The sequence below is a fragment of the Equus asinus genome, chromosome 3, assembly GCF_041296235.1.
Source record: "Equus asinus isolate D_3611 breed Donkey chromosome 3, EquAss-T2T_v2, whole genome shotgun sequence".
NCBI classification, from domain to species: Eukaryota; Metazoa; Chordata; class Mammalia; order Perissodactyla; family Equidae; genus Equus; species Equus asinus.
The window spans coordinates 20,313,468-20,385,556 of record NC_091792.1 but is presented as its reverse complement, the minus strand read 5'-3'; the positions used below and the strand labels follow the sequence as shown (position 1 = coordinate 20,385,556).

At 41.1% G+C, this 72,089-nt stretch overlaps 1 non-coding gene across 1 annotated transcript; it reads left to right on the top strand.

Annotated features, from left to right (window-relative positions):
- The first annotated feature begins 61,352 nt into the window (after positions 1 to 61,352).
- Positions 61,353 to 61,415, top strand: LOC123284885 (U7 small nuclear RNA). Its single transcript, XR_006526326.1, has one exon. It is a non-coding gene; the product is annotated as a U7 small nuclear RNA (small nuclear RNA).
- Positions 61,416 to 72,089: the final 10,674 nt, after the last annotated feature.

Genomic DNA, 72,089 nt, shown 5'->3' with positions numbered 1-72,089 from the left:
AGGGGAGGAAAGACCCATGGACTGAGTGGGCAGGGTGACTGGTCTCCGGAAGGCCCAGGTAGGTGATGCTGACTCTCAGAGTGTACATATAGGCACGTGTGTGTTTGGTGGCGAGAGGAACAGGGTGGTGGGGCATGAAGGGGTGCTCTGCACTTGCCCTTCTGCTCTGGCTTCCTGGAAGCTCTTACCTGGTGATAGCCATCTTCCAAAGAGCAATGGCTGCTGCAGTCACGATGCAGGGAGACTCCAGGGCAGAGCCTCCAGTCCCCCGACCTAATGACTAAGTACTCTAATTAGAGATTAGTTTCTTAATGGAGATGGTATTTTTTGAAAATGTTAATCCATTTGATTTGTAAGATCTTCGCCATTATCATCCCCAGCAGCTTAAGTAATAGACCAGACAAATGCTACCTTTCATAAAGGAGTAATGAAGGGAGAAAAGCCACTACCCAATAGCAATGGGAAGGGGAAAGTCCTTTTGTCCTGGAAATGATGAGAGTCAAGCAGTTAGCCACGGATGCTCTGATTAGATCTTTTGGGGAAAAATCTTAGAGGAAAAAGCCATGAGATGAGTTTGGGGAGAAATTCAAAAGCAGAGAGAGTTTGCATCCAACTCGTGATCAGGAAATATGTTGCTTGTATAACTCGTCAGCAGCAAGCTGTATCTCCAACTCCAAATCCTGGAGGAGACCACCAAGCAAGGTGTTCCATTCAGTCAAGAAGCCTCAGCAGAGTGAAAATGGTGGCACAGCACAGCTCGTTGGAGAGGGCTGAGTTAGCATTCCCAAGCTTCCTTCAGCAGCCTGTAGCACAAAAAGTGCCCAGGAGCTCCCACCAGCTCTGGGGCTGCAGAATGTAGATAGTGGGGCCAACTGGAGCATTTACCAGGAGATTACTGTGGCAGAAGTTCAGTGACCCTGGGGCAAAGGGCTGCAAGGCACACCACCCGGGGTGGTAGTAAGTGTAGAGCCCTGATGAAAGTGCTGACTGACTGAGATTTATAGCCAGACTCAGGATTCACAGAGCCAGTGCCTCAGGCCCTGATCAAGCGAAGAGAACAGATTATGTGGCAGTTTGCTGCAAATATAGTTGCTATCATTTCCTCTCATACCTACATATCTACATATCTACAGAGACATGGAGTCTGTTTTTCTTCCCCTTGAATCTGGCTGACCCTGCACTTTGTCTTGACCAATTGATTGTGGCTGAAGCGATGCAGTGCCAGTACGAGGCCCTATCCTGGCAGCTTTGCTTTTGTCCTCTTAGGAGCCAACTGCCTTGCTGTAAAGAACTCAGGCTATACTCCTGAATGATGAGAGGAGGATATGCAGAAAAAGACCCTGGAGGATAAAGGCCATTTTGGATGTTCCAGTCGCCTGCAAACTCTCAGCTGAATATGGCTACATGAGTGACCTCGACTACACCATATGGAACAGAAAAATTGCCCAGCTGAGCCAAGTCAAGTCACAAAATCGTGAGAAATATTGTTGTTTAATGGTTAAAATATTGTTGGTGTAAGCCACCCAGTTTTGAAGTATTTTGTTACACACTATGAGATAACTGTAACAAACAGAAATTCACGAGTCACTGATTTAATCTGTGGGGTCCAGCCCAGCCAGAAACAAGCCCCTTCCAGCATTCTGTGATAGAAATCAGCAAGGATCCAAAGGAGAGAAAACCCTTGGGTCTGAGGCCCTCTCTACCCTACCCCCATGCACACACGTGTGTACCATTTTAGGAAGGGCCAGCAAGAGGGAGAGAAACAAGTTGGAAAGGGTGATATAGGGGGCCAGCCTGGTGGCATAGTGGTTAGGTTTGCATGCTCTGCTTCTGCGGCCTGGGGTTTGTGGGTTTGCGGGCATGGACCTACACATTGCTCCTCAAGCCATGCTGTGGCCACATCCCACATAAAAAATAGAGGAAGATTGGCAACAGATGTTAACTCAGGGCCAGTCTTCCTCACTAAAAAAAAAGAAAGAAAGGGTGATGTGGTAGGCAGAATAATGGCCCCCCCAAAGATGTCCACATCCTAATCCCTGGAACCTATGAAAAATTACATGGCAAAAGGGAATTAAGAATGCAGGTGGAGGGACCAGTCCTGTGGCCAAGTGGTTAAGTTCTCACCCTCTGCTTTGTCAGCCCAGAGTTTCCAGGTTTGGATCCTGGATGCAGACCTAGCACTGCTCATCAAGCCATGCTGAGGCAGTGTCCTACATAGCACAACCAGAAGGACCCACAACTAAAAATATATACAACTATGTAGGGGGGTCTTTGGGAGAAGAAGGAAAAACAAAATTTAAAAAAAAAAAAAAGAATGCAGGTGGAATTAAGGTTGCTAACCAACTGACCTTAAAGTAGAGAGATTATTCAGGATTATCTGGATGGGTTCTTATAATCACAAGAGTCCTTAAATGTGGAAGAAAGAGGCAGAAGAGTGAGGGCAGAGGGAAGAGATGCAAGAAGAGCTCCACCCACTTCTGCTGGCTTTGAGGATGAAGAAAATGGCCATAGTCCGAGGTATATGGGCAGCCTCTAGAAGATGGAGAGTGCGAGGAAAGGGGTTCTCCCCCGGAGCCTCCAGAAAGGAGCACAGCCCTTGCCAACACCTTCGTTTTAGCCAGTGACACCCGTTTCGGACTTCCGAACTATAGAACTATAAAATCATAAATTCATGTTGTTTTAAGCCACTAAATTTGAGTTAATTGTTTACAGCAGCAACAGAAAACTAATACAGGTGGCAAATTTTAAGTGATTGAATAATTACTTATAATAAGACGATCTGAAACTGAAAGAGACCACCATGGCTCTAAAAGGCAACTTTAAGATTTTTTTCCCTAACACCCCGTGTAGGGAAGGCTGGAGAAGTAAGGTTAGATCATTTATAGAAAACAAAGAAGCTACCTTTTTATTTGTCACACTCCTGAATCTAGTGAGTTAAATTTGGGAACTTGTTGCATCTATGTTCTGAGGTTTGATTTTCTTTTTTTAAAATTTTATTGAGGTCACATTGGTTTATAACATTATATAAATTTCAGGTATACATCATTATATTTCGACTTCTATACAGACTGCATTGTGTTCTCCGCCAAAAGTCTAGTTTCCATCAGTCACCACACATATGTGCCCCTTTACCCTTTTTGCTAACCTCCCACCCCCTTCTTAAGGTTTGATTTTCTGTTAAAACCAACTCCCCTTGGAAGAGGCACACATTAAACTTTTCAGGATAAATGAGCCTATCTGATTGCTTCTGAAAACAGGAGTTGAGTGAGAGGAGAATGGAGGAAATAGAGTCAAGCCTTGAGCACCCAGCCAGACTGGTCCCGACTCACTAGTGGGCGGGCACCCCCTGAGCATACGGCTGTCCTTGAGCAGAGCTGTTATCAGTCCCACTCGACATTACCCTTTACGAACAGTCTCAGCGGTGCCATAAACCCTGCTTCGTGTGGCACTGAGTGTGGGTAGGAGTTCATTATGCCCAACAGCGAGACCAATCGCTTCGAGTTACTTAGGGCTTTCTCATTTTCATTGCTTCTTTCCGCTGCGTTTTAGATACCTGTGGTTTCAGCTCTGTAATTGGAGTCCCACATTGCATCACTGCTCTCTGACCCTCCAAACCAAAGGCTTTTTGAATCAAAAGTTGTTTTTAATTTTTAAAATAAACTGTCTGTCACCATCATCATCAATTAGTATTCTTTGCACTCGCGATGATTCTTAACAATATGATGTTAGAAATGACACTGAGTAATCATGAAATACCACATTCTAAGCATGTCCCACACTATTGTAATGGTTGCCAGGGATCTATCCTTTCAAAAACACACAAATACGTGGAGTTCTTTAAGGGCAACCACACAGGTGCCTAGATATTCTGGAGTTTGTCCTTAAGGAAGCAGCAGCTCCTTTTTAGAATAGGGAGTGGGAATAAAGCAGGGTTGGGGAGGGAGGAAAAGGAGAATCTAGTGACGGCTAAAGTCACTGGGAGGCAGGAGAGCGGGATCACACATCAGACTAACTGGGTTCAAAGTCACTCCAACACTCTGTGATGCTTGGACGTTACTTAATGTCTCTCTACTTCTGCGTCTATACAAGAAAAAAGGTGAGGGTGGAAGTAATAGTGTGTGCATCCTAGGGTCAGTGTGATGATAATTTACATAAAATGCTTGATGAATACTAGTCATTTTTATACAGAACTCAAAAGTTGAGGAATCAACAATTTCACCAAACCGCAAATATTTTTCTCATTTATTGTCCATTTTTACTACACATCAAGATAAATGTTTAGCTCACTTTGATTCCCTCTTCGCGTGAGGTTGGTGCCTATTTTCTTACATACCTGGAGCCCCTGGACACATCTGAGAAGACTGATGCTGTTTCCCGCTTCCCTTATCAGGCCCCCATTGCTGCTACCCGATCCCTGCCTTTCCCCCATGTGGTTCTAATATCAAAATATTTAGTCCATCTGTCCCAGAGGGGTTTGGACTTTCTCTTCATTTGTGCTTCTTGAAATAATATGCTCCTGAGGCACAGACTGTTCCTTCATCACTAAAAAAGGTCAAGCATTTATTAGTCTGTGTATAAACATGACAACAAAGGATCCCTTGTAAAAATGGAATGTTCAGCTTGGATAGAACACAGAGGAGTTCCTCTTGAATCTGGCAAATTCCCTTGGATTTCATCTCCTTTAAATACACCATGTTAATGTCACTGTTTCTTTCTGAATTCTCAGGCCTTCCTTATAAATCCCCATGAACCCTTTGAGGTGCAAGTTGCTTCATTTATGTAGTCTGTAAGTGCAATTTCCTCTTCAATTCAAACACATGAACAGTTTATTCAGATAAGCCAATCCTAATACCATGAATAGATGGTGTACTCTCCTGTGTGTCCCACAACCACCTACCACAAAAAGGGAAAATGACTTTTCTTTGCTCACCAGCAGGCATTTCATACAAACATTATTCCCATGCTTTGGGGCAACAACCCAGGGAAGCCCAAGTTCTGATTCGTTTTCCTCTTTAGATGTCCTCTTCAGATGATGATAACTAATGCAGAGCTCTCTATCCCCTTGGTTTTCATGTCCATCATGGCAGCCAACCACCATTTACTTTAGCCTTTCTCTTTCTTGAGCTCTGATCCTTTCACACGATATATATGATCTTTCTTTGTAAAACGTAGCCTCTGATTCAGCAGTATGCATAGTATGGGTTTAAAAACATTTTCAAATTTCCACATTGTCTCTTCATAAACTGTTGTTGATCGTATTCTTTACAGAAAACTCTAGTTTCCTTATCCAAGGAATGAAAAAGAGATGGATTCCATAACGAGACTTTTTCTACTGGTCTCGGGTCAATCCTATCCTGGAGAATGCTGGTAGTGTTCCATGTGCCTGTAAGGGCTAGCAGAGTAAAAACATGTATCTCTGATTAGAGAGCCCAGATTTTATGTTTCTAGTGAGGCTCGCAGGTTGTAAGGCTTGTTAAAATCAGTTTGATCAATCTACATTCCCTCGCCTGCAAAGATGGTCTCAGTTTGAGAACATTCTGCATGGATAACAGGGTTGTTGGTCTCCTTCTTCTTTCTCTTCTTCTTCTCTTCCTCTTCCCTCCCCCTCTTCCTCCTGTCTTCCCTCTCCAGCTCTCCTTCCCTCTTCTTCCTTTCTCTTCCTTTTTTTCTTAACCTGTCTTGCATTTTTGTCCAGAGCTGACCAGAGAAGCAACGAGGCTTGGAAAAGAATCTACAACATATTGGCTTACCATATACTTACTTTACTGTCATGAATTTCTCTGGAGTATGGCAGGAAGTCACGTGATAGTACTTTTTCAACTTAATGTCAGCTTGTATTATTCTATAACTACATAAGTGAATGTCAGCCCTGAGATTTAGTGGCCTGCCCTTCTCACAGGAAGTACAAGGTACATTTCATTCAAGTAAGTGAAACAAACATCTGTTTTCATGGGCTGGCCCCAAGTTACTTTTCTGGTTTCTTCTTCTACCATACTCCTCACATGTTTTTGGAATACCACCCTTCCCACTGTCTCTTTTTTTTTCTTTTTTTGAGGAAGATTAGCCCTGAGCTAACATCCACCACCAATCCTCCTCTTTTTGCTAAGGAAGATTGGCCCTGAGCTAATATCTGTGCCCACCTTCCTCCACTTTATATGTGGGACACCTGCCACAGCATGGCTTGACAAGCGGTGCATTGGACCATGCCTGGAATCTGAACCTGTGAAGCCCTGGCCACCAAAGCAGAGTGTGCGAACTTAACCGCTATGCCACCCGGCCGGCCCCCAAACTGTCCCATTTTTATTGAGGAAATTTCTGTTCATCTTTTGAGGCCCAGCTTACTGCTGCCTCTTCTTAAATTCCTAAATCTGTGCCACTCTCTCCCTTCTCCTGACACTCACAGCATTTTACTTCTTAAACATCACTCTCACTTTGCCTCTGTTTGCTGATATTTTTTGCTTGTCTTCCTCTCCCCTTACAATGCAAGGTTCTTCATGGTAGGAAATGTTTTTTTCATCTCTGTCTCCCCCAAATCTAGCATAATGCTACCATAAAATGAGCACTGGAATGTTTAATGTCTTGGTTTACTGTTTGCTAAGCTCTGAGAGAATGACTTTCAAATTCCAGGCATGGGGAACAGAAATGTCCACCAACCAAGATACAGGACGCACAGCAGCAGTTGAAGGTGAATGTGTACCCTGATGTAGATATCTGGTAGTCACTTGAACCTATAGGTCTGGAGCTGAGGAGAGATCAAGGCTAGACATGTAGAGTTGGGAGTTACCAGTGTAGAGGTGAGAATTAAAACCATGGGAGTGGGTGAGAGCACTGAAGAAGAGGTTGTAGAGTGAGAATTGAAGAGAACTGAGGACGAACTCTGACGAAAGTCAACATTTAAGGGTGGATGATGGCCAAGACCCAGCAGTGGACTCTGAGAAGGACTAGTTTGAGAAATGGTGGAGAACAAGAAGGGAGTGAGGTCATGGAAGCTAAGGCAGGGTCAAGTTCAGGAAGGATGGCGTGGTAACTGGGGTCAAATGCTACAGAATTAGAGCAACAACTAAAGAGGAGTGCAAGGTCAATATACGATTTTCAAAGGAAGGAAGTGATACTTTTCTTTGGAAGGTTTTTTTTTTTTAAAGATTGGCATCTGAGCTAACATCTCTTGCCAATCTTCTTTTTTTCTTCTTCTTCTTTTCCCCGAAGCCCCCAGTACACAGCTGAATATTATAATTATAGGTCTTTATGGTTGTGCTATGTGGAACACCACTTCAGCATGGCCTGATGAGTGGTGCCATGTCCGCACCCAGGATACAAACCGGGGAAACCCTGGGCCACTGAAGCGGAGTGCACAAACTTAACCACTCGGCCGTGGCGCCGGCCCCATGGAAGATTCTTATTTTCAAGGATGAAACAAATAGTTGATAATTACAACCTAATGGGTCTAGGGGCTATGGGAACCAATCTCTCATTAGGACAATTATAGACCTCATCAAATCTCACCAGGAAAACCATATTCCAATCTGAATTTCCTTGCTCCCCCCATAAAAGGGATTACAAGAATATGACAGAAACTTTTGTCCACACCCTGTGACTACGTTAGAGTAACTGAGGCGCTCCAAACCATATGCTCTCCCTAGATAATGAGGCCCTACCTGGTTGTGGGGTCACCATGGAAGGGTTCTCAAGGAAAACCTTTGAGGGCATGATGAAAATTGTCCATCAGCATTGTGCCTCCAGGGGTAATAGAAGAGGAGCATTTAAAAGCAAAAAATACCTTGAGGTAAGTGTTCCGATTTATTAATACGATGATAATGGTTGTCACAATTTAATTTATATTAATTTGTATTTATCTTATTTAGATTAAAGGAAAAATATGGCCTTCTTCCTGAAATAGATTAAATTAATATCAACATAGAAACACTTAAATTTTTTCTTATTTTATTTTTGGGGAGGAGAACCATCTATCTACTCTTCCATCCACCCACCCACCCATCTATCTATTCATCATCTGTCCATCTGTCTATTTTTTAAGGCCCTCTTATATACTGGGCTTTATGCAAGTTCCAGAACCTACAAAGATGAATAGGACCGGATCCCAAACCTCAACATAGTCACCATTCAGTACATAGGATTTGATGTAAAACATCATTAAAATTAGGCCAAGGATCAAGATATATATCAAATTCTTTTAACACAAAACTCAAAGATATGCTTTAGGCAGCATCTCTGTACTTCTTCAGTATACTAATGATCCCTGACATTATTGCTATCGCTGATAAATGTCAAAGGGGAGAGTGATATTTTTGGAGCTGACTTTTTTTTTATGCTATTACAAAAATAGATTACAAACACTTACACATATATCATAGAAAGACCTTGGCTAATATTTCTATACAGGGACAAACATTAGCGTATTTTTAAAGTGCACAATTACATTCCTGTTGTCAGTTATAATCATCTGTTGGTTTGAACTCCTTATTTTATGATAACTCTCAACATCTATTGGAATGATGTAATCTGCTTAAGTTTCACAAGAGTATGAGAGTTTCATAGTCAAAGAGTTCTTGAAGGAGGCTGTGTGATTCAATATTTTTGTATAACCATCTTCACAAAGGCATAGCACTAACTTAAACCAACAAATAGTGATCCTTATTAGCAATACAAAGCTATAATTGTCCTCAAATTTATGAATGTTTTACTTTTAGGTAGTTGTTCCCCGTTTGGGACATAAGCCTAAGTCATTGTTCAGTTATAATTGACACTAGGCATATGCTTTGGGGAAAGACCACACATACTAAGGCAAAGCACAAAAGAGTCAATGTTATGTGTGTCCTCATGCTTCTCTAACTTAGGCCCCTTTGCTCCTCCTGGAAGGTGGATGGTTCCTCCAGTGTTGGAGGAGGCACTAAGGTTAATCTGGATTGCTGCTCGGAGAAGTGAAAAGACATGATGCATCCCGTGAGGGTCTCTGGAGAAAGCTAAGTTTCTATAACCTTGGAGAGGACATCTTTCTATAGAAGCCCCTTGCTTGATCTGTTGGCAGTTGGAATGTCATATCATACAACGTAGCACGCTTTATTTAGTTCAAGGAGACTGTTGGGGGCAGTGTCAAAACAGCAGGTACAAGGGCTACAGGAGCTTTTATTATTCATCACAGCTTGGCAGCCTTGATGGGTAAAGACAAGTACTGGTGGAATACTCATGTCTCAAACTTCATTTTCCTACTCTACTTGAACAGTATGAAATTAGTCAGCTCTGCGGCTGTAACAAAAATCTCAGTTGCAATTACAAAGGCTTTTTCTGGGATATGGAACGAAGAAGGCATGTGTATCAAAACTGGCCTCGTGCCTTCTCCACTCCAGATCCAGGCTGAAAGAATAGTCCATTTTTGGATATGCCGTTCTTATGGCAAAAGGAAAATAGCAAGAGAGCTGGCGGAAACATACAATGGCTCTGTCTTAGTCAGTTTAGGCTGCCATAACATAAACATCATGGAGTGGGTGGTTTAAACCACAAACATTTATTTCTCCCAGTTCTGGAGGACGGGAAGTCCAAGATCAAGGTAGCAGCAGACTCAGTTTCCGGTGAGGGCCCACCTCCTGGCTCGTTGACCACCGTCTTCTCACTGTATTCTCACATGGCTGAGAGAAAGAGATCCTCTCTCTCCTGTCTCTTCTTACAGGGGCAAGAACCCCATTCACGAGGCTCCATCCTCATGACCTAATTACCTCCCAAAGGCCCAGCTCCTAATAAAATGGCATTGGGAGTTAGAGATTCAACTTATAAATTTTGGGGGTAAACAAACATTCAGTTCATACCAGGTTCTTAAAACTTTTGATTGGATGAGGCACAGTCAAGGTCACCCACACCTCATTGACCAAAGTACTCACACGCCCAAGTCTCCCATCAAAGGTACAGAAACTGTATACTTCCCCGAGGAGGCTCTGTAAGTTGTGTAATCCTGCTAGAAGGAATGTGAGTTGCTGGGATGATACACAATCTACCACACCATGGTCCTTTCTGCAGCCCTCACTCACTTTTCCAGCCTATTCCTTCAGCCTCCTTCTCTTCCTGCCAGCTCAAGGAGGATACTGTGGAGAGTTCCATGGAGGAAGAATTGCACAAGAAGTGAGGCTGCCACAGCTGCTGTTTCCACTTCTCCATGTTTTGTTCCCATCCATCTCTGAGTGCAGAAGGCAGAGCGGAGTGGGAAGGAGAACGGCAGATGAGGTGGAAGACAAATGAGAAAAAGGAGACTTCTCTCATTAACCAAAGGGGTCACTCGGGTAGCACCCAGGGCAAGAGACAGAGTGACCTTTATGTGCATCCAGACGGCTGTGCCTGAGAGAATGTAATTAAGCCCACTCCTCAAAGCCATCATCCTCTTCAATTAATGTTTACTGAGCACCCACTGAGACACTGGCCCTGTACTCAGAACTATAAACTCTCTTGGGCTGGGAAAGGCTCTGACTAATTTGCACATTAAAAAGCACACAGACAGAGGAAATCCACCTTTTTTCTCCTCCCCAGTCACCCTGGGAGAGAACCTCTTCTCTTCTTCATTCATGTGTGGAATCCCAATTAAACATAGTAAACAAAGGAAACTTCAGTACATTGTAATTTTCCTCGCTCTCCCCTTGCTTTATTTGCAGTCTGGATTTATTGCTCAAGAATTGCCTCCTTTAAGCATCATCCCCTATTAACCAGAGAGATAAAAGCCATAAAGGGAAGGGAACTCCTTCAGTTCTCTTTGCCAGTTGTGAGACAGAGCAGCGCCTTTACAAGGGGAGTTGACATCTGTTGAGTGAGACTGCCTGTCCTGCACCAGGGCTGCGCTCATGCTCAGAATGCAAACTGCAGCCATCAGAGACAGAGCCGGGGCTGAGAACTGCCTGAACCCAGAGCAAATCTGCTTGGGCACTATAAAAGAAAGTGTGCCGTGTTAAAGCAGATGTATGTTCTTATCGTGGTTGGTTTGTCAAAGCAATAAAACGTGGGGTTTTCCCCCCCTTAGCCTATCACAACTGTTAGAGCAAATAGCGCAAGTTAAGACAGTGCGATTCTATCAAAATTCCATGTAATGTTTAGTCCATATAACAAGATGAAACTTAAATTAGCATCCCATATAGAAGGCATTTCATTTTCCCACATACGGTACAATATTAGGAGCAAACAACATATGTCTCCATGCTTACAAACAAAGGTGTCGTGTTTGCAAAACAGATCCTATATGTAGAAGATCTATAAATGGGATAAAATATGGGATTTTTGTTGGTTGAAATGGTGTTAAATATTTCAATCTCATGATCTTTATAAGAAGAGTTTTCTCCTTCTCTGTGAATACCAATAGGCATTATCTTCCTCAAACCTGAGTTCTTGGTTCAGTTCTTCCTGTGACCTTGAGAAAATCAGCTAGTCCCAGCTTCCATTTCTTCACTTGTAAAATAAGGGTGTTGAACTAGAGCAAGGTTTCTCCAGGGTTTTTCTGGGGAACGTTGTTTCTGAGGAAATGAATGATGGTAACATTTTAAAAGAGTTTCCATAGTCAAATAAGTTCAGGAATTGTGGCATTAAAATTAAACATATTTCTTTACTCAGAACTTAATAATACTCATTGTGGTTCTGCAAGGGAAAATAGAGTATGTACCGTTTCCCTAACATTTTTTTTTTCCTTTTTCTCCCCAAAGCCCCCCAGTACATAGTTGTATATTCTTCGTTGTGGGTCCTTCTGGTTGTGGCATGTGGGACGCTGCCTCAGCGTGGTCTGACGAGCAGTGCCATGTCTGCGCCCAGGATTCGAACCAACAAAACACTGGGCCGCCTGCAGCGGAGCGCGCGAACTTAACCACTGGGCCACAGGGCCAGCCAACACCCAATTTTTTTAACCAGAAAACATTTTCTTGCAGATCATTCTCAGAACCAGTGTAAACGTTAGACTTTAAAGCCCCGTCAATTTATGACATTCACTGCTTCTGTTGCCTGTCTACTCTGCCCAGCTTTCCAATTTCTCCCTCCTGTCTCAGGAAAAGAACTGCTTTCAGGGCTTTCTGATTCCTTCATAGGGTGAAAGTCAGTTCGTTTTTCATTCTTTTTTCCCTGGCAATTTATTTTGAAAATTTTCAAATCCATAAAAAAGTTGAAAGAGTAGTACAATGAGTATATCCTCTTCACTTAGATTCAACGATTGTTGACATTTTGCTCCGATTATTTTCTCTCTCTCCACACACACTATGCGTCCTATATGTATAAATTTCCTGCTGAACCATTTGAAGCTAAATTGCAGACATCATGACACATTTTCCCTAAGCACTTCAAGATGTACTTCCTAAGACAAGAACATTCCCCTTTATAACCTCAGAATCATTCCTACACACAAGAAGTTTAATATTGATTAATATCATCTCATGTACACTCTGCATTTAAATTTTTGTAATTGAGCCCAAAATGTCCTTTATAAATTTTTTTATATCTAGGATCCATTCAGGGTTCACACATTGGATTTGCTTATATCTCCTTTAATCTAGAAACATCTCCCTAACTTGTTCATCTTTCATAAAACTATCTTTTTTTGAAAAGTCCAGGTCATTTACTTTGTAGAATGTCTAGCGTTTTAAATTTCTGTGATTGTTTCCTCATAGTCAGATTCAGTTTGAACATTTTTGACAAAATATTGATAGGTGATGTTGTTGTATACTTCAGACTGTACCATATCAGGAGGGACATGTTACATTTCTCTATATTAAGGTATCCTTTCCCCCTGGTAATTAGTGAGTGATCTGGTAGTTGATATTTTGAGACTTGTGAATAACTTCTTTCTAAACAACCTTTACCTGATTCATCAATAAATGCTAGAATGCAAGAATCATCTTCTTGCCTAGACTAAATATTATATTGGGATTGCAAAATAGTGATTTTTCTAATCCTATGATCTCTTCTACTTTCTTAGCTGTTATTCTTCTATGAAGTAGAATTTTCCCTGTCTCTCTCTCTTATTTCTCTCTCTGTCTGTCTCTCATTGATTATCGTGATGTATCATAGATTCTTTTTTTATGCAGTGATTTATAATCTACTGTGTAATTCATCCTTTTAACATTTATTCAGAGACAACTCTGTGCCAGGTAGTAAAGTGAGATGAACCTAACATTAATCTTAGTCTCCTCTACTTAAGAAAACTATCTGGAAAATGGACCACTAATCCGGATCCTTGAAGTGGCAACCACTTTGCCACAAAGCGTTGTCAGGTGGGAGAGGGAATTGAAGATGGACATGGGAGTGGAGAGAGATCTCCAGATTGTAATTGTTATTCCCCTTTTGTAAACCTTGGCCAGGCTGCTATGGTTCCGGCAATCATCAAATGGTCATCTGAATCATCACACAGGAAAAAAAAATCAGTTACCATCTCTGTGGAGGTCCTCTGGAGCTGCTTCAAAAGGCAGGCAATTCCAACACCAAGAAATCAGCCCCAATATTTAGGCTTAGCATCCCTAGAAGGAGAATCACGACTTCTGTTCCTACTTTGAGCACAAAATAGGTCATTTAATGATCACCCAAGTCATTAGGAAGACCAGGGGAAATATGTCCATGTCTTAAACATATAACAAGTTCTTAATATTTTAATATTTTAACTTTTAATTTAATTTTAATTTAATATTTTAATATTAACATTTGCTTAAATATCAGGGTACCAAAGGCCCTAGGCAAGACAGGAGCCCCAGAGCACTTCTCTGGCCAAACATAGGTCCCAGCCCCACAGGGGCAGCGTTCTCATCTCTCTGCCTGAATCCAAATGATGGATTCCAAATAATTAATCATCAAATGAATCAGAAAACAGCTTTCAGCGTAAGGAGAAAGGACCCTCTGTTCCTGGGAAAGAATACACTGACCCATCTTGGTCAAATTTTCCAGTGGAAGGAACGCTCTGAGCATGATGCAAGGGGAGACCTTTTGTAGTGTGACGAGCTTTGCTGCCCTAGGACCCTGCTAACTGACAAGGTCAGAAAACATAGCCAAAGGACGAACAACCTTTTGGACTTGATTTTGTTTCTTTTAGGGGAAGGTCCCTGCTCCCTGTGGAGCCTAGAAGCAGCTCCTCCAGTCCTAGAAGGGTACACGTCTGTTCCCAATGGGGAGGGGCAGGCAGAACAGGCAGAAACTGGTGTCCAGCCAGGGGGTGATTGTGATACCTGGAATCTTTGTTACCTCAAGGTTTATAAAACTTCAATGTCTCTCTAAGGCTATGGAGGAAGACCCTCCCAGCTGTCAGAGTACCTCCAAAGGGACAAGGGCCCAGTGGAAAGAGTCTAGGTTTCAGAGGCCACAAAACTTGAATTCAAGTGCTACCCCTGAATGTACAAGGCATAAAGCCTATGAGACTTAGTTAATACCAGTTCCCTTGTCTGTAAAATAGAGACAAAAAAATGCTTCGCAGACCTGTTGTGAAAATCATGTTCAATAAATCATGTGCATTGCTTTATTACTTAGGATTCCTTTCATTCCAGGAAACAGAAACCAACCTGAGAGAGTTCAAAAAAAAAAGTGAGAGCAATTAAGACAGAGGGAGAATTAATTATAAGGTTACAGTAATATGCCATCATTTTTAAAGTCAAGAATTCAGCCGAGCCTTATAATGAGGCTGGAACCAAGAGATAAAAAGTCATCAGGAGTCATTGTAGCTTCTCTTTGTATATCTGGTTTTCATTTTTCCTTTTGTGAGGACTGGCTTTCTCTCTTCTAAGCCAACAGAGCTGACCGAACGTGACCACCCAGGGTTTTTGAGCATATGACTTCCCTTTCCAAGACACCAACACAGAGGGAATGGGGATCCCATAACCCCAATTCCAAAGTCTCACAGGAGAGTCTGGTTCTTACCTTATGGTAGGAGTTCACTGTGGCATGAACGGATGGCGGCTGGGGACAGTTAGGAGGGAGCAGTAGACTTAGGTAGAGTAAACACAGCAGAAGGGGCTCACGCCGTGGAGAGCAGTGCAGCTGAGGGCATCCTTGTAGGCTGAGTAGTCATTCCAAAGTGTGTTTTCTACAGGTGCCTAGCCCAGTCAGTACCTGTCACACAATGGGCGTGTTATTTTTCTTTTTCCTTCCTTACATACCAGATATGAAGAATCTAAAGAAGAATTGGGGACAATTACTCCGATTATTCTGGGACACGTAAGGCCCTATGATAACTGAAATGGACATCATTCGGCTTAACACTGTATCTGGCGATAATGACGCCACTGGGATTACAAAAGGCAGGCTGTGTACTTTTTACACCTTCCTTGTCCTCCCTAAATTTGGCTTCTTGTTGTGTTCTCTGAAATGTATCTGTCCACCCCTGGAAAATTCCTCGTTTCTGGTGATGTGATGGCAGGAACAATCCTTCTCTGGAGAAAAGTACTCTCTACAGAAGCAGGTGAGTTAGGAGGTAGTGTTTAGGGCTAATGGTCGAAGAGAATACTAGAACAGAATTGCTACAGAAACTTAGCTAGCTTTTTCCTGCCATTGCAGACCATATCTCAAGTGTAGCAACTGAGCATAAAGCCAATATTTCTTCCTTCCTTTCTTTCTTCCTTCCTTCCTCCCTCCCTCCCTTCCTTCCTCCCTCCCTTCCTTCCTTCCTTCCTCCCTCCCTCCCTTCCTCCCTTCCTCCCTTCCTTCTTTCCTTCCTTCCTTCCTTCCTTCCTTCCTTCCTTCCTTTCTTTCTTTCTTTCTCTCATGCAATAAACGTTTACTGAGCTGTTTACTGTGCTATTGACAGAGATACAAAGAAAAGCACTCATGATGTTTTACATGGTTACCTTTTTCTCCTGGGAAAGCAGAGGACCCAGGGACTGCAGGAACTAGAGCTGGACATGAGAGAAAAAAGACTGCCCCCTAATTATAGGAAGTTGACCAAACTGGCACTGGGTGAGGACAGCACAGGACTTGAAGCTGGTCAAAGCATCCAGACGAAGAAGGTGAGTGGAGAGCATGAATCTGGACCAAAGCATCAACAACAATGAGTACACAAAGCGGAGCTAACAGATGGAGGCAGGGCCTGGCAAGACCCTCAGAGGCTACAAGCCGCCCAGGACAGGAACCTCTATCAGAAGCCCACAGGCCTTGGCCAGGGAAGGCTTTCTGAAGGGACCCAGGCCTTTTTGACCTAGGGAGAACAAAAAAGAGAGTTCTAAAGGAAGAAATCTTCTCCACACTAAATATTTTTCTAAGGGTTTAGATCAGAGTATAAAAGCCTTCCTCAGCAATTCTATTTCCTGCCCACCCCCAGACAGAACTTGCAAATTGCAATGAATGAAACATCTTTCTCTAAATTCACTACTGATACTAAAGTACTCACAGGAGCTGAGACCAAACAGAAGCTCTTTCCTTAAGAAACAACAATGGACATGTGGTCACTTAAGTACAAGTTTCTTCACGTCACCACTGAAAACAAATTAGTCTGGGTGATAAAATATATATGATGAGTTTCAGGGTTTTCCTAGATTAGCAGCTTGGATTTGAGGCAGCATTTCATCTGTTGGCATTTGTCCCTACCATGTTTCTCAACCACTTGAAAACCCCTGAATCACTGGGAAATATTTAATGGGTAATGAGAATGACTTGAGTGACAAGTCCTCTTTAGCTAAGTAGCCCAGCCATGTCTTTACTACTCATGTAAATGCTTCCATGTTACATTTACATCATTTATATCCATTGTAAAAAAAATGTCTTTCAACAGTGGAAAAATAATGTGGCAGGAAGGCAACCCTGGGGTGTTATAAATATCAAATAAGTCATAACTATAATGATAATATTGGAATTTATCTTCAGAAGATAAAGGTTGAACTTATCAAGAGGCCACAAGCGAGCAATAAAGATTTCTTTATTGAGTACAGATAAATTTCAGATTTTCGATAATCTTGTTAAACACTCCACAGTTCCTTATTCTTAATGCCATCCCTTAGTTTTAAAACTGCTCACTGCTTCTGTAGTTGCTGCTTTTTGTTGCTTTTCCATATCTGATGATCTCTAGTAAAATGCTATAGAACGGTGTCAAACAGTTCTCTGTCTTTTCTCTGCTTCCAAAACCTCTCCCTTTGCCAATTCCTTTCCCATCTTCCTTCTCTCCACCATCTACTAACTTTTCTACACCTAATAGTAGGACCAAGGACATAAACAAGGAAAATAAAACACAAATAAGAATTCGTTATTTAATAACAGGAGAGAGACAAGCATAGCACCCATTTGTCCCCTTTTCTCTGCTTAAATAAATCTTACTCATCCTTCAAGGTCACATTATTAGCCTACACAGGCTGCCATAACAAAGTACCACAGACTGGGCAACTTAAACGACAGACATTTATCTTCCCACAATTCTGGAGGCCAGAGTCTGAGATCAAGGTGTCAGCAGAGTTGGTTTCTTCTGAGGCCTCTCTCCCTGGCTTGTAGATGCTCGTCTTCTCCCTGTGTCCTCACATGGTCTCTCCTCTGTGTGTGTCTGTCTCCTAATCGCCTCTTCTTAGCAGGACCCTGTCTTATTGGATTAGAGCCAATCCTAATGACCTCATTTTAACTTAATTACCTCTCTAAACACCCTACCTCCAAATATAGTCACATTCTGAGGTACTGGGGTTAGAACTTTGACGTATGAATTTGGGGGGGGGGGCGGCACAATTCAGCTCATAACAGCCAACTTCATCTGCCTTTACTAAATACCGCTTGTCTGCCACATCAGCCTACCCTGGTTTTGACTGTCCACAGCCTTGGTGATATCTGCCATTATTTTAGTGGCTGATTAAATGTAATTGGGCACTTACGGACACTGGCTTGAGTGGTTTTTAGATGAAAGTCATTTCTTCCCCTACAAGATCCGTGCGTACAAGTATAGTTTTTTTAGGGGGGGGGAAGATTAGCCCTGAGCTAACTGCTGCCAATCCTCCTCTTTTTGCTGAGGAAGACTGGCCCTGAGCTAACATCTATGCCCATCTTCCTCTACTTTATAAGTGGGATGCCTACCATAGCATGGCTTGCCAAGTGGTGCCATGTCCGCACTCGGGATCCGAACCAGCGAACCCCAGGCCACCGAGAAGTGGAACGTGCACACTTAACCGCTGCACCACTGGGCTGGCCCCGAGAATAGAAGCCTCTTAGAGGCAAGATTGTGACCCCTCTGAAGAGAAAGCAAAGGAATTAATTGTGTGTCCAGTGAAAAATGAAAGTTGGGCAGTGTTCAAAGTCCTTTGTCTTTTCAATATGATCTGTAAGTATAGTGATGTAAAAATTTTATAAGCTTATCAATTCTAATATTTCCCTATATTTGGCTGAGAAGATTTTGTTTATAGGAACTTAGTTAACTTTGGATGATGATCATTAAAAGTTGTAGTAGTAACAGTGATCCTTCTTTTTGGAATAAGTTTAGAACTCTGTAGCACAGATACTGGAAACAAATCTTGAAAACAGTTACTAACAGAATAGTATCCGCATTTTGCTTTGCACAGGTTGATTTTTCCATTTATAGAGGTGCCTCATGCGACCTTCTTAACTGTGCAAACACGATGGGGGAGTGTTGTTGCTGTGACCGTGACTTTTAGGAAGTGATTTGGCTCCTCACTTCACAGCTACCTCAGGGCTCCTTCAGAGCTCCCTTTGTTCGTGCCTGAGGTGTGCTGCCCCAAAAGGCTGTTCAGTTACATTCTCTCATTCGTTTGAAACATTCAGTCTCAAACAAGACATGAAATTTACGGTTTTTTCCTGATTCATTAGGGATGTAAGTAAATATATACCTTATTAGAAAAAAATCATAATTCCTTAGCATGAGAAATAAAAGTCAAGTTGAGGAAATTCCAGAATGGCCAAAACCGTGGTTTATATTATCTTCCAAGACAGCTCGAAAGAGAAATTAACCCTCATTATCATGTAGTTGGCGATAAAGAGGGAAATGACAGGTAATGGAGATTCTGATTTAATGCTTCCTGGAGTGTTCATTCTTCAACAACTAGGACGATAGTAATGAAGATGGTGGTAATTCTCAAAAGGAGTTAGACATCTGCATAGCGTTCAGCCTGTGAGATGATACTATTCTGATGGAGACTGGGATGTTACTAGGCAGGTGAGAGGTTATGCCCAGGATGCTGTCGAATTGCCTCCCATTGTAATAAGCATGGCTTCATTTATTACCATGGGCCAAGTGTTTTACTCACAGTACCTAATTTAATCCTCACAACAACATACTTAATGAGGTGGGTACTAGTCTCACTGTTTTACAGATGAGGAAACTGGGGAGTCAGAGTTTATGTAACTTTTCCAAAGTGATACAAAATAAGTAGGGGAGAGAAGAATGCCAATATGGGCACTCCGAGAGACTGTTAGACCCAATTTACCCAAGACTGTATCAAGGTAAAGGCATGAAGCTGGGGTAGGAGAAATGTTTGCCAAGTGACAGGCTGGGTGGTTTTATCCTCTGTAATGTCTTTCTCGAGTCCCGCTGCTTCAGAGCTGTCCCTGTGCTCAGTTTCCATTTTCTAAGAGGAGATCGACCTGCCAGAATGACTGAGGGCTTCACCCAAAAGTTTCCACACTGTATTAAATAAGAAAGTCTCCAAACTGCCTGCGAGATAACTATTTATGTAGGAAATGATTATATTGTATTTTGGTATGAGAAAATTTCTCTCCTCAAAATAGATAGAAACAACTAACCCTTAACAGCTGAAAACATTAGGAGGAGTGGGGTTTGCTTTCAAAAGACTGTGAAACAGGGGCTGGCCTGTGGCCAAGTGGTTAAAGTTCTGTGCACTCTGCTTCAGAGGCCCGGGTTCGTGGGTTCAGATCCAGCGTATGGACCTATTCCACTCATCAACCATACTGTGCAGGCATCCCACACATAAAGTAGAGGAAGATTGGCACAGATGTTAGCTCAGGACGAATCTTCCTCACCAAAAAAAAAAAAAAAAAGAAGAAGACTGCAAAACACTTTGCCAGCATCTTTGTTTCAGAAAATTATGTTCTTATTTAAAGTTCCTTTGGGCTCTCCCCGAGCTTGAGTCTTCTGTGACCCTGGCTTTTGCAGATTATCTGCAACATCTGCTCTAGTCTCGGGACAGCATCTCACCCTCGCTGCCCAGCACACCCCAGCCACAGGAGTGAGGGGCAGAAAGAATAAGAACAGTGGCTCTCACGTGAAAAATTCTTAGTGAGGCACAAGCTTTGACATACACGTTTTCAAGAGAGATTTCAGCCAGACCTAGCCATCCCACTAGTTGTCAGAGCCTCTTGTTGATTCCCACCTTCAGCAAAAATCCTTTAGGGCAGCAAGCACAGCAGGAAACCTGTCATTAACAACGACCATAGTGTCACATCAGCGATTCTCAGGAGTGTCAGCTCCACTATTTAACTCCGCTATTTACCTCATCGGGGAGAGCTTTGTTTGACTGTCAGAAAATAGAACATGTACATTTGTCTGTCATAAACACACACAAGCTCTCCAGAGCACAAATAAACAAAACGATCATGTACGTTGGTAAATGTGTTTGCATTATTTAACCAAACCAGATGAAGCATGTGAATAACCCTGCATATCAAGTACCACGGAGTAACTTGCTTGTAATCTGTCTTGTACAATACAGCCATTGCCACTCATTCCACTCACCCAATTCAGATCCTGGAAATGTACTATTTTTAGACCAGCTTTGTACACCACTATTTACAAAGCGCACTGTTAAATCCTTTGAATAGCAGCCAAGAAGTTGGGTGAGAACCTAGAAACCTGCCACACAGATCAGCATCCTAATCGACCCTGGGACAGCCAGCACTAAAGATCTGCCTTTCCTTCCTTTTCTTCCTTCCCTTTGTCTCCGCAGGAATATCCATGTAAAAAGGCAAGAGCACAAGGAGGTGGGCCTTATCTGTTCTTGTCATTCAAATAGGTTGCTTTACTCACTCTCCTAGATAACAGCCCATTTGTCAACATCTTTGGTGGTTTGAGCTGTTCTTTGTCAAAACTACTTTTGGAAAAGATTTGACCATTTATTTACTTGGGAGCCAACGTGACGGCAGCAGGTGCGTCACGGAAAACACAGACGTGGGTGCTTCACAGCCGGTGGGCCACGTGATGGCCTGCAGTTCCTAGCCAATCCACTGCTGGCGAGCCAGCCAAGTGGCCACACGTGAAGGAAGGACAGAGAAGAAAATAGTAGGCAAAGTGTTGGCGTGAGGCAGGTGGTGGATGAGGCAATCGCAAAGAGAAGGATTGCAACACCGGGGAGGAGATGAAGGGCCTCAAATCATTTCACAGCCAGCAAGAAACCTGAAGGAACTAAGTTTGGCTCTGTTTCTACAGCTTGAGAAAAGCTGAGAACGGAAGCAATGACTGGGCTAATTCTGGACAAAAATTTTTTTAAATGATTCTTGAGAGGAATCCAGATCTTTGCTTCAATTCTTAGCTTCTGTGTAAATTGCTCATTTTCCAAAATTCTTTAATTTTTTCAGGCGACTCAGATTGATTTGCATCTTGTGTAAAGGATGGGATCATTTGAGACATCCCTGGCGACCTAACATATGAAGAATTTGCTCCTTGTTTCCTTTTGCCCACCTTCCTCACGGCACCATTTTGTTCCTTCACTTAGCCTGGATTGGCTGGTGAAAGAGGTGCAGCCAGACTGGCCAGGCAGTGATGTTGCATCCAACTCCTGCCCTGTACTTGGACATCCTCATGTTCCCCAGGATGTTATTCCTTTCCTTTTGCAGAACTAATCAGAGGAGAAGTAGAAATGGGTTTTGAGTACTTTGGATCAAAACTGGCCTCTGAATTAAAGGCATTTTATTATTTTATTTGTTATTTCAAGTTCAATAGGGTCTTCATATTCATTATAATATTAGTGGCATTTGATGGAAAAGTAATGTGCCAAGACAACAAAAAAATCAAAAGCAACTTACTTTTGAGCTCTGTGACAGGCACTGTTCTAGACACTTTATCCAATATCTTTGTCTTTACCAACAGCTCTGCAAGTTAAGCATCATTTTCCCCATTGTGGGGGACTACTGAGTATCAGAATGGTCCTTGCCAAGGTCACCAGCCAATCAATGGCTGATTTGAAATTCAAACCTAGGTTTGTTGTGCGCTTTCTACTACATCAGGCAACACTGTTTGCAAAGTGAACCCATTCCAAGCATCAAAGGGCAACTGGCTTTACTTTAGTGAATCTCAATTCCATATATTGTGTTCAGTTATTTTAATAGATTCAACATGTTTATTTATCTCAGGACTTTCAGGATAGGATTGTTATTTGGGTTTTCACGGGTAGAATTTGGCTTCTTTGCTGCTACTTTTAGTTCTTTTATATTTTCTAAGTATTCTATTTGACCTGATCATTTTCCTGGATGTGGTGTGGAGAATATGGTCTATACTAACAGTGCATTAGAATATCCTGGCTTCCTTTATAGGCGTATAATTAAATGAAGAAGGAATTTTTCCCCAGCCCTGAGCATTTAGGCAGCAACACTATATGGCAGTCTTGCATGCATGCTAAGTTTGACTGAAACCAATCACTGGACAAAGCCTGGGCAAAGGTTGGTGCTAAATAGGAAAGGGAACAAAGTTCATGAAGAGGTGTAAAGAAAACAAGAGGCAGGGATTGGTAAATTTTGCATGCACAATAGTATCGCTGTCATAGTGAACGTCTGCTCAAAAGAGTGTTCTCCCTTTCCTCCTCTATGTCCATTTATTCATTGATTGCCATCGCCCAATAAGGGTAATGGGAGGAAATAAGAACTGCATGTCTTAATACAGATTCTAGAATGTGAAAACTGCTCTTTATAGCTCTAAAACAAAGGCTTTTGTCCTCAATGTAGATTGCAGATAGATCTATATTCTTTATTACCTGGGTTTTTTCATTTGCTTGTATCACCATGTTCCGTTTCTGTTTCGTCTGAAAAGAAAATGAAATAGAATTACCTCCTACTCTCATACTGCTATTGACATTAAATTTTATCTTCTTTTATTATGATCAGCAAAGTTACTCATAACATTGGAATTTGTTTTTTGCTTTTAAAGTTATAGCTACTGCTGTTGTTGGAATAATTAGTATTGCTTTGGCACTGTGTTCTAGCTAAACTCATGGCATTTGTGTACTATTTACCTTTCAGGAAAGCTATTTTCCAAGAAGAAAAAGAAAATGGGAGTACAGACTTGCAACAGCACACATTTTTTCTGCTTTCTCCTTGGCTCTGAAAGAGGACACGTGAAACAGAATTTCAGGCTGTAATTAATGCAGCTCTTCATAAGATAAGAGGTTCCTTTATCTATAGAAAAATTGCTGCACTAATTCTCAACAAGAAGCACAATGCTCCAGTTAATGCGCTTTCTATGAGAGGAATTCACCTTTTCTATTCTCTACTTATTTACAGCCAAATTTTAATATTTTCTTACAGAAAACTGGAAGTGAGTAAACACACGATAATAATATTATTTTATAAGGCTGAGTCTAAGAACCTTAAATACTAGTGTTATGTTTAGATAAATGCTGAATAGCGTTTACATAAAGAATTTCCAAATAATATCGACTCCACAGGAATGTACTGGTAAGCACCTTAACTGGACACAACTTAGATCCAGTCCCTTTTGGGGGAGAAGGTGAACACATTGGGATATGCATCCTCTTTTGACATAGTGAGGAAAAAGAGCTATTGTTCCTTGTTACGTCCTAAAGTACTGTCCAAACAATGAAGAAACCTCTGCTGTTTCTATCCTGATTTAACTATCTCCTTGTAGAACGCACATTGAAATTCAGAAACAATGCTTTCTTTATGTATGTTTTATGTGTGGGCTTGGAATAATCGGTAATGCATTGGCACTGTGTTCCACCTAAACGCAGGGCACTTGTATACTATTTAACTTTTTTGAAAACCTTTTTTCCAAGAAGAATAGGAGTACAGCAAATGTCTAGAAATTAGAGACTACAAGATTCTCCCCTGAGGTCCTGTCAAAGAAGACCCCACTATAAGGCAGTTGCACGGCTGATTCCTTGGCCCTTTGTGTGGTTCTCATTTCCTCATCACACATAATCAGATAACCATTCTTTCCTTTCCATCACGACAGCCTGAGAGGTGGGTGTGAAAGGGAATAGATAGGCTTGTCATTGAACACAAAGACTAAGGTGCTTGGTCAAAGCAGGAAATTAAGTAGTTTGACTAAAAACCGTGCATAGTTTCTAGGTATGATTACTGCAAGTAAAAATGAATGGGAAGTTTCAGCAACAAGGTTATTGTTATTTAGGGTATAGCAACAATTTTTATTTAAGTGAAAAGATGTTTGTAACACTTCAAAAAAATAGAAGATAACAATAGAGTAGCAGTATAGCTTCTGTGTCCATTCAGGGCTCACCTTTCCTTTGCACATCCATGTCCATGCACGCACATGTACACACATACAGAGAAGCATCCTTTCTCACATGTTCACAAAGAAATGAGACTTTTAAGCTCAGAACCTCTTGAGAATGAGAAACTTTTCTTGGCAGACAATCAACTGATTCAGAGTGAACGAATCTGACAGAGCCTTCTTCCTTGGTTCTTTTTATTCGTATTGTTCACCCTCACACAAGGAGGGCTGCGAGGTAGAGTAAGAAGACCCTCAATTGAGATGAAGGTGAATTTTTCTGGACTAGCTGCCAAGCAATCCTAAGATTCAGTTAAACTGTTACCTCTTTTTCTTGCTTCTGTCCCTCAATTTTCCTTTTGTATCCTGAAAATAACATTGACATTAAATTGGGTCAGTGGAAAAAAAATCAGTCTCACCAACTATAGCTTATAATTTTGCCCCCCAAGAAAGCATTTGGTAAATAGCCCTTCTCTTGAGTGCACACTATACAAGGCTTCTAGGGTGGTATTTGAAATCTACCCATCTTAGGAAAAGATGTGAATTATTTGAGACTTGAATTTCCACAGTCAGAAAATTCACCTAATGCCATTCTAATATGCTATACTTCACAGAAAGAGTTTTAAATCATATAAGTACATATACACCCAATAGAAGTCCTTGCAATATACACCAGGGGACATGTACAAGAATATTCGATACTCAAAATAGACTATTTGCAAATAGATTAAATAACCATTGACAGGAAAATAAAGTGTGGCATAGTCACAGATGGAATATTATAAAACAGTAAAAATGAACGGATTACAGCTATATACAACAATATGGATGACTCTTAACAACACAGGACTGTGTGAAAAAGCAAGTTCCAAAGATTACTTATAGCATAAAAGCCCCTTTAAAGTAAAAAAGTAACTAAAAAATTCATTTAGTAGGTATGCATATACATATAGAGATGAAACTACATAAAAATGAGAAGAATAATAGTTATATTAGGTGTGGGGAGGGAGGGTGATGGGATGGAAGAGTAGGACATAGGTAGATTATTGTCAGTGTTTCAAACATGGAACATTAGTTTATGTTTGCTTATTATATTATTAAACATTAATAAATAAACAAAAGGATCATGCATGGGAAAAAATCAACGTGAAATAAAGTATTGGCAGAGTATATGGTGATATTTACATAAAAATGAAGTAGGATATTGAGCTTCATGCAAAATAAAATAAATAACAAAAGACTGAACTCATCTTAAGGGCCACATACTACAGGATCTGGATCTGGCCACTTCCAATTGTCTCTCACACCTAATCTACCCTTCCCTGACTCTTTTGGGAGCCATCTCCCTTCTAGTTTGAGTTCCTAATAGTGGTTATTCCCAGTGACTTTGTCATTGTTTCTCTTCTCTCGTCTCTACGTAATCTCCCCTTGAAGAGCCCATCCACTCCCGTCTCCAATTGCCTTTCAGACCATTCCTCAGACCTATCCATCCAACACTCATCTCCCAGCAGCAGCATAACCCCAACTGCTCACAGGGTATCTCTCCTTGGATTCCAGCCATCTTCTCGAAGTCAGCCACTAAGATGACCATGAACTAGTCACATATGCTCTCTGTCTGTTAATTTCCTCATCTCTGAAAAGAGGAGTCTGTGCATATAATTTCTGAGGTCCTTACTATCTCTAAACTTCTATGAATTGATGAATTGTCGACTCTTCTTGACATTAGCTGTTTGTCCAGAATGCCACCATTATTCTAGGCTTATCTTTGACTTATTCCTAGTTTTGTTTCCTTATACCCAATCTGATACCAAATTTTGTCATTTTCTTTTTGAACTATCTCTCAAATCTACCCCATTTTTTCCATTCCTCTGGTTTTACCTTAGTCCTGGACCTAATCAATTAATATCTGATTATTTTAAATACACCAAACAGATTTTCCTCCTTCCCACTCCCTCCTTCTTTCAACCCCTCTAAAACATGACTTCCAGATTATTCATGGAAATAGCTTATAAAAAATATGTCAGACCAGTTTAAGAATCCATGATTCTGTACTACGGTCTAAAGCAATTCCAATGCCCCTAACAATTCCAATGCTCCATAATGTCATGTGACCATCTACCCAGCTTTCTCTCTCACCATTCCTCAGCACTTCTACTTCAGTGAAACTGTCGTCATCACTGTCACACTATGTACAATAATATCTGCTTCAGAACCTTTATTATGCCACTTTCTCAAACCAAAATGTTCTCTTACCCCTTTTTTCAACCAAAGATGCCCATTTTTCAAGAACCAGCTAAAATTTCACCTATTTATAGCTTTCTCCAACATCTCAAATCTCTGGTGAACTTTCTCTTCTCATCCAAATAGCATAGCAATTACAACTTGATTACAGACAATTGAATATTGCTCTTTAATTTTTCAAGCTATTTTTTTTTTTTATTTTCCAACTGAATTACAATATTTCCGAAGGGAGGAACCATTCTCAAACCTTTCTTACCGTCCCCATAGTAGTCATTCAGTAAATATTAATCTCAAGAATTAAAAACATATACGTCCTAAAAAAATCAACACCTATGAGAATATGTTCAATTCAACCTTTATTGAGCACTTACTTTGTAAGGCACAGGCGCCTTACAAAATTGAATATATAATCATACTCTTCAAGAAGCTCGGAATTTATTGAACTTGGAGTAATACATTCTTCTACTTTCAAATTTTCAGACCTAAATCTGGACTCTTTAGAGATACATCAGTTATGTCCAACTGCCTTTAACATCTCTATTTCGATGTTTCACAAGTATTCATCTCAAATTCAACTTGTTTATTACCTGTTTCTCTCAAAACAACTCTGTCAATTTTTGCTTTATATAATTTAAAGCTGTCATTAGCCCTATTTAAGTTAAAAATTACTATGTCATTCTGAGAATTGTTCTTTTTATTATTTATTCCCTAATGATACTTCATTCTTTAAAGAACATTTTGTTTGATATTAATATAGAGACCACAGCTTCTTTTTGTTTAGAATTTGCCAATTTCATTTTCAATTCTTCTACTTCAAACTATGTTCTTAAATTTTAGGTATGCCTCATAAAAAAGTGTAAAGATGTTTCTTTTTTTCCCAATCTAATTGAGAATCTCTATCTCTTAACTGGAGCGTTAGTCCACCTATTTGTGTTATGATTTCTCATATATTTAAAGTTATTTCTCTTGTCTTATTTTGGATCTTTTCCTTGTTTCTCTCTTTTTTTTTTCTGCTTCTCCCAAAAGCACCCCCAGCATACAGTTGTATATTCTAGCTGTGGGTCCTTCTAGTTCTGCTATGTAGGATGCTGCCTCAGCATCATTTGATGAGGGGTGCTGGGTCCGCACCAGTTTTGGAAACAGCAAAACCCTGGGCAGCTGAAGTGGAGTGTGCAAACTTAACCACTCGGCCATGGGGCTGGTCCCTCCTTGTCTCTTTTTTTAAAATTCTTTCTAGCCTTCGTTTGGATCAATAACAGTTTTTTCCAGTTTCTCCTCAAATTAATATTTTCTCCTTAATATTTTGGACAATTTATACCCTATAACTATCCTCTTAGTGTTTATCCTTAAATTTTTAAAACATATATACTTAATCAATTGCTCTATTTTTTTTTAAGACTTTATTTTTTCCTTTTTCTCCCCAAAGCCCCCCGGTACATAGATGTATATTCTTCGTTGTGGGTCCTTCTAGTTGTGGCATGGGGGACGCCACCCCAGCGTGGCCTGATGAGCAGTGCCACGTCCGCGCCCAGGACTTGAACCAACGAAACACTGGGCTGCCTGCAGCGGAGTGCAATTGCTTTATTTTTTAAACATTTAGATGTTTACAAGAACTTTAGATTCCTTTAACTTTGATCATCCTGCCTTCATTCTACATATAATTGTTGTCCACATTCTAGTTCTTCCTTTTCATTAACCCGAAATTAGACATCGTAATTTAGTGATCTATTCAATTGTATATTTATTCAGTTACATATTTAACAATTACTTTGCTCATCATTCTTTCTGCACTTAAATCTTCTGGATAAAATTTTTCTCTTCCTGAAGTACATCCTTTACAAATTCTTTTAAGATTTGATTGTATATATGTGTGTGTATACATATATATGTGTGTGTTGGGTGTTTATATGTCCAAAAATGTTTTTTTCCTCTCAAGTTCTTTAATTATCAATGTATGTATTTGTAGGTTGACAGTTATTTTCTCTTAGCATTTTTACTTTTTTTCAGGTTTTTTTTTTTCAGGTTTACATCATAATATATTTCAAATTCTGTGTAGGTTACATCATCTCTTAGCATTTTGAAGACACTATTTTATTGTCTTTTGGCTTCTATTGTTGCTATCAGTGTAATTAACATTTAAAGATAGTATGTCTTTTTCCTCTGGTTGCTTTTAAAATCTTTTCTTTCTTTTGATTTTTTTCTTTTCTTACAGTGTCCCAACAATGTGGCTAGGTGTATATTTATTTTACTTTTAGTCCCTTCGTGCTTTCAGATCCGGAAGATTCATGTCTTTCATCTATTCTAGAAAATTCTCAGCTATTTCTTTGAATAGTGTGTCTCTCTGATTATCTCCACTCTCTTCCTAGTATTCCAAATAGTTCTACTCATTCCTCTATATCTCTTACTCTTTTAAATATCTTTTCCCTATCTTCCAATTACTAATTTTCCTTTTATTATATAGTTTTCTATTTAACTGACTGAGTTTTTAAATTAAAGAACTACATTTTGTATTTCTAGAAGTTTTAAGTTGTTCATTTTTTGAATTTTCCTGTTTATCGCCGCAAGTATCTTATTCTTTTCTTATGGTTTAGATTAATTCTTTTATGTCTAACCATTTTTAAATGCTTATTTTATGGTGTTAAGTCAGTAGTTCTACCATCTAAAGTTACTGGGAATTTAACTGTGCTGCTCGTTGTCTCTGTGGAGTCTTACCCATGGTGGACTCCCTCCTCCCCACACATGCTTTATAGTTTTTGCTTGAGCTCATCTTCAGCAAGGCTTTACCTGTAGGAGTCTGGCATGAATTACATTGAAACTATGTCCTTTCCAAGCAGTTTTTTGTTTACTCCTATCTGGCAAATCCATGTTATCACTGGCTTCTTTTTACGTGGATTTCTAGGCTAAAAGATTCCTAGACTACTCAGACAGTGTAAATTCAAACCTAAGCCTGCATAAGGCCTTTCCCCCCTTTACAGAAGCAAAGCCCAGGCCAAGACAGGCAAACTTCCTTATCACTCCCAGTGTCCAGTGTCCATAGTTGGTTTTTTTCTTCTTCTAGGGAGGGTGTAACCCTCAATGATCCTGGCCTTATGCATGGGTCTCATTTCCAACTCCCTGCTTCATGGTCACTCAAAGCCTAATTTCCTGCATCCGTGTGGGTTTTCATAAGTCATATCAGGACCAGAAAACTCCCCTCAAGTTTGCTAGAATGTCAGTTCATGCCCAGATTTTTGGTTTTTCTTCCTTCTTAATTTTCAGTTCTTGGGGATTCTCTTTCCATTACTATAACTCAATCATACATTTAATGCTATTTTTCAGAAGAATCTTCGTGTTATCTGATCTGTTTTATGCTACAATCTGAAATTCAAGCCACTGTTTTAGATCTGAGTCTTGCTTCTCCACCAACCCCCATGGACTTGTCATTTTAGACTGTTCTTTTCTTCCTGAAGCAACCTTACCCAGGACTCAGACTTTGGATCCCTTTGCCTACATTCTTATGTCTGCCCCAACTTTCAGGGATCCTGGCAAGAGCCAGAACCTATACCCCTGTCTGCCCAGAAGGGAATATTGGCCAACAATAGCCTCCTACCTTATTTCTGTATCAATAGTCTCTTGCCTTCGGGTCCATCCTTAACATTGCCTTTAGAATGACTTTTTCTAAAACCTGGTTCTGATTATGTCACCTCTAATATAAAATCCTCTGTACCAAAATGAATACTGTTCTATTAAAGCAAGAGAAGGGGCTATATTATTCAAAAATGTCAATGACATAAAAGTCAAAGAAAGGTGGTAGAAATGTTCTAGATTAAAAGAGTAAAAGGACATGACGAATAAATGCAATACTTGATCCTAGCCTGGATCCTGTACTGGAAAGGAGAAAGCCTGTAAAAGATGTTACTGCTTCATCAGTAAAATTGGCATATAAATCCTAGGTCAGATAAAAAGTATTATATCAGTGTTTAATTTACTGAAGTTGAGAACTGTTCTGTGGTTATGAAGAGAATATCCCTATTTTTAGAAAAAACACATAGAGGAATTTAGGAGAAGAAGGCCACAATTTAACTTATTCTTACTCAAATGGCACAGGAAAAAATATTATGTGTGTGTGTATATATGTGCACACAGACACACAAACACATATATGTGTGTATGTATAGTGAAAAGGAGAGAGAGAGATCAAATGAAAAAGCAGTGGGACAAAATGTTAACAATAAGTGAACCTGGGTAAAGAATATATATACAGGTGTTTCTTATACTATGTATACTTATAACTTTTCTATAAATTTGAAGTTATTTACAAATAAAAATTTAACAATAAAACAAAACAAAAAACCCTTGCCGTTGCTCACTGCTTGAGGATGGATATCAAACCTGGAACAGCCTGGCTCCGACTCCTTTCTAGCTGAACCTGCTACCATTTTCCCTCTCACACCCCAATAAGCAGCCCAGTGTTTCCCATTCCCCTAACAGACCATGGCTTCCTGCCTTTGCACATGCAGGTCCTATTGCCTGGATGTTACTCTGTCCCTTTCCTGTTCAGAAAACCCTCATTTCCTCAATGAGGAAGCTCCAGCTCAAAGCCCCAGCTCAAAATTCTCCCTTCTTTCAAGAAGTTCTCTGAAAAAAATCTTATAGGCAGCTTTTAGGCAAAATTAAGATGCTCAGAAAGCTAGAAAGAAAGAAACAGCATACTTTGTTTAAAAGAAGAAATGTGGAAAATAGATTTTGAAAGAGTTGGCTAATTTCATTTTATAAATTTTTTTAACTTTTAAAATTTTCTGCATGGCTTAGTGTATATAGTTTCAAAGTCTTCACTCCACATGGAACTTGTATTTGAAACTTTCTACTATTCTACATCATTTTATATTGCAACAATATTTTCTACATACCATAAGACAGCATGCTGTATCTTAATTATTTCTTTGGGTATTGGTTTCACCAATCACAGTGTGGGATGGGAACTATCTTATTCATCTTTATATTCCCTCTAACATTTAGCACAATGCCTAAGATGTAGTGGACTCTAAATAAATTGAATGGTCATTGTGTAAAACAATCTAATTACTAAATTTAATTTTAACATGCATATACACACATCTCCCAAGTTTAACATCACTGTCATCCAAGCACATAAATAGCAAACACTTAGCAAAAATGTTTTCACTGGACCTACTCCTTCCCATGGGCAATCTGATAAGTAGAATCCACTTTTTGCCAGTTCTCACCAGGCACAATGACATGTAATGGGTGGGTAAATAAATGGCTATAGGCCTACACATAGTGAAACCTTTTAACAGCAAATTTACATAGAGCCAAATCTAGTTATGGTCAGAATTTGAAAATCCCACCAGACTCAAAGCAATTTGTAAGTAACAAAATTCCATTTCAAGTCTATTTGTCTCTGATGTCTTAGTCTATGTTTTAAAAATACTTCTGTCTGTAGGTAAATCAATCTTTGAACAAACAACATCTGTGTGGCTGGATTTGTCTGATGAATGTGTGTATTCATCTGCCTCACTATTTAGAAAATAAGTAATTTTATACTTCGAATTCATGAGGACAATTATACTAGTGGATATTTAAACAAGCACCATCCATGTACTAGGTTTTCTAGAGAGTAAAGAAAAGACTGCCTTCTTGGATTTAAATTAAAATTAAAAATCAAAATATATTTATATTTTTATGGTCCACAAACCGTTTAAAATGACTCGCACAACTTTCCCAAATCTAATTCAAACCTTAGTTAAGAATATCTAGTATGTCAGTTGTTTCCTGGAGTTTTAACTAATATTTGAGGAGGTGGGAAGAAACATTTTCTTTCTTTTTTTAAGAATGGAGTTAAATAAATTTAAGAATTTTAGCTTTTTTAACAAAGCTGTAATATTTTGAGTATTATTGTATTTAGTGCAACATGAAGGCTACATATTCGGTTATTAACTTTGGGGTTTCAGACCACAGTCTTTACAAACAAAAAGTCTCACTTCTTATTTCATTGGATCTCCCCTTCATGTTACAATGCATAGCGTTTGACTTCTTTTCAGTATAGCTAGTCTTTTCACAAGTTAAAAATTGAAGATGTGCTGCAACCAGAGGTCTTGAATCACCAAGCTCATATCTGATATAAGATCCTCTGGTCTACAATTAGGAACTAATGAAGACACGCTGTTCACTCAGAAAGGTTGAAAAGCTTGTATTTGATGACCCAGAATAAATCCTAACTCTTTGAGTTCTAATAATAAACCACAGCACATTATTTTCTCTCCCTTTTCTTCCCTTCACCTTTGCCCCACGTATGACATATAACTCAGAACTAGAGATGTCTTTCCTGGAAAAGAAGAGAATTAATGCAAACATAATTGCTGTCGGCAAACACTTGCAGGTCTTGGCTCCAAAGGGCAGAACCCAAGGGTGGAATTCATAGAGATAACAATACCAACTCAGTGTAAAGACTTTCCAACATTAACAGCTACCGCATAATAGAATGGGCTGCTATGAGAGAATCCAACTTCCCATCAGGGGAAGTGTTCAAGGAGCAGCAGGTGACCATCCGCAAGGCTGTTGTCAAGGGGATTCCAACACTGGACTAGACAACGCTATAGTAAGCTGAAGTCTAAGACTCTGTAATTCTGCAACATTGGAGATTTAATGCTTACCATATTGTCATTCAATCTAGTTCCTAGTACTATCTAAGTCTTGTCTGGCATCTTTTCAGTGTAGGTTAAAGTCACTGCACCGACCCAAGTGTAAATTTCCTGATCCTGAGAGGATTTGACGAGATGATCTCTAGACTTCTGTCTACTTCTAGCCAGATTCCCAATGCATAAAGAGGGGGCCACTGTGTATTTACCTCACTAACCCTTTTTGGTTAACATGTAAGAAATTTAATAAATACATGACATTTGTCAACAGCACTTATAACCTTTGGGAATCCATTCATTTTTCACTAATCAGTTTTAGTCATTTTGATTGCTTTTTTCAGTGAGGAAAGATAATGCCACATAATTAAAAATAAGAAATAACCTCCCCAATAATTTATGTTTATTAATCTTGTGACAGAAAATCCAGCTATATTTTGTTAGAACTAAATTTAGAATAGCACATAACTTGCAGCTCCTGCAAGTGTTCACCGTTTAAAAATTGAGGATGCGCTACAACCAGAGTTCTTGAATTACAGGGCTCAATGATTATATTTCATACAAGGTCCTCTGATCTACAATTAGGGACTAATGAGGACATGCTGTTGACTCAAAAAGGTTGAGAAGCTTGTATATGATGACCCAGAGTAAATCCTAACTCCTTGAGTTCTAATAACAAGCCACAGCACAATATATATATGCCTATATCACTTGCATATTCCTTGGACCAGCATACGCCAGGATTTTCAGGTATAGAAATGCATCTTTTAGGATTGCCAATATCCCATTCTCTGCGACTGGACTAACACTCAACCTCTGAGATTCCTAACCCCTCACGTAGGATCCTTCAACCCCAATCTGTGAGATTCTTAACACCTCACCTCTGAGATAGTCAACACCCCAGCAGGTATTGAAGTCGAAGCCTCTGGGACCAATACTACGCTAAGCTGTACAGGAGCTGAAACTGCAGCTCCTGACTTGAGAACATCCCAAGGAGTGGCACGTGCAGAAACACCCTAACCTCAGGCCAAGTGAGTCAAGCCTTCAACCATGGGGCCAGTAATCACTCCTATGCCTATTGACTTATTTTAAATCCTTTATTGCCAAAATATAAGTCCACCTCAGTCATCAGTCATCTAGCATGATTATCCCCCCCACTGCTGTTTTGATGAGCCCTCCGTTCCTCCTCACTTTCCCAAAATTTCCACCATGCCCTCCATATGCTCCATATTCAGCAAACTCTCCTATGTTATCAACTTCCTCTCTGAACAGTCGCTTTACTTTCTCACTCCAACTAAAACCCGGCTTTTGCCTGTGGACACCAATCCTCCTGTGGACTCTCAAGTGGTGGTTGTTTATTCTGTCACACACCAGGTGTGGGGGAGTTGGTGTTTCATTGTCCCCTATTGCCATCTCCAGACCCTTACTCTGTTACACTCTTGTAACCCTCTCCTCCGAGTCAGTGTCACACTCCCTGATAGTGTCTCCTTCCCCCTTATGGTAGCTTTCATCTCTGGGCTTCCCATTCACTCTTCGGTTTCCTAGCAGTGCTCACCTGAATCCCAAATCCAGCTAACATTTGCAGTGATTTCAAAATCCAGAGTTGACCGATATGATAATCTGGTCTCTGGGTCTCAATCTGCCTATCTCTGATGACCGTAACTTCTCTCCATCTCATCTATCCCCTCTTGGGGTCACTCCCAGATCTTATCACCTGCAACTGTTCCACTGCTGAAGTCATTGATTCCAGCATCCTGTTCTCTGACTCCACCTGCCCCTCCTCCCACCATGACTACTCTGTGTCTGAATTTGGATTTTTCAGTCCCTTGACCCCCTCCACTTTCTACCAGTCCATCAGCCTTTCCTTTCATGCCTTACTTCTTCACCCAGCTAAAATCCCATGGCCTGTCGTTTCAATAACACTCTTGCCAGTACTCTGAACTCCTTAGCCCACGTTCTTTTGGCAGAATAGTAACTCTGCATCTGCCCTCCTTTCTTTCTCTATTTTTGCACTGAAGATGCCTTTTTGGAGAAAGTTACACAATGAGGAGGATTGGCGCCACTATGAATTCATGATCACCAAACTCAGAGAGCTCCTCAACATTGCCTAGCAAGCTTCCTACTGTTCCCTGTCTCACTCTGCACAATTATCTGAAACTCTTCTCTTCAACCTGTAACACTCACTCCCACCCCCCCCCCCCACCCATTTCTCATTACACTCGGAAAAGACCAGAATCCTTAAAAAGGCCTAGAAGTCCTTGCAAGCTTTTGACCCTACTTGCCTTTCCAGCTTCATCTTATACTGCTCTCACCTTTTCTCTCCAGCCACAATGGCTTTCTCTCAGTTTGTAAATTGTCTCCCCCACTACAGTGCCATTGCACATGACATTCTCTCAACCTATAATGGCTTTGCTCACCACTTTGCTGGTTTATTCCTATTCATCATTTACACCAGTGACATCCAATAGGACTTTCTGCAATTGTGCAAATGTTCTATACCTGCACTGTCCAATATGGTAGGCCCTAGCCATGTTTGGCTACTGAGCACTTGAATGTGGCTAGTGTGACTAAGAAATTGAATTTTTAATTTTATTTAATTTTAATTAATTCAAATTTAAATAATCACACACAGTTAGTAGTTACCATTTTTGCTGACGCAGCTTTAAATCCTACTCAAGCCAAGCATCCTTAGGGCCGCCTTCCAGAAGTTTCCACCAGGGTTCAGGGTCCTCTCCCCCATGGCCCTTATCCTTTCCTATAGCATCTATCTTAGTTTGTAATTATATAGTCATTGCGTGATTATTTGACTGTGCCTGTATTTGCTCACTATTGTATTCCCAGCTTCTAGCATAGCTCCTGGCACACCATAAATATTTTTCAAGGTATAAATGAATGAATGAACATTGCGATGGGAAGAGGAGAGGCTACTCTCCTCTTAATAATAATCCTCGTGGTCCGAAGAAAGATGACCACACTACTGGCCTTAGAAGTGCCACTCAAGAGTCAACTGGATAACCCGTGTCCCAGGTCAATTGGCCAGGGTTGGTACCAGTGGATGCAAGGACAGATAATACTGACTCACAGGCTGAAGGCAAGCTCCTTGCCCTCAAACTGTGGGTATCATCTAATCATCCACATTCTATCAGGTTACCAACTGCCAAATTTCAACTGTCAAAATAATATTCTCCTCTAGCAGAGCCATGAGTCTGGTAATTTATTCTGATATACTTTGGCTGCTACTGATTTTTTGTAATTTTAAAAATACTAGGGTAATATATTTGAAAGTAAAGCACATTATTTCAACACCTGATTTACTCAGTTTAACATATGGCTTATATCTAAATGTGTTTTAAAAAGATTATACATTCTCAAATGGATAGATTATAATTTCTCCTATTTAAGTTTACATAACTAAATGTAGGCATGTAATTTTTGTAGAAACAGATACAATATCATCTAGAACATCCTAAAATATTCCTGATGCATCTCCTACTGATATTCCTCTTGGGAAAAGATAACTTAAGGAAGTCCTTCTACATCTAACACCTCAATTATTCCAGTAACAGGTAGGAGAATTCCTTTCTAAAGTCAAAAGTTTTTGAAGACGCCCAGTTTTATTATAATTATATTTTTAGTGTTCCATTGAGTGAGGAAACATATAATGGTAAAAGTTTCTATAAACCTAGTAACGTTCTGAAATGAATAATCACCACAGTACTTACATAGACTTAAAAACCAAGAGTACAAATACATGCATCATATTATTTATTTACAATATAAACAATGTTTGTAGTGGAAACACACACTTGTTCCCCTATTTTGTATATATATATGCATGTATACTTTATATATATACATTACTAACTTCAGTAGTGTAGTCATCTTTTTTTGGACTATGAGGATTATCCATTAAAGATTATTGGAAGCAATTTTAATCTACATGGTGTCCTCTTCCCTTCACAATGTTCATTCATTCATTCATACATTGAAAAATATTTTTGGTGTGCCAGCAGCTATGCTAGATGCTGTGGATACGATGGTGAGCAAATACATGCACAATCAAATAATCATGCAATGACTATATGGAGCAATTGGGGTACCAATATCTCCTGCACAGTCCACAGCCTTTAGGTGGGGAAGCTTTAGGAAAGAGTTTCAACCCCATTTTGTTTCTCTTATATATTTGGTGGTTCAATATCTCAGAAACTGATCCAATATTTAAAGCAGAAAATGGAATCACTGAATGGAGACAGTCTTAGGCAAAATACAAAAATTTAAAAAAGAAAAAAGCTTATTATATGTACTTTTGACAAGGGAATCTTGGAACTTAGAGATATTCCAAGAGTTTACCTGAGCTGTTTCCTACAATGCAATAGAATTGTATCTACATCTTTCATAATAGAAATAGCTGGATTATTTAGGTGCTGAAGCAATGAAACAATGTTACTATTTTACATTGGTTTTAACATATTCGGAAAAGAACAGTGTTGTCTCTCCAGTAACGACTATTGCCATTGAAAAGTCTCAACTTCCAAGATCCTTTGGTTTTAGATCCACTATCTATAGTGTGTTGTGGAGTACAAAAATCTAGTCAGTCAGTGTCTCTTTCACAACAGCCCAGCAGACCACCAATCAGATCATTTCCTAGATAGCAGCACCTGGTTTTTACTGATTCAAATCATACTTTAGCCACGGGGCGTTCACTCATGACATTTCTTCCACTCTTTTTATGATAATGGTTTATATCAGTTGGTTTTTGCATGTAAATGTCATTATTCTTAGGCACTCTTTCCCCACCCTAGGTAGTTATGGTAAGTATAACATCGGTGATTCATAAGAACAACACCCTAAAAACTTCTCCATTTTAGGAGCTTTTTTGGTTTTGCAAAATGTGGTACATTGCATTCATATTTCAATAGAAACATACCTAGATGACAACAAAAAAAGCAAACTTCCTTTGGATGGTACTTATTAGGACCTTGCTATTAAATATTGCTTCAGCTGTAATTAATTTTCCTATATCTTCAACTCTAGTTTGAGGTAACTCTGATTTTGTAAGCCATCTTAAATGAGTCATAGAGAAAGAGTTGCTCCTCTAAAACCAGCCTTATTTAGGTTGTGCTGACTCTGAACTTCTGAATCATAAGCTTACTCCCTGATCATGTAAACTCATGACATCCTGATTCTTGTGTTGCGGTCCTTCCTGATTCAAGCCCTCTACAAACAAATCCATTTTTGCCTATATGCCAAAATGAAAGCACCCTACTTTAGAAGGCTTGCACTTTGCTGACAGACTTCTTTGCCTATTCATCCTCCAAGATGCATAGTGGCAATTTGACTTGTAGCAACCTGCCCAGATGGCAAAATGCATGTCTCTAATGTCTATCCAGCCAGGTTGTAGGGCATGTGTCAGGGAGAGCTCTGAACTATGCCTGACTTCTTTATAGTGATTGGTCACTCAGATTCCTCTGTTAACGCAACAATTAATACTAATCTGTTACATATCACAGCTCACAAAAAGACTGTTTCCCAGACTACTATAGCATAATAGGTACTCAATAGATATTTGTTGAATAAATGAATGAGTCAATTTATAGTTTTGGATGGGAAAAACAGAGGATCAGATCTCTTTTCTGTAACTGTGGCATTTACAGTGTGGGGAACGCTGGCTTCCACATCATTGTGTCATCCGCTCCCTCAGCATCCCAGTGTGAAGCCAACACGTCCTGGGAACGGTGTGAAGTGCTTTGCACACACTATATTGTGAAATATGTTGTCAATCTATTTGTCTAAAACAGTGTCAAATCTTCTTTAATACATAAACTAAAATAAAAGACAACCTCTGAGTGTCATCTCATGAGGTAATCTGTCACTGCCGTGTCAGATGATAGCTTCTACCACAGCCACCATTTTGTCATTCTGCGCTTCTCTATTCTTCTTCTGCCGCCTGACCAAAATCTGAGGTGATCCAGGAATTTTCCAGTTCTTAGCACTTCTTTAAATCTTAGCTTTAATAAAAACACATGGAACACATCAAGACATTACTTTTCATTCTACGAGGAGCAATTCAAAGAATGATTTCTAAAGAATTATTAAGGCACACACAAGACGTTACATTAGACTCCAGTAGGTTGTAATGGATTGAAAACATTACCAGCGCTTCGTAGTCTGGGTAAAACCCTGACTATGTAACATCAAGACTATAAACAAAATCCTGTGCAGTGAAAAAGAAAGAACTCAGCTTCCACAGCTTGAATTGCTGACCTTTTTGTATAGCTATTTAGCTAGCTCTTTATAGCTAGTCAACATTTTTTTATCTCATTTTAATTTATAAATTTATGATTTTCTTAAGCTAAATTTTGCGTTCAGTTGACATAAAATGTCAGCATACCTAGGAAATATTTTTGCATTTTACAGATGATTAGTACCTTTACCCTCATATAAAGTTTGTGTCTTTGAAAATAATTTAAATAATTTGCTACCTTATAGTTAATATGCCAGACTGATATATATATATATATATATATATATATATGTGTGTGTGTGTGTGTGTTAGTGCCTATGAGTCAGTTTCAACTCCTGGAGTCCCTGTGTACAGCACAGTAGAACCCTGCCTCGTCTTTTTGCGCCATCCTTTCACTTTCCAGTGCTCTGTCAGATGACGCTCCATTGCTATTCACACAGTTTTCATGGCAAATTTTTTCGGAAGTGGGTGGCCAGGTCTTTCTTCCTAGTCTGTCTTAATCTGGGAGATCCAGTGAAACCTGTCCACCCTGGGTGAACCTGCTGGTACTTGAAACACAGGTGGCAGAGCTTTCAGCATCGCTGCAACATGCAGCTACCACAATATGACCACCAACAGATGGGTGATATGGTTCCCTGACCGGACACAAATCCTGCCTAAGTCTTAACCACTAGATCACCAGGGCTGGTTTTATATATATATATATATATATATATATATATATGTATGTATGTATGTATGTATATCTTATTAAAAATCCACCTGAGGTTATACTGAGAAAGTCTCTGTATAACAAACACATCCAAGTCCCAGCCAATGATCCATTTGTAGGAAATGTTAGATAAACAGAATTCTGGTTTGGCCAAAGAACTTAGAAAGTCCCTTGGAGTTTTCTGCTTCCTCAGGTGTAAATGAATGTAAAATTTTCTATCTGGAATTGTGGGGCAATTAAAACTCTTAATAATTCTTTTTCCCCTTGGCTGTACCTTAATTTGTTGGCGTTAATGACTTGGTTTTTGACCAACATAGGAAAAAAATATTACTTTCTCTTGTGATGACAGATGTCATTTTCCAGGTCTCAGATGCCAATGGGAATTGACCCTGATAGTCAAAAGCAATAAAGTTTTGTACAGATAAAATCCTACTTAGTGCAGGAGCTTTTTCCATTAGGAAATTTCTTCTAATGAGATATAACTAGCAACAACTTATTGTTCTTTTCATCAGGAAAACAGCCCCGAGGCTCGCTCTCATTCCAGACCCTACCACAGTGACATCTCTATTATACACCAACTCACCAAAGTGGTGACAGGGGCCATAGGATTGAGCTGTGGTAGTAACTAAGCATGCCCCAATGTCTCTAAGTTTCCAAGGCCACCCCACAGTTGTGTGGCAGCTTTAGTCAGCCTCATGGGGAGGTCTGTCTGACCTCATCACCACACAGCAAGACAGGGTTTTGTAGAACATTCTTTTTCAGTCTCTTTAAGAAGCACAAGCAAGGACACATGAAAACCGAAAACTGATTTCTAGGAAATTGAACCTCTCAAAATATGGGCATTGTCTAATGATACAGTCATTCACCAGCGCTGCTATATAAATCCAACAACGCACACAAAAGATGAAGGACAGCTATGAATAATTAGCTCAGTACTCAGGACTAATGATAAGATTATTAAAGTTACACATCAGCCTACACAAAGCAACAATTTTCTTCCAAAAAAGAGTTGATAAGTGTCACTGCCCAGTGAGGCATTTATTTTCAAACTAAACCCAATTAAGAAGCTGGGCTGCTGGCCATAACTCCTACAGAAACCACATATACTTCTTCATGTCTCTGACTGTTCACCCAGTGATGAGTTCACAGGGGTAGTAGAATTGCATTTCATATTGTTTGTACTAACATGGCACCAAGCTTCAGAACTATCCACAGCTCCGCAGAGCAGAGGCCACGCCTACTCTCTCTGTGTGGCTTGGTCTACCCTTGTTGTCAGGACCTGCCCAAGGTTTCATCAGTATCACCTCTGACTCATACTTAACATTCAATAGCAAGATGGAGTCGCCAACAATGAGGACCTGGCCGAGGGCCAGCCTGTTGGTACTGAAGCAATGCCTGCCACAAAATAGCTTGCTGGGCCAGACATTTATGGGAAATGGCTGACAGCTGGATAAACAAGCAGCTCCTTTTCTGGAGAGCTGCAGAGGAAGCAGGGTAGAAGAATAAAGTCTCTAGGTACATGCTTCAGAGGACTCTGTGTTGCTGTGGGTTGCTAGAAAACAGCATCAGACAGATGCCACATGGCACTTTTGGAGATGGGTGGCTCTCCTTCAGCAAAAGCAACAGCAGGGAGAAAGAGGCCGAATGGCAAACTGTGTCGGTGTCCGGTGCAAGCCAGAGGAAAGGCTCTGTGTGGACACATTAAGTGCAAGAGGTCAGATGCCTCTCAGCTCCCGCAGTCCCCTCAGAGACAGGAGGAGGTGCCGTGTGTGTGTGTGTGTGTGTGTGTGTGCGTGTGTGTGCGTGTCTGCGCATATGTCACTCCCTCACCACACAAGCTGCTCCACACTGAACTCTGAACCTCGCCAAGCAAGTAGAGAACCTTGTGTCAGTCAGGAACCAAAAGACTCAAGAAAAAGAGAAGCAGAGAGTAGAAGTTACGTGGTAGAGCGACATCCACCAGAGCTGTATAATTAGGTGATCAGGGTATGTGTGTTTCTCTCCCTGGCCTGCATGCCTGAGAGTGAGTCATTTGTTGAGCTTGGTTTAGGTTTTAAGGCAGTTTGGGTGTTTGAGACATATTTAGCGCAGACAAGTTTAATGTAGCATCAGGAAGAATTACAAACTCTTTCCTTTATGTGGCTTTTCAGAACAACAGAATGAGCCCAGTATCAGCAAATAGCAGTCAGCTGAGATAAGCGGCCATTCTGGGCGCAATTGCCCTTGTGCCAGGAAAACAAGAACAAGCATGAGCGAGAAGCAGGAAAACGAAATCCACAAACATGACTCTTGATTTATGGCTGTGAGACAATGCTTCCTTTTCTTGGACCCCAGGCTCTGCAAACTGTGACTCCCAGGAGGCTGGGTGTGCAGCGGCTGGGGGAGAAGGCAGCCAGTGACAGGAGTAGAATTACACCCCACTTTCCCTGCCCCTTTGTGCCCCTGGGTCACTGCCAGGCCTGTCCTAAATCCCACCACATGTGGGAAGCCAACGTGTTCAGACTGAATAGATCTAAAGAGATTACTAGTAAAAAACTTCTGGAAAAATAACAATTACTTTTTAAGCATGAGTGAAAAAGGGGAAGTTTCTTTGTCACTAGTTGGAATCTTCGCAAGTATGGACTTATTAAGGAAAATCAGGACAGTCCGGTACTCTGCTTTGACTTGGTGGAAGTCATTTCTATCCCTTTCCATGAAGGCCTATCACTCTAAACTGGAGGCCCCCAGATTTGTTCTTAAACAGAAGTTCTTATTTTGGGGGTCTTGACTGAGTTGGACCCACATAAGATTGGGAGGGGTGAGCAGTGTTGGCTCAACCTCAACTGTCAGATTCTGGTTCAAGAGCATTTTCTTAGAGATAGTGAGTTTGCAGAAAGCCTTTGAGTAAAGGCAAATGAAAGGCTTGGGTCTAAAAACAGGCTTCCAAAAGTAGAAATAGGACGCAGGAAGTGGAGAGTTGAAAAAAACACACTAGCCAGAATGAACAGAGTAGAGGGAGCAGTAGAAGGACTCTGGGGGAGAGACTCTAAGGAAAGCTGTGGGAGAACGGGATTGCGGCTTCTTGGCTTCATTTTCAGTAGTGCCTCCCACAATTCATCTAGCGTAGGGTGAAACAGGGATCCCATACATTCTGGTCTGCTCCCCCAAGTATGAGGAGGGGAGTGAACTATACCCAGACTTCTTGCAGCTCTCTCCTCAATATCAGATATATGTGAGATGGGGGCAGAGGCGGGAGGATTTATAAAGGGGCTATGTAATTACTGAGAACTCCAGCTGAGGAACTATGCAGTTGGGTTCAGCAACTCTTCTTGACTGTGCAAGACCCTGAACCAGGAGCTGGAGATGCTCAGATGAATAAGACATGGTTCCTGCAATTGAGGAGTTCACCATCAAGGGAGAATACAGACAAATAAACTGAAAACTATGATTCAGTGCATAATGGGATACAGATAAGAACCACAGCTACCAGCCAAGGAAAAGGGACACCTCACCCAAGCAAGAAGGCCCTGGCTTCAGGCCCACAGAACAGAACAGCTCTCAAGAGTCCTGTGCAGCTTGGGATTTGGGCTGGTTCAGAGGGTATCCCCACCTCCAGCTGTCTCAGATCTTGTCTCTCTCTTCTCACTGGTCCTGTTGTAGGTCTCTCCAGGACTATACACATTCCTTTCCAACTCTGCTATGCCCTCAAACTGCTGGCCGAGCTTTTTCCTTTCACTGCTAAAGCATAGCCTATATTTCCTTCCCACCCTTTCATTCTTTAATTACCCTTGATGTCAAGTTCTCACCCACACACCTTTACAGTAACCTCCCTCTTGGAGAAGGATCACCAGTGACCTCTTTATCACCAAATCCAATGACCCTCATTGACCTTACACAGAGTTGTCAGTTGAAACTCTTACCTCCTTCAGCTTCCCAGGCCTCTCTGCCATTTTTCTTTTCTTTTTTTTTAAAGATTTTCTTTTTCCTTTTTCTCCCCAAAGCCCCCCGGTACATAGTTGTATATTTTAGTTGTGGGTCCTTCTAGTTGTGGCATGTGGGATGAGCTACCTCAGCATGGTTTGATGAGCAGTGCCGTGTCCGCGCCCAGGATCGGAACCAGCGCAACCCTGGGCCACTGAAGTGGAGCACGCGAACTTAACCACTCGGCCACGGGGCCAGCCCCATCTGCCATTTTTCTTCCCATACTTCTCCTTCTCTGTTTGCTTCATTGGCACCAATTCCCTTTCCCATCCCCCAAGTGGGAGTGTTCCCCAATGAACAGTCTCAGGGAGCTCACCTATGTCCAGAGTTCCAACTCTTCTCCACGCTGATAACACTCATTTCTTTATCTCTAGTTCTGATCCTTCACTTCATTTCTAGTCCAGAATTTCTAATTGTATACCAATCAGGTCCACATCCATGGTCATCTGTGTCTCTGGGTTCCTAGCACAGTGCGTTTTGCATAGGTATGGGCACAATAGTAATATTAGTTGAATGATGAATGAATGAATGAGTGAATGAAATAGCCCAGTTCACTACAGAAAGCCCTACCTTGTCACTTCTGCCTTTCCTTCCTGACTCTGCTTCCCAGCCCATTGTTGCCAAGAAGCAGACAATTTAGAGTCACAGAGGAGTCTCAGGTGCAAAGCCTGGTAGTGGATATTTGTATCACCCACGTAGAGAGTGGTGATGTTATCTTGTGCCCCTCCATTCTCTTTTAGGGGCCTCATTTTCTTCCTTGATGAAATAGAACAAAATTTACCAGCCCTTGTGTCAAGTACTGTGACTCTTGGCAACATTGTTCTGTCTTGCAGTTGACTGGCATTAGGACTGAGATACGAAGTGATTTATACCTCAGCTCCAATGTGCACTTTCCCGTGATCTTTAACCCCAAAACCACAGTAACAACAGTAATTGCACTTGCTACATGCTAGGCACTGTGCTGTGCTAAGTACTGTATAAGCACTATCTTTCTGAATCTTCTCAAAAACCTGATAAGGCAGGAAATGGAGGCTTAGGGAGGTTGGAGTAACCGACTCAAGACAATGGGCTCAAGGACATAGAAGTGAAAAAATTCTTTCTTGACCACTCCCCTACACAGCCTCTTGTGTCTACTGGATTCAGGTTGAGAGGGCTTGAGTTGGTTCACACCTACAAATAGTTGAGCGCCTGCTATATACTAAGCATCGTGGGATTCAAAGATTTACAAAGATCAAGTCCACAATCTCAAGGAGCTTACAGTCTAGAGGAAAAGCAGCAAGATGAGCCTGTTGCCCAGAAAGCTAAATGAGACTTTCAAGCGAAAGGGTTGAATTTACACAAAGCACATGCAGTTCAATATTACAGGTCCCTGCCCTTGAAGAAGATTCCAGCTGCTGGCGTTTTGCCTATGTAATGTTTCATATTTAGCTTCCCCTCCCCTTTGATCAGGCTCCTCTGTCTTTCTGAAGCTCATACTATACATATAATTTCCATTCAAATTCAAAATCTTTCCGATTATTGTAGTGAATGCAATGTTATTCAAGGATTTTTTTTCTGAAAGAGCACCTATCTGACATGCATTTTTAATTTTATGTGCAATATGCAAATGTCATCACTGTAGTTGTTAACCGCAGTGCAGGATTGCAATTAACTATGGAGCTGTGCATTTTAGTTATATGCTAATGCTAATGAGATTTTCATAAAGCAAGTCCAATTACCAGCCCTATTTTTTAACTGCAAGAGCTAGTGCAAAGCAAAGGTGTTGACTTCCTTTGGAATAAATTACCCTTTGTCCTTGGTTCCTTCATCATATTCAATCATCCTAAAAAGTAACTCCTGCTACTTTGAATATTTTACCTTGCCTTGCTCTACAGTATAATATTAATGGAGACTGTGGGCAAGATTGTTTAGAAACCAATTTACACTGCACAGGCAGTGGGAAAACTTCCTCCCAATGTAAACTGCTCCAGCAGAGGAGCAGAGCTTTGAATAGTCAAAGTAAACAGGACCTGGAGGAGACTGAAGACTCAGACAGTGAGTTAGCAAAAATAAACCACAAAAGAGCACATACGTGGTGTTACCTTGGAGTGAGAAAGCTGCACACGATAGCGAATGGGTATTTAAACTCAGATTTATGATCAGATGTGTCACTGGTTGAGAAGAACAGCGTTGGAAGGGTAGTCGTTCATTTACTCATTCAAAAGAGTCGTGGGGGCTTCTGTGTGTCAGACACTGAGCTAGGCACTAAGGGTTCAAAATACAAATAAGATGGGAAGGGAGGGGGACTGAGGGATGAAAAATGAAGGGAGACTTCCATGTTATATTTCTGTGTTAATCGATTCTTTTACAAAAAGAAAGTGGCTCCATGGCACAGAAGTTAAGTGAACACGTTCCACTTCGGTGGCCCAGGGTTCGCCGGTTCGGATCCTGGGTGCGGACATGGCATTGCTTGGCAAAAACCATGCTGTGGTAGGCGTCCCACGTATAAAGTAGAGGAAGATGGGCATGGATGTTAGCTCAGGGCCAGTCTTCCTCAGCAAAAAGAGGAGGATTGGCAGCAGTTAGCTCAGGGCTAATCTTCCTCAAAAAAACAAAAACAAAAAGAAAGAAAGAAAGTGTTCGTGAATTACTTGAGCAGTAAAAGAAGGAATAAGCACAGTGCCTGCCTTCAGTGAGCTTATAGAAGGATACAAACATGTCAAATAATTTTGTAATAAAGTGTGACACATGTTATGATACTTTTTTAGAGGGGGACAAAACAAAGGAAAAGGTCAATTAGGAGAAAGGGTACAAGAAGCTTCACAAAAGACAGGAAGATATTTGAGCTGAGCCTTCAAGGGGAATGGGTATTTGCTAAAAGGAACATAAAGAAAGCACAGGGATGCAAAGCAGCCCAGGTGACTGCAAGCAATTCAGAGGAACTGGAGGCACAGGGTGTGAGGCGGACCAGAAGGGAAAGATGGAGCAGAGCCACTGAGGGCTTCTAAGCAGAGGAGTCAACCATCAGGTTTGCTTCTCAGAACTGCCGCCTGGGCAGCAAAGTGGAAGAGGCGTGCAGGGGTTGGGGGAGGGGAATCCCCTACCAACGCTTCTTTTTTGACCACCCTTTGCAAGAACGTTTTCTCTGTTCAACTCAGACTCTGAGACAAATGATCAGGTTATATTTTCTCTCAAGAGGATGTTTTCTGTGCCCCTGTGGAAGGCTATAAAAAAACATATTTTTATGTTTAATGTTTTCATCTAAATCAGAAGGCAGAAAGAAAATACAGGAGGTAAGAATGAAAGCTTGCTGATGTTGATGTATAGTTTGAGTAGGTTTCCTTCTCTGGGTAAACTTCTAAACAAGGTAAAAGGAGGATAGAAACAAAAGCACAAGACAAGAAGGAGAGAGAGAAATATGAGGGACGAGACGATGATACATGTTACCAAAACTGCCTAGAATTATGTATGGATAATGGGGTTACCTTTTCTTTCTTTCATACCCAACCCTACCTCCCAACTGCTTGGGAGAGGAAAGTCAAGAATTGGGAAAGGACAATGGGACATGGAATCTTCCAGAGTTGAGTTAATGGCAGCAGACTCTGTAACATATATCAAGGTTGGGAAGGAGAAAAAAGTTCGGGAAGGAGAAAAAAGTTCTTTTAGCATAAAAAAGAAGTTATTTTTATATACATAGCAAGATTTTAAACATACCCTAAGAGTGTGGCTTTTAGGATCTGAGGGAAGAGTTGTCCCTGTTTGGGTTAGAAATAGGAACGATTAAAGAAGGTGAACATAGTGCTGTCTCATTACTCTGCCGTCCCCTGGACATCATTCTTAGAATGTAGTTGCGAGAGCTCCAGTGATTACATCCATAATCCAGGTATGTGGATGGAGGAAGGGACCAGAAGAATAGAGCAAAGGGTATGTGCCCATTATCTTTCAAAGAAGCTTTCTAAATACTCCTATACTACACTTCCACTTATATCTCATTGATCAGACTTAGTCATATTTCCGTAGAACAAGCAGATGCATTGGTATCTAGTAGAAGGAGTTCCACTCCACTGTAACAAGGCTAGAAGGTTGGACATCTCAGTACATAGAGAAGTAAATGCGGTGGTAGGGAGCTGAGGAGTTTCTATCAGATCTCTTCTACGTATTTTAGTTGTGAAGTATGAATTAAAGTTATCTGCTGAGAGTGAAGGGATGGAAATTAAAGACAATGAGAAGTTTGTGCAAGCAGACAGCGGGGTTCATCTAGGACTGGGGTTTTGCTGGATGACCTCAATGAAGGACCAAGGGTCATGGGAATTTAGAACATGGACAATATATTCAAGACAAGAGCAGCTGATGGATAGGCAGAAAGGAGAGAGGAGGAGTGAACTGACTAAGCTAGAAAGATGGGGGGCCTGGTCACAGGGGCACTTGTCCATAGTTGCTATTTCGGAGAAGGAGCAGTTTCAGGTGATGTCCAGGAGCAGTGTGAAGCTGTGGGAAGGGAAGGCAGGGATGGAATGGGAATGGTCACTGGAAGATGAGGAGGTCAAAGAACTGAACAGTCAGTGGTTAGATGGGCCAAATAGAAAGACTATGAGACAAATGCCAAAGTCTTCCATGACTGAGAAGGAGCGAGCAGAAAACCAAAAGAGAACAGCATCATGGAAGGGCAGAGAGTGCTCTACTGATGCTAGCCTTAAAGGAGTAGGAATCCTGAGGCAGATATTAATAGTTTCTAGTGATTGGTCTTCCCTCACCCTCTTATCTATTTTTTTGCTGATAGAGGCTTCCTTCCTCATAGAGGCTACATGCATGTGTTCATGGCCCAAACCCAGTCAATGGGACTAAGGGGCAATATGCTGGGGGGCATTATGGACTGAATGTTTGTGTCCCCCAAAATTCATATGTTGAAATCCTAACCTGTTATGGGATGGTATCAGGAAGTGGAGACTTCCATGAAGGTTGACATCTCCTGCATGGAATTAGTGCCCTTATAAAGAAGCCCAAGACAGAGAACCTTTCTCTGGGCCATGTGAGGATACAACTAGATTCTGCCATCTGCAAACCCTCACCAGACACCAGGTCTGCCGGTGCCTTGATCTTGGACTTCCCAGCCCCAGAACTGTGTTGGTTAAGCTACCCCCTCTATGCTATTCTGTTATAGCAGCCAGAACTAAGGCAGGGGCTTCTGGGAAAGACTTTCTCCCCGTTAAGAATTTTATAGATGAGGAGAGATTGCCCTTTCTACTTTTGGACAGTATAGTAAGCTGAATAATGGCTTTCAGAGACATCAGGTGCCAATCCGTAGAACCTATAATTGTTACCTTGTATGGGAAAAGAGTCTTTGCAGATGTGATTAAGTTCAGGATCAGGAGATGGAGGGATTATCCTGAATTACCTAAGTGGGCCCTAAATGCAGTCACAAGTGTCCTTGTAAGAGAGAGGCAGAGGGAGATTTGATACAGACAGAAGAGAAGACACACACACAGAGGAGAAGGCATTGTGAAGATGGAGGCAGAGATTAGTGTGAGGTAGCTACAAGCCGAGAATTAATGGCAGCCACCAGAAGCTGGAAGAGGCAAGGAACAGATTCTCCCCCAGAACACTCAGAGGAAGAGCTTTTGGAGGTACGGCCCTGCCAACACCTTGATTCCAGCTCATTGGTACTGATTTTAGATTTCTGGCCTCCAGACCAGTGAGAGAATAAGTTTCTGTTGTTTTAAGCCATCAGGTTTGTGGTAATTTGTTACAGCAGACACAGAAAACTAATACAGGTATAGCTGTGAGTGTGTGATGTCTGGAGTTGCAGCTGCCATCTTGTGACCATGAGGCAACAAGCATGAGAAGAATATCCAACATGCTGGAGAGGACAGAGTGGAAATAGGAAAGAGCTGTTGAATTAGTCAGTTATCCCTCAACCGTTTAACTTCTTATCATGTGAGACGGAAAATGTCCTTATTGTTTATGGCTCTTCTAGTTGGATATTCTGTTACTTGTGGCCAAAGGCATGCTAATTGGTATAGGCCTATCCAAAAGAGTGGGGCAGTCTTGGCTGGGAAGCAGCAGTGAGTACTGAGGAAGGGACTTGCCCCACTTGCCAACCCTGAGAATAGTATATAAAATGCAAGAAATGAACAGCTCCCATTCGAGGGGAGAGCAGAACAGATAACTCAGAGGAGAAACAGAGGTTAACAAAATGTTCAAGGAAGAGGCTGTAGGGACAGAGGAGTTGTTAATTGCACAACAGGCTTTTTAGAGGACAGAGTATTTAGGAAGAAGAGAAGGAGTGGGAGGTGTTCTTAGGAAAGGATTATGTGAGTCAGTACAGAGCATTATTGTGATAAAATTATACAGCCTAGATAGAGTGTGCAATAGGGAGACGCAGGCTTTGGACAGCAACCAAAGAAAATAGGTATAAAGCTTGGTGGATTTAACCAGGCCCAGGGTTGCCAAGAAAATATGTTTCTATTAATGCTGAGGCCAAAGTGGCTCCTAAACTTGAGTGTTCATAAGGTTCATCCATGGAGTTTGTTAAACGTGTTAAACCTTCCCGGGCCCCGGCACCGAGATCCTAACTCAGCAGATTTCAGCGGGGTTCAGAAACCTGCATTTCTAATGAGGAGCCTGAGGGATTCAACTGCAGGTGATTCGGGACCACATTTGAAACACACTGTCCAGAGCAGTGGCTTGCAAATCTAAACTAAAATCTACGTTAAGAAATACACATTTATAGCATAAGCCACACGCATGCACACACACACACACACACACACACACACACACACACTCACGAAGTAGGTGAAACAATCTGGCTTAACATAATAGAAGTTTATTTTTCATTCACACAAAGCCCCAAGCTGATGTCCCTGGTCGGGTGACGCTAGGGGGTGGCGCTCTTCCAAATGACAACTTAGGGACCCAAGCTGCTTCCACAGTGTGGCTCTGACATCTTGTGGCTTCAAGGTCGTTCTGGTGTCATCCAGCTGGCACATGGAAGGAAGAAAGAGTGGAGGAACCTACGTGGGAGTGTTTGATGTGCTGTATCTGGAAGTGGCATGTGACCCTCTGGACGTACTCCCACAGCCAGACCTGGGCCACAAGGCTGGTTGTGGAGGAGACTGGGAAATGTACACGAGCCCCCAGTAAGCCCTGTCACACTCTCCATTTTAGACAGATAGAGATGTGAGTATTTAACTAAAACCAAGTTTTCACGAAACAATACTTACTCCTACCACATGCAATATCCTGATATTTTCCTCTTTTGTTCCATTCCATTCCATTCCATTCTCGTTATTTTTTAAAATGCCGTTCTCCACAACTAGAGTGATTTCATATTGACTAAACAACCCACAGTTTGGAAAGCACCTTTCTGGAGCACGTTGGCTTTGGTCCCCATGGTTCGAGGGGCTCTGTTGCCCCTGAATGTACATTCGGCACCCCCACAGTGAGCACACAGCAGACACTCAGCAAGTGGTCACCACTGCTGCTCTGATGATCGTGATTGTGAAGAGCAGGGAATAAAGAAAAGATGGGAAGGCTCTTCTTTCCCCGAAGAGCTGCCATTTTTTTTTTTTTTTTTGCAATTGACAAAGCGTAAAATGGCCCCCTTATGGCGTTTTGGTTTGAGACTCTAGAATTGAAACTTGCCTCTAGGGTAAGACACAGGAGGAAAAAAGTGCTGGAGGGAGAGTGCATAGAAACCAAGGACAGGACGTAACATACAGAGATGTTCTCCTTGCTCACTGTGTGGTTGGCTTTCTCCTGTACTTACACAGCCACTATTCACCGGACTGTTAACTTTGCCAGGTTGGAAATGCCAGAAACCCAAAGCTGTAGATTTCTATAGAATTTTCCTACCCTTTCTTATCTAGACTGACTAGATGATTAGTTCTCGGATCAATGACCCTCAACTGTATTTCGGAAGCTCCAGGGAGATGTGGCAGGTTGGTGAGAAGGAGCTGCCCCGACTCCCACTCCCCCACCTCCTGAACTCTTCCTGCCCTGCCTGCCATCTCAGATGTTGGTCTGACAAAGGGAGACAGGAGAAGGGAAAAGAGGATTCGGAAAAGGCGTGGAGATGGGAAATGGAAGGGAGAAGAGTAAGAGAGAGGAGAAGGGAAATCAGGGGAAGTACTCCACAGCAATTTTTACCAGCTGAAGAGAAGGCAGATTAAGTGCTCTTTACTTCTCTTCCCTCCTTGAGCATGGATTTAGGAGAAAACAATTAGAGGATGCAGAAAATTTCCAAGATTGCAGATATTGAAAGGATTCAGAATTGATTGAGTTTCATGACAAACAACAAGTAACTGAGGAAAATGTTAAAGGCATTCAAAAATCATAGAACAAGGACTGCTCATTTTAGACATGTTAATATAAGGTTCTTGGAATGAAAACTAGAAAGAAGCAGATGTTGGGAAAGTCAGCAAGGGGTGCTAAACCAGAGAGACCTAGAGCCGCTCTCAGCCCCTCCGTACCTGCCCTCAGGAGTCAGGGGAGGTGAGACCAGAGTCCAGCTTTCCTTTTTTAATTCATAGTGTGGAGATAACAGTTAAATATGAAGCAGATTAAGACTTCCCTTAAATCTCCTCTACAAAAGAAAAACTGGAATTAATCTACAGGGGCACTCTCTGGATAGCTCAATACCATCATTTTCTCAGAATAAAATCAGAAGCAGAAAACTGTGTCCTTATCCTTTTGACATCCAAGAATTATTGCCATCAAAGTACTACAGCCCATGAAATTACTTTGCAGGTTACACTCATTAGATTGAGCGTTTTCATTCCGTAGACCTGTGGTTTTAATGGAAAAGAAAAGAAAAAAAAAATCCCCTCACTTCATAAGACAACTGTTCTCATATGCCGGCCCGTTAATGGGATGCTAATGCATGTGGAAGTCATTATAAAATCACAAGCGCAGAACTGGGCAGCAGATTTCAGACATCGATAGGCCTGGGTCATCATGGCCGTGTGGATGGTGGGAGCATTGGGTTCAGGTGGCGCATTGTAGCCTGTGTTCCCTGCAAACTGCAGCCAAAGAGGCACTCAGTTATAGGCTGTTTTTTGTTTTTTTAACTTCTAATCACGTTATATAATATTATCTTTATGGATTAGACATTAAACAGGAAGCTAATCTGGCTGCTAGAGCCTTCATCACTGGATGTGTTAACCAGATCACACGGCGGCAACAGAGCTGAGAGATTAAGCGTGTAGGCAGGCTCTGGAGAAGTTGGCCTGGGTTCGAACCCAAGCCCCAGCAATTACTCACTCTGTGGCCTTGGTCAAGTCACTTAACCTCTCTGTGCCTGAGTTTCCACTTGTGCAAGAGGAAGATAATAATGTCCGTATCTCAAGGAAGAGTTAATTGAGAAAATGCACACAAAGCACTAAATCAGCTCCTGGCATGATGGCGAGTGCTCACCAGCGGTTGGTGGTTACTAGCATGATGGTGTTGGAGATGTGAGAGAAACGGATCTGGAATGCCTGTGCATGCTGGCGGTTTAGTCCAAATTCGCTGAGGTATGCGGTCCTCAGGACCTCTCAGGCCTTGCTGTGCAGAGGAAGGGAAACCAGTCAGCTTTCTCTGATGGTCTTCTGTGTATTTGATGTCACTGCAATGCACTGGGCCTTGATGTCCTCAGTGCGTGCATTTAGATCATTCCAGCAAGTTATGAGGCTTTTTGAATCAATTCTCTGTGTGTGTGGTGCTTTTGGGGACACAGAAGAATTAGAAAACAAAGTTCTGTCGACAGCATAGATGAAGACTAGCTGGCGATTTCCACACCCAGGAAACCAGGCTAACTCTTTATAGGGCCTAATAGGAGAAGGAACTGTCTGTATAAGGAGCAGCTAGAATGCAAAGACGAGTAAGAATTCAAGGTTACAGTTAGTGGAGGGATAAAGTTAAGACATTGGCTGAGTGAGTTCTCTCTATCAAAGCAGTACAAACCGATTGTTATGGAGTCTCCAAAGAGGAAATGCCAAACAAGACACACTTTAATGTAATTCTCAATGTGTTCTATTGATAATCAGAGAGCAGCACAGCACTAATCCATTTCACAAATACTAATTGGGCATCTACCATTGGCCAGATACTATTCTGGGTGCTGGGGTCAGTCTCTGATCTTGTGTTGCTGACATCCTAGTGGGCAAAAAGATAATAAACAAAAAAGCCCCGAAGTATGTCTGTAAACACATACATATAATATGTCAAGGGGTATTAAGTGTTATAAATAAAAATAAAGCAGAGTAAGGGGTTGAGGAGTGACAGAGGAAAGAGGCACTATGTAACAAGTTGCTAACTATGAAGTTAAGGCAAAAAGTGCAGAAGAAGTTAGAGAAGGTGAAAATGACTGCGGACTGAAGGCATCCTGGAAAAATTCTGTGACCTGGGCAGGCGAGGAGGAGGTGGTAGGACTGGCGGAGCAGGTTGTTCCAGGCGTGGGGTAGCAAGAGCAGAGTGTGCCAGATGCTGGCAGGAGTCAGGACAGAGGAGAGGCAGGCGCCACTGCCAGGGAGAGATGGTCGCAAGCAGTGGGGGTGGGTCGAAGCAGGTTTCTGAGGAGCCCGAAGCCGGCGCGCTGTACCTGACGTGGAAACACTCAGGCTATTAGGTGTAAATGTCAAGAGCTACTGCAGACTGCCTAGGGAAAAAATCTCATGTCAGCTAGGAAACAGGGACCAAGGCCTCAGGACTGCACCGGGGCCTGGCGACATCAGAACACCTCTTTCTAACTCTCATGGCTGCTTGTCCTAAAGAACCTCCAAATGGGCCTCTCTCCATGTGGTGGAGAAAGGCCATCAGCAGCCCACATTAGCATCCTTCCACGCCATATCATTCAGGAGTGTCTTGCACCCAACACTGGCTCCGGCTTGTCCATGTTTTAAGTGGGGCTGAGTCTCACTTCTGCACTCACCTCAGGGGTGGTTGGGGTTGGGGGCATTACGCTTGGAGCGATGACAGCAGGACCACATAGAGAAGAGAAAGGGTACCTCCAAAAGAGAGGAACCTGGGCTGGGAAAACTGCCACGACCAGCAGGATTGCGGTTCCATGTCTGGGCCTTCGTTTTACCGCCTCTCCCTTCACTGGCCACAGCTCCTGTGCCCAGGGTGCTCACCTCAGCAGCCTTCCTGTCCCTCTGAGGTTTGCTGCCTCAAACATCTGCGGGTCAAGTAACCAAATAAGTAGGCTTTTAAAAAATACCTGGCATATAAGCATGAATATGGCTTTGAACGAGAGTTTACGGAGGACCGTCCACACCTTGAGCTATTTAGAGGTACTCAGAGGCCTTTTCTAAGAATTATGTCTATATTTCTGTGGGTTGAGTTGGCTGAAATTCTAACAGGCACCACAGAATATTCTGTATGAAGTAAATGGAACTCTTTAATGTAAACTCAAAAGGCCAGGCGTCACGGGAGTTTGCCTGGCTCACACATTTGAAGGAAGCAGTCCAATCCAGGGGTATGTGTAAAATATGCTATTTCCTCCCTTTTTTTTGTAATCAGGTCAACCTAAAGGTCCGTACCTCTGGCACGCAGGTTGTCTGATGAGTAGCTCCCTTTGAAGCCCACTAGCTGGGCTCAAACTGAGCTATTTCTCTTCAATAATCAGCACATTCTATGTCCCTTTGGTAGAAAGCTACTGTTTGGAGGTTTGTTAATGCACTTATTCATTTATTCAACAACAATGCTGAGCATCCAATATGTGCTAAATACAATGCTACAGGCTAGGGATTTAGAGGAGAAGCCAGGTGGGCCCCTGCCCTCCGGCATGTGGGTATAGGTCAAACATCTTTGGGCTTCTTAAATGGGTTTTTGTAAACTCCACGGAGAAATTCTGCCTCTGGCAAAGCTGTAAGAACTCCGTGGTCATTAGTTCTCTTTTAGGCATGGCACCCTCTTTCAGCAATCAAGTAATTAACCACAGAGCAGGGAAAAGTTCTGTGGAGTTACAACTTCAAAATGTAATAAAACATTCATAAGATCAGAATATAGGGTGAAAATTGTGAATAAGCAAGAGTAACTTTGAAATTCCCTTAGGAGGGCACCATGCTGGAAACCAACACATGCCATGTCTGAATAAATCTAACTCAGCCACCATTTCCCCTGGCTTTGATTAGGCACTAAATTAAATGATTGACTTGCATTTAGGGGCAATACCGTTGATAAAAACACATCTTTAAAACACGAGACTTGCGTTCAGCATCTGATAAACTGGGACAGGTTCAGAGAACAGCAGATCAATGTGTAGACTATTTTGAAATAGTAACTGATGAGTTACATTTGCTTCCAGTAATTCCAATGCCCTGCAGCTCCCAACCACTGAGTCAAAGGCATCCATTGTATCCAGGTGTCTGTGGGGATGGGTCTGAAAGCAGCCTCACCTGCCTCACTCTGCCCCCACTCCATATCTGCACTCCCTCGTGTAGTGGAGGAAGGTAGCTGAGGGTTCCTGGGTCCCCCAGGGAGGATGCAGACATGCTGAGAGGGCCAGTGGACCAGAAGAGGCCTGGGTTGGGTCAAGCGCAGCATGTAGAGTGTGAACTTGGAGCCTGCATTGCCAAGATCGGCACTGGGATGCTGTCACAATGCCCAAAAACTAGAGAGAAGTCACACCTCAAAACTGAGGTCAGTAAAGACCAGAGAAAAGCACGCAGACAAGACCTGTAACTTGTGCCTCCTCTGAGCGGAAGGAAGAAAGATAGTCAGGGGGAGAATCCTGCAGTTTGTATGTAAATCTGTAACCAAAGAGACTAAGTATTAAACTAGGAGTGACTGAGTTTTCTTGAAATAACAATATGCTTACATTGCTTACCGGAAATGAGGATTCGAGGGCTAAGTTGTATTCAGTTATAGAGAAACAAAGTTACATTTCTACTCAGAATAGTCTATACATTGTAATTCAGCTATGCCTGTCTCCCAGGTCACACTCTCTCAGACATGCCCTCAGCAAGTGAAATGTCGGGAGGAATCACCAGCACAATTAAAATGATTCTATGTATTGAGAGAAATAGATTTTGAGTTTTCATAATTTAAACGCACGCAGGACCCCATCTCCCCATACTCCTTGTTCCCCATTCCTAAGGCTCTCATAGCCGTAGCCTCAAAGAACACCATGGTTTGCCTGAGTATGCAACATATACAATGTGTATCCATTAATACTCACATCCATCGTCAAAACTCACCAAAAGCACAGGAGAAATGACAAGGTTAGTTTCTTAACTTTATGCTTAACACATTTCTGTGTTTAAATGAGACTGAATCTTTTATCATTTTAGGTTCCAGGCATTTCTAACTCTAAAAGCTATTCTAGGGGCTGGCCGTGTGGCTGAGTGGTTAGGTTTGCGCACTCCGCTTTGGCGGCCTGGGGTTCACTTGTTCAGTTTCTGGGCACGGACCTAGCAGTGCTCATCAAGCCACGCTGTGGCAGCATCCCACACAGAAGAACTGGAATGACCTACAACTAGGATATACAACTATGTACTGGGGCTTTGGGGAGAAAAAAATATATTAAAAAAAATTTTTTTAATAAATGAAAGCTCCTCTAGAATCACATTACATTCTATCTTTTCATCCACTATTAAACAGGGCACAGACGTTCAGTAAATACCTGTTGGTTGTTGATTAATGAATTAAAAGACTATGCTTATAAGCTGAATTGGTCAGCAAGAACTGGGGCAGGTTATATATTGATACTTTAATATGAGCCAATAAGAGTACATGGAAATTTAGTCAGATAATGTGACATTGAGACCCTACGCAATCCCCAAACTCAATAATTTCTAGTCCAAACCACCCGGCATAACAGCAGTTTCATCTTTAGGGATAAACAACTATTGCTTCTCTTATGGAGAAAAGCACTATCTTTTGCCATCCTCAGTCTAGTCTCCAAAACGCTATTTTTAAGAAGCCCCAGCTATAAAGGCAGACAGCAAGGTTGGTTGGGATTGGTGTTGGAAAGGTGGAAATAGATCTTTCTTCTACCTTGTAGAGAGGAACTACTCAATTAGCTTGGGTAGGAGACTAAAACCATTAGTGCTGCCCAGGGCAGAGCTCAGTGAGACTATTAAAAGGTAGAAATTGAGAACAAATCTATTACAGATATGCAATTAGCTTTGGAGAGTAGTGTCTCAGAACCATCCCCACGGAGAAGAGACAGCTTCTCCCAGTGACCCGGACACAAGTCACACAGCTGCTCGGGCCTTGAGGGCCTAAGGAGAGAAAGTGAGCAGAGGTGAGCATGTTTGTGGAGATCCCAGGGCCCAGCAAACGCGTCCCTGTGCTCACATGCTGGCAGGCTGCCCAGAAGGAACCAGCCCAGCTGTTGAGTCTGGTGGCAGTCTGTTTTTTGCTCCTGACAATACTAGGAGCAAAATCTCAGCTCTCCAGTCAGTGAGGCATTTTCTAGGCAAAAGCTCTTGTAAGCATTCGGTTCAGTGATCACTGCAAATCAGGCAGGGCTGAAGGACTGGCAGGCCAGCACATCTACCCTTTCAAGGAAGAAAGTTAGTTTGGATGTTTTATGGCTGGTGACACTATGATACTTGCAACTAGAGTCACAGCTGCCATCTAAGAACCTCTAAATCATATTTATTATAAAATTCTATAGCCGAAAGAGACTTTGGAGATTGTCTAGTTTTAGGAAAGAATCAGGAGAGTTTAAGAGACTTATCAAAATTACACAGTTATTTTGTGGCAAAGCCAGGACAAAAACCCAAATGGCCTAACTCTTAAACTGTTGATCCAGGGATCTCTTCGTTATGCCTAACAGCGTTTTGAGAATCTGGAAGGCATCTCTCCTTTGCCACTGTCCAGTCATCATAGTTCCCTTCCACTAAGTGTCTGAAAACGGTGCTGCTGATAATAAACACCTGGAAAGCTTTTGTAAATTTGGTTTAGAAGGTTTTTGTTTGCTGCCAACATTCTTTCTAACATTTGTGATATTTTCCTAAATATATTTATTTTTCTAACTACACAGATAAAAAATAACAATTCAAAAGATATAAAAATAAAAAATAGAAGATTTCACAGTTTCCAGCCTCTAGATAGCCACAATAAAGATTTGGTATACATCCTTCCAGATCTTTATATATGTTAATCTATTATATATCTAGATAATATATATTTATATATATTAGGTTATATATTTTTAAAATATATATTATAAATATGAGTGTAAATAACATATAATATGATATGCTATAATATATGAGTTGTTGACAATTTAATACAGCAGGATAGGGAAACTCAACCACATTATTAAGCTTTTGCTATTTTAGAAAAAGCATGTTCTTCATTCTTGGTGGATGGGAGGCGAGCTGTTGGGAGGTGGATGGGAGTGAGCTTTCTTGCCCAGAGAATGATTAGCCAGGACTTTGTTCATAAACTCTAGACTCTCTTCACTTCACCCCATTGCACCTTCACCCCTCAGTACCCTACTGTTAACATATTTTTTGTTTTTCAAGCCCCAAGATGAGAATTTAAGCTGGGATCAAGGCTGTGAACTTGGAAAGTAGGGAGGTAGAGGGACCCAACCTTTGGGAGACAAAAGAGGGAGAGTTGTTTTCCAGAAGACAGTAGGATGGGGCTGTTGTAGGTTCCTAAAGCAAGGAGCTGGTAGGAGTTCCAGTAGCGATGGCTGTGCGTGCCCAGGCAGGCCAAGAACTCAGCACCCCAAGTGGGAGTCTCAGCAAAGATATCAGTGCCAAAACTTGTGCATGAAGAGCTAGACATTGTCAGAGGAGTTGCCAGCCCACAAATGGATTACACAGGCCGGAAGACCAAGTGCTCAGAGATAAACCCAGCTGCCTGACAACCAGGGACTTCGTCCCCATTTATCTTTGACCCCTAGGCCCTAGAGTTCTTTTGTGATCCCAGTGGGTGAAAGGAGCTCCCTGAAAAATGACTTAGGTTAGTTTTTCCAACAACCCTGTTGGAGGGGACTCAGTCTTATTGAAATGGATTTGGAAAGATAAAGACATGATGACTCTTTTACCTATGTGCTGTGGAGCAAATCAAACCTGTAACATATGTGTGATATGATGTAATGTGATGTGATTTTATTTACGTATCAGGATGCCAGTGATGCAAAAATTATTTTCTATTTGCACATATATCTCACACTAAATACTAAAATGTATTCAAGAGAGATTAAATACTCAAAAGTAAACAAACAAACAAAATCTCAGAAGAAATTATAGGAGACTAAATGTATAAATTAGGGATCAGAGAGACCTTTACATAGTTTATACCAAAACAAGAAACTTAGAAGTGATAAAAGAAAAGATGAATATATTTGATATGTAAAAACATAAAAATTTTGGCATAGAAAGACATACAATTGATAAAATTAAAATAGCAATGCTAGCTTAGGGAAAAATTGGCATAGACATGTCAGATAAGGGGTTACTATCAGTAAAATGCAAATAACTCCTACAAATTAATAAGAAAAAGATAAACAATGCAACAGATTTAAGAGCAAATAATATGAATAGAAAATTCACAGATGAGTAAATCCGAATGATGATTAAACCCATAAAAAGAGGCTTTATTTTCACTGGTTGTTAGGGAAATGTAAATTAAAATAACAATGATATATTCCTTCTCACTCCTTAGATAGATGGGTTTTTTTGAAAGGGATATTCTAACACACTGGTATCGGAGATTTAAGTAAAATTTAAACAAACATCCATACATCCTTTAATCCAGAAATCCTACTTCTGGGAAATCTGTATCATAGAAATATGAGAGCTATCTCTTCATGGAATGGGGGTAGAGAAAGATTCCTTAAACAAGACAAAGGAAAAGCATGGAACCTAAAGGAAAATATTGATAAATTGGCTATACTAATATTTACTTCTACATGCCAAAGGATGTCCTAAACACATTTGAAAGTCATAAACTGGTAGAAGATAGCTGCCATTCATATAATGATCAAAAAATTAATATCCAGAAATACTTGTTTTTTCTAAATGAAATTGCCAATATTCAATAATTTTTGACCTACAAATGGCAATTTCATATAATTCAATCTACCACAAAGAATTCTTTCAAATCAATAAGAAAAAGACAACCAACCTAAGAGAAAAAAATTGGACAAAGGATATAAATTTACAGATGAGGAAAAGCAGATGGTCAATAAATGTTTGAAAATATGCTTAACTCACTGGAAATCTAAGATATAAAAACCATGATGAGATATTGTTTCTTATTACAAGGTGACAAAGATTAAAAAGCAGTGGTAAGTGTTAACACCTCTTCTAAAATTTGTCTAGCAGGTTTTTCTGGTCCTCAACAGAAGCCCTCCCCAGAAAAAGAAAAAATTGGTAAAAATGTGGGGAAATGAGAATTCTTATGCACTCTACAAGTGCAAATCGGTGCAAATTTGGCGATATCATGTGAAGTTGATAATACTCACAGTATCTCACCCATCAACTTCACAGCTGGGAATATATACCAAGTAGAACTTCAAGGAGACATGTGTAAGGCAGATTAATGAAGCACGGTTTATAGTAGTGAATAATCAGAAAGAATATGAGTAACATTATATTTTATAAGTAATTATCGTATAAGTAAACTGTGGTAGAGTCATTCTGTCAAAATTAAAGAATTGGCTCTACATGTGTCAGTGTGGATGTCTTAGAAGATACAACGTTGAATAAAAACTGAACTGCAGAAGTATAAGCCTAGAGTATGAGCCTAGTCATAGAAATTTTGAAGTTACACAGAAATATATATACATAGTAAAATGTGGATGGGAACAATATATAGCTGATTTAAGATCGTGGTTATGGAGGGAAAGAAATGGAATGGAAGAGGAATAAAGAGGTCTTTATAATTCTAACCTTATTTAAAAAAAAGCCTAAAGTAAATATGGCAAAATGTTTACAATTATTTAAAAACAAATGTTGGCTACTTCAGTGTTTGGATTATCATTTGTTTTTTTCTGTATGTTTGAAATGTCTATAACTTAAAAAAAGAAACGAAAGGTTCACTATGTAAGGTTCCATGAACAGGGATGTTCGTTCTAGCACTGTTTACAGAACTGGGACCGAGGCCAGTGCCCACTGACGGGCAGTAGTGGGGTAAACCATGGTCCGTCCATACCATGTGCTTCACTCATCCCCACCTTGCAATAGACAGAATTGGGCTTTTGTTTAATTCAACTATTGAAAATAATGTGACATTAATTTAGTATCTCACACTGCTGAAGTAATGAAAAATGGGATCCTATGACACATAGTGTTCTGAATCTGGCTGTGTAATATTTCATCATATAGAAGCAGGTGACATCATAGGTGAATGTTTGCCCACTTGCCTCATCCTGTTTATTAATGATACATTTTCTTCCCTCTGCCCCTCCTATGTCTTTGAAGTTTTGATTCGGAGAGTCATTTACCAACCTCCAATTCCTCTGTGGTTATGGCTGGAACCTCTGGGTCACAACATTTTGCAGGAGAATAAATTATGACACCAGGGTCTTTGGTTTGATTTCTCGTTAAACAGAAAGGCCCTTAACAACGAACTCATCAATTTATGTGCGTGGCAAATGTCAGCAAGCACTTTGGGATTTCAGCTTTCTTTTTCCTCGTCATCAAGGGAAGTGTCACTCCAGGAACTTGTACCTCTATGTCCACAGCACCTGTCTTTAGGAGCTTAGTTAACTCCTGCCACTGTACCCTTGTACTCCTGTACTCCTAGGTGATACCAGGCAGGAGATTAAGTTACAGACATTTTTATAGCATCTCTGCTGAGTATCCAGGGGATTGGAGAAAAAGTAGATAACATGTGTGGGACAATACGAATAATAGATAAACGGCTAACAAGGGGCCCGGCATCTCCAGACCCTGCTGGGCGATCTCCGTGAACCCAGCTCTGTATAAATACAGCTCATGAAGATTGTTGCTCTCACAGAGGTTACACCATTATTTGAAAGATTCAATAACATTCACATAGTTCCTTAAAGACATTCTGCTCTCTCTAAACTCTTCCTTTGGCTGAATATTTTAAGAGCTACCTCTATACTTTGGATGTGTAGTCTACTGATGTTCCATAGCTGTGAAAGGATCACTCATATACCATGCCATGGCCTTCCAAGGCCCTTGTCATCCAGAAATAAAATTCCATTTCTTAGGAGGAAAATGAAAGTTGGGTTTTCTCTCTCTCTCTCTCTTTTTTTTTTTTTTTTTGTAATGTTGAGAGTTTCTTCTTACCACAGCACGTTGGATCAAAATCTCCCAAACAGGCGCGGAGACAAAGGGAAATGATCTGACGCTTCCCGGTGAAAGCAGCTCGCATTATTCTTCCTTCCTCCTCTTTCCCGTCAACACCTCTGCAGGAGGTGAGCCTTCAGAAAGGCAACTGCACACACAGGCTTCTCCAACCTGGGAAACAGGACTCAAATTGATAACTACCATCAGCACACTGGCCATTTGTAAACTGCTCCCGCTTGAGTGTTTAAAAGCAATTTTTGGTCAATTGAGGACAAAGGAAATGCCCTTTTATGTGTTGGAAGAAAACAAGTTAACAACTTCAATTGCTTCCCCTGCAGTGGCTAGCTGATTTCCAAAATCTTCTTTACCCGTAATGGTTTGGATGCTAGGGCATTCTTCCTGTGATCCTGACGTATCCAGACAGCAGAGCGCTTGTGTCATGCTGGGGGTAGCTAGGAGGCATGGACTTTGCAGGGAGATCTGTAAAACTCAGAATCCAGTTCCCGGAGACAGAATAACATTAGAAGCCAAATGTGGCATATTAAAGAAGAAAGTGTTTTTGTTTTGGACTATATCTAATACATAGTACCAATGCCCACCCAAACATTAAAATTACCCCTCAGATGGAATGCATTTGCTATTCTTTAAGATGTACTTTTAAACCTTCACTCTCTAGTAATTCTGGCCTTTTATAGAGCCCATAAGTCCAAAGTCATACATTTTCCTCATCAGGATGCACTTGAGAGGACCTGTAATCTTTCTGGTAGGGAAGCACTACTTCTTATTTTTCTCATGGTTTCTCATACTCTCCTAAGAGGGAACAGTGCAAACTCTCCTAACAGGTCTGGAATTGGAGAGTATTGCCCCCAAAGAATGGGAAAAGGGGATCTCAGGCACTTCCATATTCCGATTTAAAATGCTCCTGTGACAGGAGCTGAAACTTCTCTGTGAATTAGGTGTTGGCTTCAGGATCAGCTCATAGCCTGGGAAGCATTGGCCCTGAGGTATTAGTCTGTTTCTCCTTGAAATTCTCTTAGGAGCTTAAAACACATCAGTGCCTCCTGATAGACTTCGTTTTACATCCTGCTTCATTGTATTAGGAGAGTTACGGAAAGTGAAGGGTTAGGGGCTGAAGATGGGGAGGAAGGGCCAAGACTCCCTGGAGGTCATCTCCATGGCGGCTCTGGGGACTTAATCTGCATAATACCTCCCTTTGGGGGCTACCTCTCTTTTTTACATTACTTGTACTTTCCCACTATTCATAACAATCGCACTATCCGGGCATTCAGCCATTTTTGCTAGCCTTGATGAAACCAACTCATAGCTCAAACTGCCCAGACTGATATAAATTTGTGACTTTCTTTATCCAGCATTTTTTGTGGGGTGGAGGAAAAAGGATTCTCTCTAGAAAGTAAGCAGACTATTACCATCAATGTGCCTGGCAGACCCTGGCATTCCTTGTTTAGAGATAAGTACAAATTGAACTTCCAATAATAAAAAGTATTTAAGCAGCTTATTCTGATCTTGAATAATAAAAGTTAATTGCACGCTCTTGAACATCTTCCCAATTCCTGTAATTTATCTAAAATTTGTAGAGAAATTTGATACTGTGATGCATTCTGCTGGAGAGCTTTAGTGCTCCAGACCTTCAGGAATACTTTTAAGAATTAAACTAAGTCAGCACGCTTCATTCTGTTATCCTTAGACTCCTCCCCGGGGGTGGGGGGGAAGGAGGGGGTAGGGTCAGTGGGTGGGGGGGTGGGGAGTGGGGGATGGGGAGCCCAGTGTGGGGCCCTTAGGGCTACAAAGCATAAGAAAACAATGGGGAACGTCTACTGCCCCCTGCTGGTGGAAATGGGCCCCAGACCTCTTAAACCTTGCGTTGAAACCATGATATCAGCTTCACATGACTTTAAATAATTTTGAATATTTAGCTTTTTAAAAAAATAACACTGAACAGTAAAAATCTACTACTTGGTTTTTCTCTAATTATACTCCCATTCTATCTTCTTTAGTTTTGTTCCCAATCAGATTGATTATGATGTCATTTTAGGGCATTCAACACCAAAGTGTTGACTTGTCTTAGGTACTGAAGTCCCTCTTATTTGTGATGATAGATAACACATAAAACTTTCCTTGAAGTGTTCTTTTGAGACTACATCTTGAAAGTAATTACACGGGAGGCAACTGTGGCTCTAGCGAGTGAACTTGGATTCAGACATTTTATCTAACCAAAAAGAATCCCTGGAAATTCACCAGAATGGTCTGGCTGCTGCTGTACAACAATTGTTTAGTTCAATCAATGGCTTATAATCTTTATTTTGATCTCCTTCTTAGAATCCTTGGTCTTTAATCCAATTTTAAGCTTTGCACTGTCCCTATTTAATGCATGAAGAATATTTTGGAATTTTAAAAGAACCGCAACAAGTGAAACTTAAGATAATTAGTTTTTTCTTGTTTGTTAGGGTGGAAGGATTGTCATATCTTCTTTTGCACTTATTCTGTCCCCAGTAGGTTTTCCTTTGCTCACATCTCACACAGAGCATACTTAATTTAGTGAATTGATTTGGTTGTATGGTAAACACTGCAGAGAGCCTCCGAGACAGAGTCTCCAACAGGAAAGGCAGAGAAAACTCTTCAAGGATGCACTGAAACCGTTTCAAATATTGTAGTCTTTCTGAATTTCTGAGGAAAAAAAAAACAGTGGTTGGGAAACTAGCTCAGTACCTAGCTATAAGGAATGGAGTATCTTTTTTAAAAAAAGGTTTTGACCATTTTAACAGGAGGCTGTAAAACATAAGTTCTTGATGGGGCTGGCCCCGTGGCCGAGTGGTTAAGTTCGCGCGCTCCGCTGCAGGCGGCCCAGTGTTTCGTTGGTTCGAATCCTGGGCGCGGACATGGCACTGCTCATCAAACCACGCTGAGGCAGCATCCCACATGCCACAACTAGAAGGACCCACAACGAAGAATATACAACTATGTACTGGGGGGCTTTGGGGAGAAAAAGGAAAAAAAAAATTAAAAAAAAAATCTTAAAAAAAAAAAAAAAACATAAGTTCTTGAAATCATGCCAGCAAAAAGTATACCCTTTTAATTTATAGGGGGCGTTAATCAGAAACAGGCCTTTGTGAGCCTGTCCCAAGAGTGCAGTCACTCCGTTCAGCCTGTTGCTGACTCCTCTGGGAGAACATGTCCATTCTTAGCAGGAGTAAAGAACAAGGAGGACCTCTGGGGCAGGAGGCTGTCACAGCAATTCCCAATGGGAATCGACCCACGACAGCCCTGGAAAGGATGAGCTCAGCTGTCTCCCATGCCAGCGAGTAACACTTATAGGTAGGACTGGTGAGGCGGCATGGATCCGCATACACCCGGTTTACGTATGTTGGTCATGATGGTGCCAATGGGAGAACCACCAATGGAAATTTGTCCAAGGAATTCCTGAGTTCACAGGCCTATTGCATCCTCTTTGATCCCCAGCCCAACCATTTCTACATGATCTGCTATTGTTCCAACTGAACCCCATTTCTTCCCTCTCTCTTGTGGTTAGAAGAACTAAAACCTTGACCATCTCTTTCTCTCCATCATTTCTACTTTTCCAAGTGTCTTGCCCACCATGTCATATTTACCTCATCCGAGTAATTTAATAAAATCTATTTCTACCAACAAAATCTAACCTATGCATGACCACATAATTTCACCTTTATACATATAGGATTTCTTAATTTTTTTATTCATATTAACTTGTTAAGTAGAATTTATCTCTACTTTAATAAGCTTTCCTAATCTCAAATATGATCCAATACACGTCAACCATATAAACATCATAGTTTTAATATATATTGAAAACTAATAACACCCATTAGCACCACTTATCTTTCCAATGCTATTAAATTTCTATGTAAGAGTTTTTATATAAGTTCATTAATTATTATTAACAAATAAATATATGATTGGATTTCCCAAATACCTTTGAATTTCATAGTTTATCATTTCACACAAGAGAAATACTCAGCCAATGTTTTTGCCTACTCTTCCTATGAAGATTTCATTTACCTTAGAAATGATTAACACAGAGTGACTATAAATAGTATGTTTAAATAGTTAATACGTTTTCTGTGGGGTTATTCTTTTGCTGTGGACTTTAACATGTTAGACTTTATAATGCTGTAGAAGAATTGTAAAAATACCTTCAGCTTGGAATTTTTTTTATCAAAAGTTTCCTCCATTTTCAGAAGAAGTCATTATTCGGAAGCCTTGTAGATTAGTCATTTCTTAAGAAGCTGGATCATTCGGTACTATGTCTTAGCCAACTGTCCAAGGTCAGCAGAATGCTATGGCATGTTCTGTTTGATGGCCCCAGGCAGAAAGCCACAGCATTCTCACTATTAATATCTCTTGACCTTTCGACTTACAAATAGAAGCATCCCTGTGGCTTTTTTTTCCTGTACATTCCTGAAAAATCAAGGATCTAGGGCTTGAGATAAGAAATATTTTCATTTACTTAGTTTTCAGCCATAATCCCAGGCTTTTATATAACATATGGACTGTTTATTCATTTCATGACATTTTCTTAAGCACCAATTATGCGCATGTTACCATGCCAAGCATCAGGGAAACAGGGTCAATCAGGCAGATATGCCCTCAAGGAGCTTATGGTCTAACTGGGGAGAACAAATGTAGCAAAACACTACAATGCAGGGTAAAAAGTAGGACGTACCACAAGAGACATATAGACGAGATGATTTTGGGGTTCAGAAAAGAGAGATTATTGAACTGTATGGGCTTTGGCAGAGGGGAGGGAATTGAGGACTAATTCGAGAAAGAGGTAACATTTGAACTTACCCCTGACGGATAGAATTTAAACATGTGGCGAAGAGATGTAAGTGTGGACATTACAGACTGAGGGAACAGCATGAATAAGGACATGGAACTCAGAAAATATTGGATCATAAAAAAAGTTTCCAGTTGTTCAGTTTGGCCATAGAGCAGGGTGTATAAATAAAAAATCGTGGAAAATAAAATTGGAAAATCACTTTGAGAGCAAATCTACAGGGCTGTTAATGCCAGATGATGGGATGTGGGCTGTATTTTACAGCCAATGGAGGCCCACTGAAGGGGAATGCCACATCAATGTGTGCTTTAGGGGTGTGCTGGACTAAACTGGAAATGGGAGTACCTGAAAGCGAGAATACCACTCACTGGAAAAATTCTACAACAATCCAGTAAGAAATAGGCTAGATTCTCTAGAAAACAGAGCCTGAAGCAAGGATTAAAGTGCTGATGCCTTATCTGGGAAGTGCAAACCTAGGCCGTATAGGCTGAGGAAAAACAACTGGAGGGAAGGAAGAATGTGAAGCAATACAAGGTGATGCCTGACAGACGTGGCCTCTGCTTTGTGAGGAGGCGCAGGCAGTCCGCAGCAGATCTGTCCTTTTGGCACATGAGACATCTTGGAATGGGGTATAAGGGGAAACCAGCCTCTAGTACTCCCTGGGAAGGACAAAAGAGAGGCAGTGTTTCTTCCCAGCTACCTCCACTGCCTGTTTCTTATTGGTCAAAATTTACCCCACTGGGAATTAAATCCCTCACATTCCCAAGTTATATCAAGTGACCTCCCCAACTACAAGGGATGCCAGACCCCACAGCCTGATGTATGTCGTTTCATCCAAGTCTGGAAGTGACAAGAAGAGCTAAAAACTCTAGGTGAGTGCTTGCTGTATGCGTGTGTATGCGAGTGCTTGTGTGTGTATGCGGGGGTGTGTGTGTGTGTGAAGTTGAGAGGTGAAGAGTCAAGGGCACTTCCAAAACAAGTGACTGGTCAGTCTCAGGCAGGGGAACTGTGTTGTGTAGGGGAGCAAGTAGAGGATGGTAGTATTTGAAGGTCCTAGAAGTGGGCAGTGTCCATGATATCTAACGAGGTGAAAAGCTTTATGTTGGAAATAATGATTCAAGTGAAAAGAAGCAGCATTCATTCATACCACAGTTAGAGAATGATTCTTTTGGTGGGCAATCATGCTCCTTGGGTGAAATTATTTTCTCTGCAACATTATTTAGAAAATCACCTCCCCCTCAAGTATGAAGACTGAGAACCATTGGCTTACAGTTATTTCTGTATATTATCTGAGTTAGGAGGATTTGAGTATTACATTTCTTTCATTCCTATTCCATGACTTGTTGTCATAAAGTTTTGGCATGTACAGCCTCAGTCTTTGGAAGAGGGGCTCAGAACTGTGTAATATCAAGTTCAGCATCAATGAGGTAACATCTATCATCTGAGGATGGGACTATAAACATCAATCTGGACAAAATGGAGCACACATAGCCCTCTTGTTTGGAACTGTAAGAAAAATGAGGTCACAAAAGAGCCCTCTGCTCGTATGAAAAAATTCTCAATTGCATATCACTTTTGAGTACCAGTGCTAAAACGCAGTAGTTTACTCTCAAGACTGACAAGGAAAAGGAGACCTTTTGCCTACTCTTTTTTTTCTAACCCACCAAAAGCTGATGCTAGCCAAATTTATCCTTATTTTTTTCTTGGATTTTATTTTTTTGTAACATAAAATAGGCTTGGTGCACTGGAAAAGAATTAGAATTGCAGTCAAACAGTCGGGCCTCAAGTTGCTTCTGCCTGTGTGTGAAGGAAATAGCCAGTAACAACTCACACTGGAACTCAGTCTCCTCAACTGTGAAGTGAAGATAATGAAACTCACCCTGCCAACTTCATGGGCTGTTCTAAGAACCAAATGAGATTGAGCTCTGGAAATGCTACGTGCTTTTCAAAGTGAAGGGACTGTGCTTTCTATAGAGTCAAAGGCAGTCCTCTTCACCTGGGCAAAGTCAAACACGGACAGAAGCTGACCACCGAGACAGGCTCAAGGGCTGGAGAAAAAAGACAATGCCTCAAATCTCTGCTCCACTCACAGTGTGGAAAATGCCCAAACCGTACTGCACCAGGTAGGGTTAAACTGATCCTAAATGTTTCAGGAATTTTTAATGCCTTTCTAAGATCCTTAGCTACTCCATCTACCAAAAGTCATGCTGCTAACCTCCTATCTGTAGGTTTCTTGGTGCTTTGAAGATTTCTCTAGCAACATTTGACTAGCTTTGCCTTTGATTTTGAATTCCTACTTAACCACTCATTCTATGTGCGACCTTGAGCCTTTTTATCTCACCTGAGCCTCAGTTTCCTCATCTGTAAATGGTGAATAACAAGACCTAATTTGTAGGATTGTTATAAAGTTTAGAAATAATACTTCTAACACATCTAGCATAGTGCTGGATACATAGTTGCTATCTGATAAATATCAGCTATCATTATTTATTATTACTGTTATCTTTAGTGATATAGTAGGAAGAACAACGGCTTTCAAACCAGACAATCCTGCGTTTAAATCCGCTCTGCCACTTACGAGGTGTGTAACCCTGAGCAACTTAAAACTCTTTGAAGTTGAGTTTTGAGATAATGATACATGCTTTTAGAGTGTAATTGTGAGAATTTCAGAAGTATCTATAGTGAATCGAATGATGACCTCCGAAAAGATATATCCATGTCCTCATCCCCAGACCCTGGGAATGTGACCCTATTTGGAAAAAGGGTCTTTGCAGACATAATTAAAGATCCCAAGATGAGATCTTCCTGGACTATCTGGGTGAGCCCTAAATCCAGTGAGAAGTGTCTTTATAAGAGACAGAAGAGAAGACACAGAGAAGAGGAGAAAGCAATGGGACCACAGAGGCAGAGATTGAAGCAATGCGTCCACAAGCCAAGGAATGGAAGAGGAAAGGAAGGATTCTCCCTCAGAGCCTTCGGAGTTCTTTTTGGGGGAGCACGGCCCTGTTAACACCTTGATTTTGGACTCCTAGCCTCCAAAACCATGAGACAATCAATTTCTCTTGTTTTAAGCCACCAAGTGTGTGGTAGCTTGTTCTCGCAGCCCTAGGACACTAACATAGTATCTAACGCAGAGTGCCTGGCATGATGCTGGCACGTAACAAGTGCTTGGCAAATGGTAATCACACAGTGGGTTCCTCACCTGTCCTTACTTGCTTCCTCAATGAGTAAATACCTGCGTAAATCCATAGGTGGTCCCTTTAGAGTCTGCCACCAGGCAGCAGGGGGCACAGTTAGCCTCAGCCCATGCAAGACAGAAGCCTGACCTGAGTTTTGTTAACACCAGGCTCTACCACAGGCAATTGACACAGATCCAGTCTCACTATGCGTTGAAGAGTTTGTTCTCCTAAAACTCTCCCTGCCCCAAAGGTTTAGAATTTAAAAATAACAACAACAAATCTCTGTTCAAAGGCATGAACAATACACTTAAATGTTCTTCTTGTAACAATAGCTTCCCTCATCCTGAAGTGCAATAAAAATCCAGAGAGCAACTCTACCCGGTTGTGGAAGATAAAAGGATAGCAGCTAAAACAGACAGTCAGACCAAGGCAGGGGGGCAGCCTGTTGTTTCTGGGCTGGAAACTGCCCTGAATGCTAAAAGGCAGAAATCTCTCAAAAGAGGGGTGTGTGGGCGCCTACAACAGACTTCTTCTGCAGCCTGTGTTTCTGAGCTTAGCCTCCGGAATGAAACAGGGCTTTTGACATACTGCTCCCAGGGGCTACTGTCTTAGGTGTGACTCTGTTGGAGCCAAGTATCTGTCCGTGGTAGGGTCCAAAATTTACACAGCATGGATGAGATGGAGCAAATATGGAGCATTTTTTTTAAGTTTCTTTAATGGATTTTAACTTCCTTATGAATCATCATCCCGTAGGGCA